A 72,089-nucleotide genomic window follows, 5' to 3' on the forward strand; every position below is an offset into this window, starting at 1 on the left:
ATTTATGTGATCCTATGCTCCTGTCATTTGTATTACATAGGGAAGACCACATGTCAATTTAAAATTAGGATGGCTCAACATCGGTCAGCCATAAGGGCTGCTCTTAAATCTGGTAATAGTGAACAACCGGTGGCCCGTCATTTTGCTGTTCTAAAACATAACGTGTTTGAATGATTCTTTGGGTTTGATTAATTTTATATGAAATTTATTGTATTTTTTCAGCTGTTTCCCATTATTTTGAAATGAAGCTTTTTTATGTATGACATTCTATTTTTTGTCCACTACATGGCGATAATTGATTTGGATTGATGCCTTCTGCCTGAACATAAGGTGATACTGATTCTGGTTACGATGTTTTCAGTAATTATTTATCTAATATGGTCTGGAGTTTGTAACATGATCAAGATATTTTTTATATTTGTAATGTATTGAAATGAAGCATGGTGGTGTTATTTTTCACCAGATATATGGGTATGTTTTGTATTAATCAACACATCGTACACTAAATTTTGTAACTCTTTTTATCTTTCTTCTTATGTTGATGTTTTATTCTTATGTAATCACACATTTCCAAGGTATGTTTTTATTCATGTCTTAGGCAGATGCTTTTTTAATATGTACACAATGCACGTTATGTTCCATGTGTTTGTACATAGGGCCTGATTCAGAGCCGGACGCTCTGACCAGAGCGCTCGCTCTGAATCAGTGCCCTCCTCCATGAAAATGGAGCGGCCTCCTGGCTGCTCACATAGCTGTGGGTGATGATGGTCGCGATGGTCTTGACCATCGCGACCATCGGGCTTGCGATGGAGACCCTGGGGTAGGGTCTCGCTGCTGCAAGCCCTGGAGTGATTTTGGCTCTATCACACAATGATAACAGCCATTCGATAACAGCCATTCTTCTTATAGGTAATATAACTTGATGGTTGTAATAGGGGACCAATATCGGTTTTGACCAAAAGGTCCTTTAGATTTCTTCCCCTTTTATAACTGATAAGTGGCTTTTTTCGTTGCAACGAGGGAAGATCTTTATCAGTGGCTACTATCGGCCATAAGGCTTTAGCAGCCTTAGAGACTACTGAGCTAGCCAAGGTGTATTGTCACAAATTGAATAAATTCATCCCTTATAGTACATGTTTATGTTGCCTTTAACAGGTGTTGTTCCATAATAAGTAATATTCTCCAAACCAGTATACTTAAGAATTTGTCATTTTATTAATTAATTAAATAATTAGATCAAGCCCTTTTAACTGGGACATATTCTCCCAGGGTTATAATGCAGGAATAACAACGATTGACATTGTTACACAGTACTTATACATTATTACAATATTCAGATTATACGCCCCTTTCATACACCCACTAACATTATCAGATAGACAAAGCTTATTTTTGTTAACTCCTCCTTAGCAATCAGACTCGAAACTGAATTCCTTTTGAGTGATACTCATGGAGTGCTGCATCCCATATTTAGTCAAAATAGTTTCCTCAGCACAAGCATACATATATGGGCATGATCTCGTTCACTTTGTTAGTTAAACAGTTTCCCTAGGGTGCGGCCTTAAAGACATCACACTAGTTTCCATTTAAATCTTAGTTCGGACAGAGAAACAAAATGGAAGTACCAATGCCCTATTAAATCTCATGTACTGCTTCATTATACAGCATAAAGCATATGTAAATATGGAATTATGTAAAGTAGTCTTCGACACCTCCACCCTTAGATAAGCACATTAATTACATGTGCTATATCTCATCTCCATCTCTTGTATGTTTTCATTTTTAAAGTAGCCATCTGAATACAGCATAGGCCAACTACAAAAAAATCAGGATTAAGATTTCAAGAATAAACTTTGTCTGTACATAAAATATGTTAAAAAACTTTTGTAAACCTGAAAATCAAAAGTTTGTATCTAATCATGATCATCATAAATCACTTTAGAGCCTTATTATCATAACATATTCATAGAAATTCTTCTTTTATAGTATAAGCCTCATTTATGCAATTGATAATAATGGTTCCTTCATCTGTAGTATTATTGATCAAATAACTTCAACATTGAATTTCAAGATTTGTATAAAAAGTTCAATAATATCCTCCAGTCTGTACAATTAAGCAATCAATTATGGCGGTGTTGTAGTAATAGTTCATTCCGGAATATTTTAATAAATGTCCAACAAATAAGAATGTCTTATCATATAAAGTCCAGTATCATTGTCAATAAATTTGTCCAGTTCAATAATTTCATGTTGATTATTCAAATATCCCCAATTATCATACGTAAGGATGTTAGCAAAGTTGTTTCCAACATGATGTCTCACTGAAGTATCAATCAGAGAAATTTATTTTTATTCACTGGATCAATATCTCTTGTAAAACTTCTGGCATCCTGCAAAAGAACTTATCACAAATGATTATGAGTTATAACATAAAATTGTAGTATCAGTTTGCCTAAAAAAGAAATATCTTTTGAATTTATTGGCAATAATTTGTAAGCATACTTTCCTCATAGGTAATAAAGATTATCTGGTAACAAGAAAATAACATCAAACCCAAATATGGTAGTAATTAGCATTACTAACATGTCTGAACTATATGATCTGTATCACTATTTGGAACACTCAATATTGGAACTAATCCCCAGCAGTGTATAATCAAATGTCTCATTGTAAAAATACATTGTACATAATAAGCATTTAGGGCCTGATTCAGAGTCACTCGTAAGCGGTAGCTCGTTCGCTCTGAGCGATGTTTGCCCAACTGCGCATGCGTACGGATCGTTATACGCATGCGCGAACCAGTCAGTGCGGCCGAAATTCATGTGCTCGCAAAATAGCAAATGCCTGCTAATTTGAGTGACAGAAAGAGGCGTATGTGGGTGGTAACAGGGGAAGGTGCTTGAAAACGGGGAGTGGAGATCCGATCGCAGGCGTGCTTAAAGGTCAAAACGGGCGTTTTATGGGTGCGCATATTTAAAACAGCAGCGTCATTGACCACGTCACTGGATTATTTTATAGCCAGAACTGCTCGCAAAATTGTGGTAGCAAAAACCAACCACAAGAATAGCGAGCAGTTCCTACCCTGTTCGATGTACTCGATTAATCTAATAAATAGCGGACATGACGTAGGATGCGAGCGGCCAGGGGGCGTAGTTTCCCAAAAAACGACCGCAAGTTTTGTATGCTCGTTCAGACCTAGAGGCGTGAACAGACCGCAAACAGCGAACGGTTCATTTGAATAGCCACCCCTATTTTCTGGACGAGCGAGCACTAATTGCGTCCGGCTCTGAATCAGGCCCTTAGTTCTTTTAAAATCTTCCTTACATTGTTCATTATAGCAAGGAATTTAAGGTTTGTACAAAGTAAAGATTTTATTACAATATTATGACTCAACATTTTCTACTTGTATTGGACTAGTAAACGTTCCTGTAGTTATTCAGATCTGAAGTGTAGTCTGCTTCATTTCATATACTTTCTTATTAAAACAGAATGGAATGCATTCACTTACATATGAAAATAACATAATTATTAGTGGTTTTTTCAAGTTATAGTTATCAGTAACCCTTTTTCCTGTTTACAACCTTTTTCACAATTCTCGCATGTTTTTATGTTAGTTATCTTAGTATTTTCAGTATATTTCAACTCAAGAATGGTTCCATTTAATACTTTACCCATCAATGAATATTTTTGTAGAATTGGATACTCTTTTGAATAATATCCATACACCATAGTATACATCTTTCTTCTGGTTTTAGTACAGTCAATGCAAATGCACTTTCCAATAGGTGATAAATCAGATTTCTGATACCGATCATTTTCCCTGCTTAGAAAAGAGGAAGGAAAGGACTTATTAGAATAACCCCATCATCCACACTACTGGATATGTAGTCATACCAGACCATGAACCCTTGCTCGCAGTCTCTCCAAAATAAAAATAAGTCTCAATGTTGCAATAAACACGATTGTTTCCATCATGCAGCTAAGAAAAATTATGGTTCCTTTGTCATCAGTCTATATCATAGTCTATTGTGAGCAATAATCTCCATCTTGATTGAAGAGTTCTCATAGTCTTATATCACAGTCTTTATATCAGCACTTGAGTCTGAGAATAAGTCCCCTTTAAAGCTCGGATCTCTCTCTGACCTTTTTTAATGTGAGCCATGAATCCAGGTGTCCTTCTCAGCAACCTTTATAGCTGTATCTGTTTTCAGCATCACTTTGCCATGCCAAGGACCATCCCATCTTTATCTGTAAGGGAACCAGAATGTAACAAACTTCTGTTCATACCATCATAGTCTCTAGACTGTATTTCATCTTCTGCATCAAATGCTGATGTTAGTTGAATATACTGTTGAGCTTCCCCAAAAATCTTCTTGTTGTAGCTGCTTAGACAATTGTATAAAATATTGAACAGTCAAATCATGTTGTAATCTCAAATCAGTCTTTGGTTTAGTAACACATCTTGATTGTAGTTCAAAAAAATTAATAATAAGGAGAGATTGAGATAAGGCTCAGGTGTGATTCTATTACTATGAAGCACCAACTGTAGGCCTTCAAACAATGCCATTCCTGTCTCTTTTGTAAGTTTAATTAATTTGTTGTTTATAACACCATTGTGTGTAACATTCATTTTATTACCATCATTTCACTTATTTGAAAAACATCCCCTTGTAACTTTCCATAACACTTACAGTAAGCAAACTATACCTTACATACAAATTCCTCCAAAATCTCTTCTCTTAGCATTATGGAGCTATAATTCAGTAAACTCCAAGAACATGCTAACACTATATTTTACAACATCCCAAAACCTTAACAAGAACATACTTTAATCCTCTTAAACGACATGCTCCTCTCCTTTCTAATCGACATACTTCAAATCCTTCTTAATCGACATACTTCAATCCTTCTTTTTTCTTCATTGGTAACTGAATAAAATCAATTATCAATAGTACTTTGAAAATGTTTTAGTAGGTATCATTTTCTCTTCATTATTTATCATCTGAATTACATAAACATTCACATTTTCACTTTATCTCTGGCTCGAGCATACCAGTAAGATTGTACAATGTGATTCATATTGTCTGCTCTTAAATGTACTAACCCATGAACATCTCTATAAGGCTTGTATTAATTTCAATTCTACTCAAATACCCATTATCATCTTCTCTTGTAACAATGCTCTAATTTCCAGACATTGACCTCATTATGAGAAGTATTTTCCTGATATTGTCTTAATTGGTCAAATGTGATATCCTTAAACACCATCAACTGAGTTTCTATAACTGATTCATCATATGTACTTAAAATTACCTTTCATACTAGCTTGTCAGCTAATATGTTACCCATAGAAATAATATCAATCTCTTTCATATGTGCCTGACACTTAATTACTACAACTTATTTTTAGTAAACATATTGCTTCTTTCAGTTCTTTAACTGTTTGTACATGTAAAATTGTAGTTCCCAGACACTATGCTGTAACCCCTATGCTTCCAATTGCTACAATCAATACTGTACATTACATTCAGCTAACTACGTTGAATGTGGAAGTTACTGTAATGCATACCCTGTAACCAAAAAAAAAACATTATGTATCTCTGTAACAGTTATCATCAGTAAAGAGAACTAAGGGCCTGATTCAGACCCACTCGCGAGCGGCTGTCCGCTCGCAAGTGGGTCGATGTTCTGGACTGAGCATGCGCATGACGGAGGGAGTCCGTCGTGCGCATGCGCCAGACGCGACGAGCGAAGGAAAGTCCTTCGCTCGTTGTGTCCGATCAAAGGGGGCGTGCTGTCAATGTTGATTGACAGCACGCCCCCTTTGGTAGGCGTGCCGGGGGCGTGCCTCCCTGATGGGGGCGTTCCCACGGGAACGCCTCCCGTTAAAAGCCGGCCCACTGACATCACTAGTGACATCACTAGTGATGTCAGTGGGAGTGATTTTGGCTCTGATAGAGCCAAAATCACTCCGGAGCTTGCGGTTGAAAACCTCAACCGCAGGCTCCGGCTCGCAATTTCGATGGTCGCGATGGTCTCGACCATCGCGGCCATCAAAATGCACGCTCGTATAGCCTGTGGGTGGTGACCCACAGCTATACGAGCGTCCAGAAGGACGCTCCATTTTCATTGAGGCCGGCCCTCATTCAGAGCGTACGCTCTGCTCAGAGCGTACGGCTCTGAATGAGGGCCTAAGTCAAGATTATCTAATGAAACTTTCCATTACTGAAAAATATTTTTATATTTCACTATTGCAAACATGTTCATTGTCTTCCTTTTTCCTCACCATTAACCATAATCAACCATATTTCCCCCTGTTGAGGATAAAGAAGATCAATGTAGCACAATTGAAATTATGACATATGTAATATTGATATGAGTCTAACATATTATCCCCCATCGAGAAAATCTGACTGTACGAACATGTTTAGGTTGAGTATTATTAAATATCTGAATAACAGTATGTAAAACCAATAGATGCAATTCAACTTAACAATTAATGCCACCCTTTAAGGATATAAATGTCTTCGAGCTGGTCGAAAACAATGTCCTGTATATTCAAATTTATCAGTATACAGTTGGATTTTGTCCCATTAAACTTTTAACTTGCTTCTGCAAAAGAAACATATTGTTTGTTAGCAGCTCTTATTGAAATTTAAAATAACTTTGAATATAACCACAGATCACTGTTAGATATGGACTGCGTCATCTGTAAGAACATAAAAAATTTCAAATTATTCATCAAATATTGTAAACTGTTTGTAAACTTTTTCAGAATATATCCTTTTGCTTTATTAAAACATTATGTAGATACTGCGTATATACTAAAAAGTATGTCTCATAACCTTCTTTTATTAGTACCCTAGCTGAGGTACAAAAGAAACCTATGATGCAAGAATACAGACACAGTTTCATGCTCTGAGATAGTTAAAGCATTTGTCTTTTTTTTTTTTCTTCTCCTCCGTGCAGCTTCTCGATCTGGGAGGGGTATATAGAGAGAGTGATAAACTCACACTGACGCACAAAGTACACAGACAGACAGTTTCTCACTCTGAAAATATTGAAAGAACGAGTTAAACAGTTTGTCATTACAAAAGTTTACAATCCTGCTCTGAACATAGGAAGTATATAGGATCATATTTATTAGACCCCTCTAATATAGATGAAGTATCTACACTCTTCTCATCTCATTCCTAATACTCCACAGAAACAGCATTCTCTTCCTATGCAAACACTATAATCTCTAGGTTTTCAAGACACATCCCTTCTTGATTGACATCCTACTTATATAATCATTCTTATACTGTGCACTTTTTTGATTCTACCTCCATTCTTAGCAAACTAATCTGGTCCTTTGGTTTTCAATATCATCTGTTTTCAGACAATACTCAAATTCTCCCTATTCTCCCCAGATTTGTCACTAACTGCACTCCTCTGTGTCACTGTATATCTCTCCACCATTACATCTTGGAATGTCATCTTGCCACATCAAAATTAATATATCCAAAGCAGAATTAATTATATATCTACCAGCCAATATTAGTCACCATGCTGATATCCCTATAACCATTGACAACTTGATAACTCGACAATCAACCCCACTTCACAAGCTTGCTGCCTTCGTGTCATCCTTGACTATAAACTGTCAAATGTTTCTCACATTCAACTGTCTCTAAATCCTGTTACATACATCTAAAAAAAACATAGCCAAAATTCGACCATATCTTACACAAGACAATGCAACAAATCTAACACATGGAGTCATTATTTCCTCATTGACAATTGTAATAGTCTCATTATTGGTTTTCCCCAGTATACGACATTTTGAATATAGCTGCGAGGTTGATTGTTCTCAACAAACATTCAGTGTCTGCTAATCTAGTCTGTCTGACTCTCTATTGGCTGCCGGTCTTCTACCGTATTTAATTTAAAATACTTACACTCACGAATGACGCTATTAACCAAACCAAACCAACATACATCTCTTCACTTACATCCAAATATCTTCCAACCCAACATCTCTATTCTGCACAAGATCTGTGTCTCTCCTCTCCTTGTTAAAGTATTGTTCTTCCCACTCTAGATATTAAAATGCTGCCCTATTACGTTATGCATCATTCAACCTAGCCTTAAAAAGTCCCTTAAGCATGTAATCATGTGGAATCCTTTATGATTAGCAGCAACTCTCTTATTCTTTTTTAGTCTGGTATAACGTAGCATTAAACATTTGGCTTATGGTCATTAATAACATCAACACTATTTATCTCAAAAATCACATTTCTGTAAAAATTAGCTGTTTCCAAACTTTGTCTATTGGTTTATGTAACAATGATAATGTAATAAATATATAAGCCTTTGTAGTTCTTTTGCTTTTGTAAACTCTGTCTTTTGTCTGGGACATTCTGAACTTATAAGAACATTTCTTGGCAAACAATAACATAAACTCTGCCTGTACTTTTCAGATACTATGACAGAATCACTTTTTGTTTAACAGATACTAAACACTATTTTAACGATTTCAAGAATATTTTTAAACATTACAGACACAATTATAGAAATAGCAATAGCAGCTGCAGCCTGCCATTGTGTTCCCAACAACATACATTTGTTTAAGAAATTGTACAGATTTAACATGAAATACTTTACGCACGCGTGCGGACTGATCTCTGCATTTAATTTAGAATTACTTATACTAATTATGTAAACATTACAAATTAACACTTCACGCTGCACTTTTTTTATTTCCATCCACTGGAATACACATTTTATCATCTCTTGTCATTTTAACACTCACCATAGAAATGCACATAGAACAAGCTTTCTATGATCACCTGTTTTTCTTCAAGCAAATACAAACACATTTGTATTACCTCTTGCAACACGTCTGTCTGTCGAAAAACAGGTACATCTCCACATTTCATACACTCATAATTCATACATTCTTCACTACACAAATATGAAATAAACCTTTGACTGTGAGTGATCAGATCACAGTATAAATTATTAAAGCATCTTAAACCAGTTAACTCTATTTTTTTTTTTAGCAATATTACTTAAATGCAACAACACACAATTTAAAATCATCTCTGAGTTCAACTTTAGCTAAACCACCTTCATCACGTGGTACACCATTTCCTCTCATTACATAACATCTCGGAGCACAGAAACATACATATATATACACATAATGTATATAAATAATTAATTCTGATACTCATGAAGATTTTGGAGATTGGATGTCCCAGCTGCTGGCCAGACAGCAGGTACAGCCACTCCTCTCCCATTGTTGAGGTAGTGAGGAAACCTGACAGGTGCACAGGTAGATTATGGTTGTCGTAAAGTCGTAAGCAAGTGCCTCCAACTGTTTATGTTGCCTTTAACAGGTGTTGTTCCATAATAAGTAATATTCTCCAAACCAGTATACTTAAGAATTTGTCATTTTATTAATTAATTAAATAATTAGATCAAGCCCTTTTAACTGGGACATATTTTCCCAGGGTTATAATGCAGGAATAACAACGATTGACATTGTTACACAGTACTTATACATTATTACAATATTCAGATTATACGCCCCTTTCATACACCCACTAACATTATCAGATAGACAAAGCTTATTTTTGTTAACTCCTCCTTAGCAATCAGACTCGAAACTGAATTCCTTTTGAGTGATACTCATGGAGTGCTGCATCCCATATTTAGTCAAAATAGTTTCCTCAGCACAAGCATACATATATGGGCATGATCTCGTTCACTTTGTTAGTTAAACAGTTTCCCTAGGGTGCGGCCTTAAAGCCATCACACTAGTTTCCATTTAAATCTTAGTTTGGACAGAGAAACAAAATGGAAGTACCAATGCCCTATTAAATCTCATGTACTGCTTCATTATACAGCATAAAGCATATGTAAATATGGAATTATGTAAAGTAGTCATCGACATATGTGTCCGGGAAGTCAATAAATCTTGTCTTGATTTAAGTAAGACTTGTGACTTATGTTGTGTTAACAATTTACTATCATATCCCCTATGAATAAATGTATCCACTATCTTATAAAGTTGTTCGTCAATTTGATCAGGTTCACTAGTGATGCTTGCCACACGCATCATTTGAGACTTGGCCAGGCCTCATTTAAGAGCAGGTGGATGGAAGCTATTAGCTTTTAAGAGTGTGTTACGATCAGTGGGCCTGATTCAGAGCCAGATGCTCTGACCAGAGCGCTCACTCTGAATCAGGGCCCTCACCTATTCTTGGAGCGGCCTCTTGGACGCTCGCATAGCTGTGGGTTACCACCCACAGCTTATGCGAGCGTCCATGATGATGGTCACGATGGTCAAGACCATCGCGACCATCGGGCTTGCGATGAGACCCTGCGGTAGGGTCTCGTTTCCGCAAGCCCTGGAGTGATTTTGGCTCTATCAGAGCCAAAATCACTCCCACTGACATCACTAGTGATGTCAGTGGGGCCGGACCCAGACAGGTAGGCGTTCCCATGGGCACACCCACCAAAGGCACACCCACCAAACGCCCCCGGCACACCCACCAAAGGGGGCATGCTGTCACTCACCATTGACAGCACACCCCCTTTGGTGCGAGACCCCGAGTGACGGCTTCCTCGTCGCTCGCTGGGTCTCGCGTATGTGCACGATGGAGCTCCCTCTGTCGTGCGCATGCGCATTTGGGTACCATCGACCCGCTTGCGAGCATTCTGCGCTTGCGAGCGGGTCTGAATGAGACCCTGTGTCCTTAGTATATAGTGTAGTGATAATCTTTTGACCATGTATCATAATGTTCACATCCAAAAAGTGGACTATCATGGTACTGCAATCAAATGAAAATCGAATTGCTGATTTTTGTTGGTTAATAGAGTTAATGATATTCTCAAGAGTATACTTCTCACCTTTCCAAAGGATAAGTAAATCAGAATGATATTGTTGTAAACATTAGGATTGGTGAAGAATAATTTTTTATCTTGTGCAAACATATATATGTTTGCAAAGGATGGAGAAATAGTAGACCCCATGGCACAGCCGCTTTTTTGGAGAAAAAATGCATCTTTGTATCTAAAATAGTTTCTCATAAGTATGAGCTTTAGTAATTCATATACAGAGGAATATCCATTTTAATAAAGTGATTGTCCTGTAGGAAACACTCCACAGCTTGAAGCATGTGGTATTACTGTGTACAGGCTATGTACATCCATAGTGCATATTACGGAATTATTTGGTGATTCACCCAGATCCTGTAATTTAAGAAGTAACACTGTAGTGTCCTTTAGATATGTTGGTTGTTGTTAAATAATCAGCTGTACCAGCCTATCCAAAAATTGTGCTATGGGTTGGTATAAAGAATTATTGATAGAAATTATTGGTCTTCCTGGTGGCGACTGTAATTGTTTGTGAATTTTGGGAACCGTATATATAACAGGAGTAATAGGGTGTGCTTGTTCTAATTTTTTTACTGTTTTTTGATCCAATAGATTATCCTGTACTGCTTTTTGCAAAATATCATCAACTTCTTTTTTATATACTTCAGTCGGATCATGGGTAAGCTTTTCATACACATCTTTGTCTGCCAGTTGTATTTCTAATTCCAGACAATAGTCAGCAATATTTTGTATAACTATTGCCCCACCCTATTGGCGGGTCGAATAGTAATATCCGTATAGCTCCTAAGATTTTTCAATGCCTGTTGTTCACCAGGAGTCAAATTGTGATATATTTTTGGCTGTGCTTTATTATATTTCTGTACGGAATCATCCATCAAATGCGAAAAAGATTTAATGGATGGATTTGATGAAGGAGGATCAAATGTTGAAATGGATCTCTGAAATTCAAACCTGCTAGAACTGTGTAACTCATCATTTGATTTGTTCTGAAAGAATTCTTTAAGTCTTAAAGACCTCGCAAACCAATGGTTCTCAAATTTCCATTCAAAGTCACGGTGTTTATTAGTGGGGATAAAGGACAAACCCCTATTAAGTACTTGTTTTTCCAAATCCGTGAAAGTTCTGGTAGATAGATTAAATATCAAATCTTGATCTTTTGTGTTTTTGTTGAGCCTTTGGTTTTGCTTGTTCCTTCTAGTAGGTCTGAGATATTTATATATTTGTGTGTGTATATATATTATATTCATACAAGAAGAGCAAGGGTGATATCTGGTTATGCAGTACATATATATGACTTGTTTTTGTTAGACTATGCCCCGTCTACTGATGAAACACATGTCTTTTTGTGTGCCTTTAGTGGCTATAATAAAAAGACCCAGTGCAAGTGCCAATGAAAAAATACAATAACTTATCTTTTGTATTATTCCGTTTTAGGCATGGAGGGTCTTTTCATTTTAATTAATAGAGTGACAGATGTGACTCAAAACTGGGCGTGTATGTTACATCACTCATTATAGTGGAGGTTTTTTATGTTCTTTGTTCTTTACAATGAAGCAGTCATAACACTGGCTCGCACAGTATAGTTGCAAATACTGTAAGTAATCTTAATGGCTTACTGGTTTATAATAGAACCAGTTTGTTTTACTGTTGAAACATCAGTAAGTTAAAATGACAGATTCCATTTAAGTATACTCAAGAATAAGGAAGTATAGAAACACAGATAGAGAACATTTAATTTATCTAAAGGGTGTAAATGAACAACAGTCAACTCGTTCCATGCTAACTTTGATAGACGGCAGTGGGCACATTTCAGTGCATCCACATAGTTTCATGTGTTGCCAGATGATATCATGGGATTGATTCTGAGTCTCACGGATGTCTGGGCCTGATTCAACAAGGATTGCAATTGCAACCATGTATGCAGTTCGGCCGATGGTTGCGTACTGTGCATGCACCGCAGTGCACGTGTGCCACGATCACACTGCGATTATGGACGCACATAGGAATCCATCACAGACTGAGTGACAGGCCATGAGCATATGCGGGTGGTGACGGAGGAGTGGTCGGAGAATTGAAGGTGTGCCTATCCATTTGAACACTGTTGCATGGGCGTGCATAAATTAGCCACTGCGATTGCATACGCAGCTTGAGTAATCACTGCGAGCAATGAGACTTGCAATTTCTGAGACAGGTCAGAGCTGCTGTAATTGTGCAAGACGAGCTAATATACTTAGATGTTACCGATGTATATGTAGGACTACGAGGTATTACAGACGTTAGAAAGCAGAAGTGGGCGTCTTTATGCTGGCTGAGTAGTGGCAGACATTAGCATATTTTTTCAAATGCATTGCATGCGATTACGCTGCCACAATTGCGATGCATGCTGAATCAGGCCCTCTGTTCAAAGATGCAAATAGGAAAGATGCAAATAGAAATTTTGTGCATACATAGCATGTGTAAATTTAAACATCTTTACATATGCTATCCTATACTCCATCAGATGAAACTTGGCCAATTCTTTCTTTCCGTGAAATATGATGTTTTGGGGTGGGAACTGGGCAAAGTGGGAACTGGGCGGTGACAACACAATCGCACGTAACCACCCTGACTTGCGGGAGTGTCATAAAAGTATTGTGGGCATGTATCAAAAGCTCGGTGTGATTCTGAATCATACGTATGGGGTAAGGCAGTCTCTTTCAGACGTATGTCTTGCATGGGGATGGTGCAAATGCTGATACTAATTAAGACAGTTACAGAGACTGGGTTAAAATCAGTGGGTGGCATGGATTTACGCTAGCATATGCAAAACCTCAAGTTTGGAGACCCTATTTTATTTTGGGGGTCACCACTTTGAGGATTGCCAGCCTTGGGCTGGCTAATTTGGGACTGGTTTACCTTATGGTAGGGGGACCCCACGTTGTGTGTCTCCTTGCTATAGTATAAGCCCCAGGCTGGTTCAGTACAGTGCTAGAAATAAAGAAATAGGGGGAACCCCATGTTGGTTTTCCCCAATTTTCCTGTACCAGAACAGGGTAAGAGGTCCAGGACTGGTGATGCTTATAGGAAGGGGGGGGGCACAACATTATTTTTTAACTAATACATTGTTTTTAACACTAAGAAACCTGCACAGATCAAAATGATCTGTGCAGTGCTTCTCACAAACACACCTCGGCCAGTTCTATTTTTTGGGTGATTTATCAATCGGTTTTTAGTAGGATATTTGTTCATTTTTAAAAGTGACTGATTGTACAAATGTATCCACATACATCTAGCCTCCTTGCACGTTAAACTGCCCTTCTAGTAGGACCATGCTGTGGCATTACTCAGTAGCACTGACTGAGCATATTTTCTTCCAGATCTTTACCTTCAAATTCGTCTCTTCTGTCACTGCGGGGATTCATTTGGGAGAGGTACCTAAAGTTTCAAGCAGAAATTGGGGAACTTTTGGAATTTAAATTTTTGGGCAAGTTTTAAGGTCCAGGGCTTACAAAAATTTTCATATAAGCAAAAATGTGGGCGAGTCCTGTGACAAAACCAAGCACCAGAATCAACTTCTGTCACCATGGGGATTCATTTGGGAAAGGTACCTAAAGTTTCAAGCAAAAAATGTGGCACTTTCTGGGATTTTCAATTTTAGCCGAGTTTTAAGGTCTGGGTCTTAGAAAAACTTTCATACGGCCAAAATTTTGGCGAGTTCTGTGTAAAAAAAAGCTCTAGAATCAACTTCTGTCACCACGGGGATTAATTTAGGAGAGGTACCTAAAGTTTCAAGCAGAAATTTGAGCACTTTTGGAATTTTCATTTTTGGCAAAGTTTTATGGTCTGGGGCTTAGGGAAATTTTCATACGGTCCAAAATGTGGAAGAGTCCTGTGTCAAATCCAAGCACCAGAATCAACTTCTGTCACCACGAGGATTCATTTAGTAAAGGTACCTAAAGTTTTAAACAGAAATTTTGGCACTTTTGGAATTTTTATTTTTGGCCAAGTTTTAAGGTTCGGGGGAATGGAAATACTGTTATACGGGCAAAAATGTGGGTGATTCCTGTGTCAAAACCAAGCACCAGAATCAACTTATGTCACTGTCAGGATTCATTTGGGAGTGGTACCTAAAGCTTCAAGCAGAAATTGGGGCACTTTTGGAATTGTCATTTTTGGATGAGTTTTAAGGTCCGGGGCTTAGGGAAATTTTCATCTGGTCCAAAATGTTGAAGAGTCCTGTGTCAAATCCAATCACCAGAATCAACTTCTGTCACCGCATTTGGGGCACTTCTGGAATTTAAATTTGTGGCTGAGATTTAAGGTCCGGGGCATAGAAACATTTCCATAGGGGTTAAAATGTATGTGACTACTGTGTCAAAACTAAGCACCAAAATCAAGTTCTGTCACTGAGAGGATTCCTTTGGGAGAAGTATGTAAAGATTCAAGCAGAAATTGGGGCACTTTTGAAATTTTCATTTGTGGCCAAGTTTTAAGGTGGTAGGTTAGACAAATTTTCATACAGTCCAAAATGTGGAAGAGTCCTGTGTCAAAACCAAGCACCAGAATTGACTTCTGTCATCGCTGGGATTCACTTAGGGTAGGTATCTAAAGTTTTAAGCAGAGATTGGGGCATTTTTGGAATTTTCATTTTTGGATGAGTTTTAACCACTTGCCTGGCACAGTCGTATCAGATACGACCATATCAGACTGGGCTTTCCCTGACATGGTCGTATCTGATATGACCAGTCATAAATCCTCAGGAGGCCGCTGCCAGAAGACAATTTTATGGCAGCCGCCATTCTCAGAGGGACCTTCCGGCCCCTATGCATACTAGAATATACCCAAAGTGTCTGCTGACCACTGCTGCCCGCAGTGATTCGGCATCCCAGCAGCACCCCCCTCCCGGTGGCAGCTCCTTGTACACGGCGACTTCAGAGTAAAGCAGCCACCGGAAAAGTGTGGCCATCCAGCGCCCTCCCTCCCTGTGAGTACCCAGCGACTGTAGGAGAGAAGCAGCCTCCAGGGAAGTGAAGGGCAGTCAGCGCCTACCTCCTGCGATTACCCAGTGGCTGCACAGTGAAGCAGCCCCTGGGAAGTGTGGCCAGCCAGCGCCCACCTAGTTAGTACCTGACAGCTGCTGTTACTTCTGTTGAAGCAGCAGCCGCGGCACCTGGTAGCCACTGCTGCTGCTTTATCTCACTGTGATCGGGCAGCCAGTTCACTTCCTCCTGGTGCAGGTTCAATGGAAGCAGCAGCTACGGCTCCTAGGAGTCACCGCGGCTGCTGCATTATGTCCTGCCGGCAACACCTCCATCCCTGCACTGCTTCCTGCCCCTGGGACCTCCCCCCTTCTGGCCAGCATCTCTACTGCTGCTGTGTCTGCACTAGAAGCAGACAGCAACTTTAGTAGCTCCGCCTCTCCTTCAATGTTCCCGATCACTGCTGGCCACAGTGATCGGGCAATGTGCATATACAAATTATAAAATGAGTATAATATACATATATATATATATATATATGTGTGTGTACATATCTATATGTGTACACATATATGCCTATAATGTTATATATATATATATATATATATATATATATATATTTACTAATTTTGTATATGCCACCGTCACCCCTCGTGTGCATGTGTGGGTATAGGTATATATATATATATATATATATATGTGTATATATATATATATATATATATATATTACACACACACCTGTCCATTTCCCCCCCAGGTATCACATATTTAAAAAAAAAATATTCTATATTTTTTCCACAAACATCGCCAAAATGGTTTTTTTTTATTATCACATTATGTCATTAATAGCAATTTAGTCATGATTTTACATTTTTGTTAAAAAATATTTATTGATTTAAGTTTTAATAGCTATTATTAACATAATTTGCTAATAAAAAAATTAAAATTTTGGAGCAGTTTTTGGCAGAAAAATTCATCAGTTAAGTGGTTAAGGTCCGGGGCTAAGAAAATTTTCATATGGGCAAAAATGTGGGTGAGTACTGTGTCAATAGCAAGCACCAGAATTAACTTCAATCATAGCAGGGATTCATTTAGTAGAGAAACCTAAAGTTTCAAGCAGAAATTTGGGCACTTTTGGAATTTTCATTTTTGGCCGAGTTTTAAGTCCTTACGTGGCATACGGAAATTTTCATAGGGGTTAAAATGTATGGGACTACTGTGTCGAAACTAAGCACCATAATCAACTTCTTTCACTGTTGATATTCAGTTGGGAGAGGTACCTATAGATTCAACCAGAAATCGGGGCACTTTTTTTCAAATTTTCATTTTTGGCTGAGTTTTAATGTACAGGGCATATACAAAATTTTTATATGGGCAAAAATGTGGCCGATTCCAGTGTCAAAACCAAGCACCAGAATCAACTTCTCTTAACGCAGTGTTTCATTTGGGAGAGGTACCTAAAGTTTTAAGCAGAAATTTGGCACTTTTGAAAGTGTTATTGCTGGTCGAGTTTTAAGGACTGGGGCTTAGGGAAATTTTCCTAAGGTCCAAAATGTAGAAGAGTCCAGTGTCAAAACCATGTACCAGAATCAACTTCTGTCATCACAGTGTTTCATTTGGGAGAGGTACTTAAAGTTTCAAGTAGAATTTGGGGCACTTTTGGAAGTGTTATTTCTGGTCGAGTTTTAAGGACCGGTACTTAGGGAAATTTTCAAAAAGTCCAAAATGTGGGAGTTCTGTTTCAAATCCAAGCACCAGAATCAACTTCTATCACCGCGGGGATTCAATTAGGAGAGATACCTAAATTTTCCAGCAGAAATTAGGACACTTTTGGAATTTTCAATTTTGGGCGAGTTTTAAGTCCGGGGTTTATACATTTTTTTATATGTGCAAAAATGTGGGCGATTCCTGTGTCAAAACCAAGCACCAGAATCAACTTCTGTCACTGCCGGGATTCATTTGGGAGAGGTACTTTAAGTTTGAAGTTGAAATTGCGGCACTTTTACAATTTTAATTTTTGGTTAAGTTTTAAGCTCCGGGCCTTTGAAAAAATTTCATATGTGTAAAGATGTGGGCGAGTTTAATGTCAAAACCAAACACAAGAATCAACTTCTGTCACTGCAGTGATTCAATTGGGAGTGGTACCTAAAGTTTCAAGCAGAATTTTAAGCTCTGGGGCCTAGGGAAATTTTCATATGGTCCAAAATGTAGAAGAGTCCTGTGTCAAAACCAAGCAACAGAACCATATTCTGTTCACCGTGGGGATTCATTTGTTAAAGGTACCTAACATTTCAAGCAGAAATTGGGGCACTTTTGGAATTTTCATTTTTGGACAAGTTTTAAGGTCTGGGGCTTAGAGAAATTTTCATATGGTCCAAAATTTTGAAGAGTCCTGTGTCAAATCCAAGCACCAGAATCAACTTCTGTCACTGCCGGGATTCAATTAGGAGATATACCTAAAGATCCAAGCAGAAATTGGAACACTTTTGGATTTCATTTTTGGAGGAATTTTATGCTCTGTGGCTTACGGAAATTTTCATAGGGGTTAAAATGTATGTGACTACTGTGTCGAAACTAAGCACCATAATCAACTTCTGTCACTGTTGGTATTCAGTTGGGAGAGGTACCTATAGATTCAAGCAGACATTGGGGCACTTTTGGAATTTTTATTTTTGGCCGAGTTTTAAGGTCTGGGGCATAGAAACATTTTCATAGGGGTTAAAATGTATGTGACAACTGTGTCAAAACTAAGCACCAAAATCAACTTCTGTCACTGCTAGGATTCCTTTGGGAGAGGTACCTAAAGATTTAAGCAGAAATAGGGGCACTTTTGGAATTTTCATTTGTGACCAAGTTTTAAGGTGTTGGGTTAGAGAAATTTTCATAAGGTCCAAAATGTGGACGAGACCTGTGTCAAAAAAAGCACCAGAATTGACTTCTGTCACCGCTGGGATTCATTTAGTAGAGATACCTAAAGTTTCAAGCAGAAATTGGGGCACTTTTGGAATTTTCATTTTTGGCTGAGTTTTAAGGTCCGGGGCATAGGGAAATTTTCATACGGTCCAAAATGTAGAAGAGTTCTGTGTCAAAACCAATCACCAGAACTATTTTCTGTCACAGTGGGGATTCATTTGGGAGAGGTATCTAAAGTTTTAAGCAGAATTTGGGGCACTTTTGAAAATTTTCATTTTTGGACCAGTTTTAAGGTCCGTGGCTTAGGGAAATTTTCATACAGTCAATATTGTGAGTGACTATTGGGTCAAAATTAAGTACCAGAGTCAACTACTTTCACCACGGGGATTCATTTGGGAGAGGAGTGTCCTAGGATGAGGTTGTGAGCTGCTGAGCTGTGCTGACATGGCAACAGAGAGAGGGCTTCCCCTGCAGGCTTCCTTAGGCAGGGTGCTTCCTCCTGGGGTTGCTGTTCTGGTGCTGAAGTCTGCTGTTTTTCAGCATCATATTTTCAGCACTATTGGTGTGGCACAGGAATGGTGCCATCACCCGAAGAGGCAGACCCCAGGCTTCTTTGGTGACTGGCCAGCCCGGGGGAATGACGGGGACCAGAGGCTCAGATATGGCCGTAGTGATGGAACTACAGCCATCGGTGGGTCCCATGATTGCGGCTGCCCCGGGAGTTTCGGCAGGCCTGCATACCCCGTGGACATCTAATGCACCCGGTCTGCTGGAGAGGAGAGTGGGGGACTTGACGCGAGGGGCTGTTGTTCCATGGGAGCCGCAAGGACTGGAGATCGCGGCAGAAGCTCCAGCACCCCCTGGACTTTCGTCAGGCTTACCTCGCTTGAGGACATCAGGTGCACCGGCTTGGAGGGGTGGAGAGTGGAGGACCTGGAGCGTGTGTCAGCGGACCCGGTGGCTGTTGGTACATGGGAGCCACGGCTGTCAGAAGCCGCTGCTAACCTGGTGACTCTGGTGGATGAGACGGAGGAAGGAGGTGATGGGTCAGTCTCCAAACTGCTAGTGATGGGACCCCTGAATGGTGCAACTTGGGGGGATATGGCAGCCCCCACTAGCAGTGCAGCGGAGATTGTGGCTGCGGTAGTTGATTCTGTGACGGTGGGCTTAGAGGTGCAGATGGTGTCTCCCAGCCAGACAGGGGTCTCCAAACTGCTGGCGGTGGACCCCCACATGAGGCAACTCAGGGGGGTATGATGGCCCCTGCTGGCAGTGAAGCGGTGATCTCTGTGGAGGGGGAGAAGGTGGAGGAAGAATTGCTGTCTGTAGGAGAAGTAAGCGGAGTGGAGGTTTATGCAGCCTTTACTCTGGAACAGCTCCAGAAGGAGATAAGGAAGTTAAGTGGTAATATAAGTGAGAAAAAAAGGAAGAGGAATGTAAGTTTCAATTGGGAACTTCTGGCGGTAAGGGATGAGATTGCAGCTTTATCTGTGTCCCTGGAAAACGCAAAGGACCATCTGGAGTTGTTAAAAAAAGTACGAATTAAGGTAGCAAAGCAGGAGACTGTTGCTATGTGTGACAATGAAGTGGTTAATCCTGAGAGCTCGGAGGTGCAGACGGTGATTGCAGAGGCTGATGTGGAGTTGGTCCCAGGACAGAAGATGGATCGGTTGGCAGATGGCGTAGGTCGGAGGGCGCAGTATGAAACCAAACTGGGGGTAAGTGATGATGCGGAAGGGACTGGGGGGATTGGGGGTATGGCTGAAAACCAGGTTACTCCGGTCTCCCTGGTTCCCATATGCAGAGCAATTTTACCTAAAGGGGAGGTGAATGGCCTAGGGGAGATAGCGGAGGCTGTCTTCATAGGGTGGTCTGAGGCCACGGACATGGAGATGGTTCAGGTTGTTATGGCGGCAGAGTTGGGCATTGAGGGGGATTCCCATGTTGAGCCTGCAGTGACAAGTGAGATTGCACAGGTTACTGGGGGTTCTGTGGGATCTATTCCCAGTGATATGCCAGCAAGATTTGGAAGGCAGAGTGCGGTTTGTGAAGGAGTAACCACACAGGGGATGCCTGAATTGGATTAAAGTGGATCTTCCTATCGGGCAAAGGAAGATCATTGAAACAATTTATCGAGATAAAATGTTAGTCCCAGAAAGGGCAAGCATCGCAGCAGAACTAATTGAAAAGGACATGGCACAAAGAAAGGAGAGGGCAAGCAAGTCTGCTCCAATAACTTATGTGAGCATTGTGTCAAAACAAAGGTTAAATAATGTCCAGCCGGCCGTGACAGCTTCTGGCGGAATTGGTAAAAGATGGAACTTGATACAGTTTAAATGGGTGGCGGGTGGTGAAGCCCCAGGGAAGGAGATGTTTCTAAAAATGATTTTTAGTTTGGGGTTTGGTGCAGCAGACCTGTACGCCTGCATTCACCCACTGCGGACCCTGGAATATGATTTGAGTTTTCTCTCATACCAGGGTCTGCAGGTGTTTTGGGGGAAATGGCAGGCATGCAGGGGAAAGGATCCATACAATAAATATATGGTAAACCTTGTTACAAGACAGGATTGAGTAAAAGCCACGGTGTTGATTCGGAACGAATCTTTGCCTCCGGAGGACATTATTTTTTGGCTGAAGAGATTCTGTGATGTGGAGACTGGGTTAATGAAGGCTGGTCACACATTGAGGGTGTGGGGTGGGGCATGGGAAGTGTGGATCTGGCTAAAACTCACTGAAAAAGGTTTCTTGCATGTACCCTCGGCTGCCTATATAGGGCGGGATAGAGTGCAGTGTCTCTATCCTGAGCAGCCGAGGACATGTTTCAAATGTGGAGATTTTTGTCATTTGAGTTCAGAATATAATGTTACAAAATGTTCTCTGAGCGGGGGGTTGGGTCATGTATCCAAGGACTGTTGTATGGTTAGGTGTAATTTGTGCAGTATAGAAGGGCACCCGTACAGTAGGTGCCCAAAAGCAAACCATAATATGGCAACCGGGCATGGAAGGCAGGAGGGAGGTGGTGGTATGCCTGAGGAGGTGGTAGAAGGGGTAGGGGGAGAGGAAATAGGGGTAGATAAGGATATGGTGGTTAGTGAAGGTAGAGGGGAGAGGGTGGAGGAGGGTGCTTTCCAGGAGGTTAAGGGAGGAGGGAAGGAGAAAAGGATATATGAGGAGTCGCCAGTGATACTGTCGAACAAAATTGATGTGTTTTCCTCGGATGATGATGGGGAGGTGATAAGGGAGGGTGGTGAATTTTTCCTGGTCACCAGAAAGAGTAAAATAAAGGTAAAGAGGGCTTTGAAACGAAGTGAGAGGCAAAGGGATGATAAAGGGGTAGGTAAGAAAAGAAAGGGTTCAGTGCAGGAAGTGGAGGAGAGGGACCCCATTGAGACTGAAAGGGAGGAGGAGGTGGTAGAGAAGGAGGAGATGGTGGAGTCTCAGATTGAGGTGGTGGAGGAGTCAGTGGTTGAGTCATCACAGGGGTCTGTGGTAGGGCCAAGTGGTACTGGCAGTGGAGTACACTGCCAGGTAAAAATATTTGTGGCCAAGGCTCCTGATCTCAGAATCCCTGAGGGGGGGTGGTGGGTCCTCCCGGGGAGGTTGGGAGAAAGGGGGGGGTGCCACCAGTGGTGGAGTGACCAGCTTGCAGGGGGCTGGTTTGCAGAGTTGAGGTTTTTGTTTGGTGGTAGCTGTGTGATGGGTAAAAGTAAGCAAGGTTTTGTTTTTCTATAACCTAGAAACATCCTCATCCCATACGATGCGCCACGATTAATGTGGCTTCCGTGATGTCCGAATGTGCTCGTATGATTGCCTTTGATTTTTTTAACATGGTTGATGTTGATTTTTAATTTTTTCAAGAGACCAGGATTGGTAAGTTGTACCTCCTTCACAAGGCGAAGCAGGAGTGGAGGTGGGGTCCTTCTTACTGGTCCCTTGCGGCCGAGCCACAAGGGGTTCTTTTTACTGATATGGTAACTGTGAACAAGGTTATTGAATTACAAGCAGGTAGATGTATGATTTTGGATATCAACATGAAGGGACAGGATGTGAGATTGATCAATGTTTATGGGCCGCAAACACTGGGTGATAGGAAATGTCTCTTCATGGAGATAAAACCTTTTATTTTTACAGCCCAGCAGGTTATCTTTGGAGGTGATTTTAATACCATTGTTAGGCCAAAAGACAGGGGAGTCTCAAGGAGACCTCTGGTCTATGACTCAAATTTTTTAGTTAGTATGGTTAGACAGGCTGGTTTGGTGGATGTGCATATTCATCACTTCCCAGACCTCACGGGTTTCACATATTTCAGTGGTAGCCATATTTCTGGAATAGATAGGTTTTTTGTTGAGGAAACTTCTAAAACTTCATCCCTAGGGGTGAGGTTGGTGGAGTTTTCAGATCACGGTTTTCTCTCAGTAGCTTTGAGAGCCTCAGAAACCCCTCAGAAAGGGCGGGGCCTATGGCGTTTGAACTCAGAGCTTCTGGAGGAAGAGAGAGTTAGGCAGTCTTTCATGGTCTTCTTTCAATCTCAGGAGACACTTCTGGAGGCTGGTTGGAGTAGGTCAGAGTGGTGGGAGGTGATTAAAAAGAGAATCTGAAAATTTTTCCATAGTCTAATAGCCAAGAAAAACGTAATAAAGCAAAATATCTACCATAATCTGAGAAGGAAATTAGATTTCCTGATCTCTGAGGAGAGAGATGATGGGGAAATCTCTCGAGTGAAGGCACAGATTACGGAATTCCAATATAACCGACTGGCATCCTTGGTTCTGAAGAGGTATTATGGTATGTACCACTTGCCAGATCCCTACCAGAGCTGTAGGAGGTCGGTTGACACCAAATGAGTCAGAGGACTGGTAGACAGACAGGGTGTCCTTCATATTGATAGGATGGGCATTCTGGATGTTATTGTGTCCTATTATTCTGTTCTTTTGTCTGAGCAGCCACTTATCAGAGAAAGGATGGAGGAATTTCTGAGTGGAACCACAGGTCTGAGTCATCAGGGTACCTTTCTTGACTCTGGAAAGTAATATAACTGCAGAGGAGGTTAGGCATGCGATAATGGGATTAAATCCCAAAAAGTCACCAGGACCGGGTGGATTAACATCTGAGTTTTATAAGATCTTTGTCGACCTCCTGACTCCTCGCCTAGTGTTACTATTTAATGAGAGCCTAGAGGAAGGAATCCTCCCTCCTTCCATGAGGTTATCTGTGCTTATTTTACTGTTTAAAGGAAAGCATTCATCTCGTATTAAGAATTGGCGCCCCATAGCCCTTCTTAATATGGACAGGAAGATTCTGGCAAAAGTACTGTTTAATAGGTTTTCAGAATTTTCTCAGTTATTGCTTTTGCCTTGTCAGCACTGTACTGTGAATGGTTGTAGCGCCTTTAGTGCTGTCCTTGGTGTCCAGGAGGCCATTGAGTGGTGCAGGGCGGAGAAGTGGAGAAAGTATCTACTGGCATTGGATCAGTCTAAGGCCTTTGACTGAGTGAATCATCAGTACCTTTGGGTCCTACTGAAATGGTATGGTCTCCCAGAGAGGGTGGTAAATTGGCTGCAAATGATAAATTGTATGGCTGAAAGCTTCCCACTGGTGAGCGGTTGGGTGGGTCCTACCTTTGATGTAGGCTCGGGGATTTGTCAGGGTTGTCCCCTGAGGCCTCTCCTGTATGTCTTTGCAATTGATCCCTTCATCAGAAGGGTAGAGTGTGGGACTGTAGGGGGGGTGCAGCTGAGTCCAGAGTTTGCATTAAAGGTGGTGGCCTACGCGGATGATGTCCCGGTGGTTATGTCCTCACAGGTGGAGGCCCATGACATAGAACATCTCATTTGCGAATGCTCTGAAGCCTTGTGCTCTAGAGAGAACCGGGAAAAGTGTGATGTTTTCTGGATGGGGAGGAAGGTGAGCTTTTCTCCCTTCTGGACAGCTTCCCTCAGGTCAACGAGCAGATCAAAATTTTAGGTATCAAATTTGATCATGGAGACTATGCCTCCCTAAATTGGAATCAGAAGCTGGAAGATGTTACTAAGAAGGTGGAGAGCTGGAAAAGATGGAAATTATCTTTGAGGGAAAGGGTTGACTTGTGCAAAACTTATCTGATTCCGATTTTTTTTGTATGTCAGTTACGTGTGCTTTTTGCCCCAATCTCTGTGGTCCAGATTGAATTCCTTATTCTTCCTGTTGTTGTGGAAGAATAGGATCAAAATAGTGAAGAGAGGTATCACCTACAGACCGAGGAAAGATGGAGGTTTAGGTATGGTAAACCCAGTGATCTTTTTTTTTACTGCTTTTTTAAAGCTTAACATTGGGAGTATGTTTTTAGATACTCCTCCTCGGTGGGTAGAAGGATTCAGACCATGGGTGTTCCCCTTCCTCAGGTTTTGGATAGATGAAGGCCAAGTGAGAAGTTTTCGGATTCGGCATCGTTACTTCCCGATCTACGTCATCCAGAGATTGAAGGTGATAAAGCGATATGGTGTGGGAGTGAGTGAAGTCAAAAACTTTTCTAGGAGGGAGTTGGAGAAAATAATTTTGCAGACTCACTTTCATGTCCCGCTGTTAATGAGGGACTGCCCGGGTAGTGTTGCTTCAGCTGGGTTAGTTTTGTTAAATTCACAGAGGATACCATTGAAGTTCAAAGATATTGCCTGGCTCACTTTTCATTGAAGGCTTTATGTTGGAGGGAACCTCAGATGGTGGAGTGCCAGTGAACGTGGTTGTCCACGGGAGGAATGTCCAGGGGTGGAGGAGACGATGGACCACTTCCTACTTGAGTGTCCGTTAATGTAAAAGTTTATGAGGAGATATAAAGGGCCATTGGTATTCCATGCCTCTAGGGTCTTAGTTACCCTGAGTGGGCTTATGGGGTAGTCAGAAGGTACGGTGGATTTAATTTAACCACAATCTTCCTAGTTAGTTTAGTGGTTAGGCATCACACATGGAATGCACGGTGTCAGGTATCCATTTGAAGGAAAATCCTCCCCTGTGATGTGGTGGTGGGTATGATTCTGCAAGAGGTGAAGAGGATGATGGATCTGGATAAGGGAAGGTTGGATGCTGTCAACTGGTCACATTGGTGGGGCCAGTTGAAACCCCCTTGAGTGGGTAGTTGAAGGTTTTCCTTGTTCAGCTGAGTTCTTTACTTCTAACACTCCCTGTAGTTTTTTTCCCCAAATTTTAATTTTTGATGGAAAGGTTTGCATACATCTACCTGATGGTGGTGAGTAATAGTGGTGGGTAATCTTAGATAAGTTGGTAGTTATGTTAAAGTAGGTAGTTGTGTTAAAATAGGTAGTTGAGTTTAAAGTAGGTGGTGTTAATTTTAAAATCCATGCTTACTTTTCTCTGGTATGGGTTAGATAGTATTATGATAGGTTGGTTTTGGATATGGGGCATAATATGATGGAATATTATGTATACCTATGTTTATTTGGTTATTATGTATATATTCTATTTATTTATTTATTTATGTATTTATTGTATATTTATACATTTTATGTTGCAAATTTTAATAAAAGAAGCATACTCTTTTGCCACAGGGATTCATTTGGGAGAGGTACCTAAAGTTTCCAGCTTAATTTGGGGAGCTTTTAAAATTTCCATTTTTGGCTCAGTTTTGAGGGTTGCGGCTTAGGGAAATTTTCATACGGTCAACATTGTGAGTGACTACAGGGTCAAAATTAGGCACCAGAATCAACCTCTTACGCCACGGTGATTCATTTGGGAGAGGTACCTACATTTTCCAGCAGAATTTGGGGCGCTTTTAAAATTTTCATTTTTGGCCCAGTTTTAAGGTCCACGGCTTAGGGAAATTTTCATACAGTCAACATTTTGAGAGACTACTGGGTCATAATTAAGCACCAGAATCAACTTCTTTTGGTATGGGGATTCATTTGGGAGAGATACCTAAAGTTTCCAACAGAATTTGGGGCGCTTTTAAAATGTTAATTTTTGGCCCCTTTTTAAGGGCCGTGGCTTAGGGAAATTTTCATACGGTCAACATTTTGAGTGACTACAGGGTCAAAATTAAGCACCAGAATGAACTTCTTTCGCCATGGGGATTCATTTGGGAGAGGAGTGTCCTAGGAGGAGGTTGTGAGCTGCTGAGCTGTGCCTGTGCTGACTTTGCAACAGAGGTTCCCCTGCAGGCTTCCCTAGGCAGGGTGCTTCCTCTCTGGTATGGGTTAGATAGTATTATAATAGGTTTGGTTTGGATTTTGGGGCATAATATGTTGGAATATTATGTATAACTATGTTTATTTGATTATTATGTATATTATATTTATTTATTTATGTATTTATTATATTTATAATTTTATGTTGCAAGTTTTTATAAAAGAAGCATATATTCTTTCGGCACAGGGATTCATTTGGAGAGATACCTAAAGTTTCCAGCAGAATTTGGGGTACGTTTAAAATGTTCATTTTTGGCCCAGTTTTGAGGGCCGCTGCTTAGGGAAATTTTCATACGGTCAACATTTTGAGTGACTACTGGGTCAAAATTAAGCACCAGAATCAACTTCTTTTGCCATGAGGATTCATTTGGGAGAGGTACCTAAAGTTTCCAGCAGAATTTGGGGCGCTTTAAAAGTTTCATTTTTGGCCCAGTTTTAAGGGCCGCGGCTTAGGGAAATTTTCATACGGTCAAATTGTGAGTGACTCCTGGGTCAAAATTAAGCACCAGAATCAACTTCTTTTGCCAATGTATTAATATATTTTTTAATATACTCTGTAAAGCACTACGCTTTATAAATAACTGGTAATAATGATATTATCTTTTTTTATTATAAAGTTTTATTGGAACTTTTATGGGGAAAAGTACTCCATAGGGCTGTGTATGAACTATGGAGACAAAAAAATATTTTTTCTGAATTTTGGTGATTATCTTTATAAGGATAGTTTAGGTGGCATTGCCAAGGGAATTCTATTATAGATTTATTACACATGTTGTAAAGTACTTACAATGGGCAGCACAGAAGTGTAGTGGTTAGCGTTCCTACCTCCCAGCAAAGAGGTTGAGGTTTCGATTCACACCTTGGCCTGATAATCTCCCTGTGTTTGTGTTTCCTCCATGTACTCTGATTTTCCCACACTCCTGGTTGATTAACTGGTTCCCAACAAACATGAATTGGCAACTTGTCTCTGAAAAGCACTGCAAAATATGTGTGAACGATATAAATAACTGGAAATAATGATATTATCTATACTAATAATAAAGTTTAATGGTTTGTTTTTTAGAAATTTACTCTTTAACGCTGTGTATAAACTATGGAAACAAAAATTATTTTTTTCAGAATTTTTGTTTGTCTGGTTGTTCATTCCGGCAAAACACAAAAATGACTGTAAAGTGACAGGCAGCTGATTTGTTGGTACCTAATCTCTCTCCACTTTATAACTCTCTAATGTGTGCTATATCTCCCATAAGTTCTACATATTATCATTTTGAACATGTGGTGATTATTTCTGTAAGGATGGTTTACGTGGCATTACCAAGGGATTTCTATTACAGAATTTTAATATATTTTTTAATATACTCTGTAAAGCACTACAGAATATGTGTGTGCTTTATAAATAACTGGTAATAATGATATTATATTTTTTTATTATAAAGTTTTATTGGAACTGTTATGGGGAAATCTACTCCATAGGGATGTGTATGAACTATCGAGACAAAAAAATATTTTTTCAGAATTTTGATGATTATCTTTATAAGGATAGTTTAGGTGGCATTGCCAATGGAATTCTATTATAGTTTTATTATACATGTTGTAAAATGCTCCTATTATAAGGGGCAGCACAGATGGTGTAGTGGTTAGAGTTCCATGTACTCTGATTTTCCCACACTACTGGTTGATTAATTGGTTCCAAACAAACATGAAAAGCACTGCAAAATATGTGTGAACTATATAAATAACTGGAAAAAATGATATTATCTATACTAATAATAAAGTTTAATGGTTTGTTTTTTAGAATTTTACTGTTTAACGCTGTGTATAACTATGGAGTCAAAAAATTTTTTTTTTCAGAATTTTTGTTCGTCTGGTTGTTCATTCCGGCATTACACAAAAACTACTGTAAAGTGACAGGCAGCTGATTTGTTGGTACCTAATCTATCTCTACTTTATATCTCTCTGATGTTTGCTATATCTCCCCTAAGTACGAAATGTTATCATTTTGAACATGTGTTGATTATTTTTGTTTTATGTAGCATTACCAATTGATTTCTATTATTGAATTTTAATATATTTTTTAATATACTCTGTAAACCACTACAGAATATGTGTGCACTTTATAAATAAGTGGTAATAATGATATTTTCTTTATTTATTATAAAGTTTAATTGGAACTGTTATGGGGAAATGTACTCCATAGGGATGTGTATGAACTATCGAGACAAAAAAATATTTTTTCAGAATTTTGATTATTATCTTTATAAGGATAGTTTAGCTGGCATTGCCAAGGGAATTCCATTATAGATTTATTATAAATGTTGTAAAATGCTCCTATTGTAACGGGAAGCACAGATGGTGTTGTGGTTAGTGTTCCTGCTTTCCAGCAAAGAGGTTGTGGGTTCAATTCCCACTTTGGCCTGATAATCTCCCAGTGTTTGTGTTTCCTCCATGTGCTCACTTGTTGCCACACTCCTGGTTGATTAATTGGTTCCCAACAAACATGAATTGGCAACTTTTCTCTGAAAAGCACTGCAAAATATGTGTGAACTATGGAAATAATACTATCTATACTTATAATAAAGTTTATTGGTTAGTTTTTTAGAAATTTACTCTTTAGTGCTGTGCATAAACTATAGAGACAAAAAATGATTTTTCTCAGATTTATTTGTTTGTCTGGTTGTTCATTCCGGCATTACACAAAAACTGCTGTAAAGTGACAGGCAGCTGATTTGTTGGTACCTAATCTCTCTCCACTTTATATCTCTCTGAGGTTTGCTATATCTCCCCTAAGTACTAAATATTATCATTTTGAACATGTGGTGATTATTTTTGAGAGGATGGTTTACATGGCATTTCCAAGGGATTTCTATTATAATAGAATTTTAATATACTCTGTAAAGAACTATAGAATAAGTGTGTGCTTTATAAATAACTGGTAATAATGATATTATCTTTTTTTATTATAAAGTTTTATTGGAACTGTTATGGGGAAAATGTACTCCATAGGGCTGTTTATGAACTATGGAGACAAAAAAATATTTTTTCTAAATATTGGTGACTATCTTTATAAGGATAGTTTATGTGGCATTGCCAAGGGAATTTTATTATAGATTTATTATACATGTTGTAAAATGCTCCTATTATAGTCGGCAGCACAGATGGTGTAGTGGTTAGCGTTCCTGCCAGCAAAAAAGTTGTGGGTTTGATTCCCACCTTGGCCTGATAATCTTCTTGTTTTTGCATTTCCTCCATGTGCTCTGTTTTTCCCACACTCCAGGTTGATTAATTGGTTCCCAACAAACATGAATTGGCAACTTGTCTCTGAAAAGCAATACATAATATGTGTGCACTTTATAAATAACTGGTAATAATGATATTATCTTTTTTATTATAAAGTTTTATTGGAACTGTTATGGGGAAATGAACTCCATAGGGTTGTGTATGAACTATGGAGACAAAAAAATATTTTTTCTAAATTTTGGTGATTATCTTTATAAGGATAGTTTTGGTGGCATTGCCAAGGGAATTTAATTATAGATTTATTATACATGTTGTAAGATGCTCCTATTATAGTGGGCAGCACAGATGGTGTACTGGTTAGCGTTCCTGCAGGCGAATAATTTATGGGTGTGGATTCAACTTTGGCCTGATAATCTCCATGTTTTTGTGATAATCTCCTTCGACTCCCACCTTGGCCTGAAAATCTCCCTGTGTTTGTGTTTCCTCCATGTACTCTGTTTTTCCCACACTCCTAGCTGATTAATTGGTTCCCAACAAACATCAATTGTCAACTTGTCTCTGAAAAGCACTGCAAAATATGTGTCAATTATATAAATAATTGGAAATAATGATATTCTCTATACTTACAATAAAGTTTACTTGTCTGTTTTTTAGAAATTTACTCTTTACCGCTGTGTATAAACTATAGAGACAAAAAATTATTTTTTTTCAGAATTTTTGTTTGTCTGGTTGTTCATTCCAGCATTACACAAAAAACTGCTGTAAAGTGACAGGAAGCTGATTTGTTGGTACCTAATCTCTCTCCACCTTATATCTCTCCCAGGTTTGCTATATCTCCCCTAAGTACATAATATTATCATTTTGAACATGTGGTGATTATTTTTGTAAGGATGGTTTACATGGCATTGCCAAGGGAATTCTATTATAGAATTTTAAAATATTTTTTAATATACTCTGTAAAGCACTACAGAATATGTGTGCGCTTTATAAATAACTGGAAATAATGATATTATCTATACTTACAATAAAGTTTAATGGTTTGTTTTTTAGAAATTTACTATTAGTGCTGTGTATAAAGACAAAAAATGATTTTTTTTTTCAGAATTTTTGTATGTCTGGTTGTTCATTCCAGCATTACACAAAAAACTGCTGTAAAGTGACAGGAAGCTGATTTGTTGGTACCTAATCTCTCTCCACCTTATATCTCTCCCAGGTTTGCTATATCTCCCCTAAGTACATAATATTATCATTTTGATCATGTGGTGATTATTTTTGTAAGGATGGTTTACATGGCATTGCCAAGGGATTTCTATTATAGAATTTTAAAATATTTTTTAATATACTCTGTAAAGCACTACAGAATATATGTGTGCGCTTTATAAATAACTGGAAATAATGATATTATCTATACTTACAATAAAGTTTAATGGTTTGTTTTTTAGAAATTTACTATTTAGTGCTGTGTATAAAGACAAAAAATGATTTTTTTTTCTGAATTTTTGTATGTCTGGTTGTTCATTCCAGCATTACACAAAAAACTGCTGTAAAGTGACAGGAAGCTGATTTGTTGGTACCTAATCTCTCTCCACCTTATATCTCTCCCAGGTTTGCTATATCTCCCCTAAGTACATAATATTATCATTTTGAACATGTGGTGATTATTTTTGTAAGGATGGTTTACATGGCATTGCCAAGGGATTTCTATTATAGAATATTAAAATATTTTTTAATATGCTCTGTAAAGCACTACAGAATATGTGTGCGCTTTATAAATAACTGGAAATAATGATATTATCTATACTTACAATAAAGTTTAATGGTTTGTTTTTTAGAAATTTACTATTTAGTGCTGTGTATAAAGACAAAAAATGATTTTTTTTTCAGAATTTTTGTTTGTCTGGTTGTTCATTCCAGCATTACACAAAAAACTGCTGTAAAGAGACAGGAAGCTGATTTGTTGGTACCTAATCTCTCTCCACCTTATATCTCTCCCAGGTTTGCTATATCTCCCCTAAGTACATAATATTATCATTTTGAACATGTGGTGATTATTTTTGTAAGGATGGTTTACATGGCATTGCCAAGGGATTTCTATTATAGAATTTTAAAATATTTTTTAATATACTCTGTAAAGCACTACAGAATATGTGTGCGCTTTATAAATAACTGGAAATAATGATATTATCTATACTTACAATAAAGTTTAATGGTTTGTTTTTTAGAAATGTACTATTTAGTGCTGTGTATAAAGACAAAAAATGATTTTTTTTTTCAGAATTTTTGTTTGTCTGGTTGTTCATTCCAGCATTACACAAAAAACTGCTGTAAAGTGACAGGAAGCTGATTTGTTGGTACCTAATCTCTCTCCACCTTATATCTCTCCCAGGTTTGCTATATCTCCCCTAAGTACATAATATTATCATTTTGAACATGTGGTGATTATTTTTGTAAGGATGGTTTACATGGCATTGCCAAGGGATTTCTATTATAGAATTTTAAAATATTTTTTAATATACTCTATAAAGCACTACAGAATATGTGTGCGCTTTATAAATAACTGGAAATAATGATATTATCTATACTTACAATAAAGTTTAATGGTTTGCTTTTTAGAAATTTACTATTTAGTGCTGTGTATAAAGACAAAAAAAGATTTTTTTTTCAGAATTTTTGTTTGTCTGGTTGTTCATTCCGGCATTACACAAAAACTGCAGTAAAGTGAAAGGAAGCTGATTTGTTGGTACCTAATCTCTCTCCACCTTATATCTCTCCCAGGTTTGCTATATCTCCCCTAAGTATGAAATATTATCATTTTGAACATGTGGTGGTTATTTTTGTAAGGATGGTTTACATGGCATTACCAAGGGATTTCAGTTATAGAATTTTAATATTTTTTTAATATACTCTGTAAAGCTCTACAGAATATGTGTGCTCATTATAAATAACTGGTAATAATGATATTATCTTTTTTTATTATAAAGTTTTATTGGAACTGTTATGAATAAAATGTACTCCATAGGCCTGTGTATGAACTATGGAGACAAAATAATATTTTTTCAGAATTTTGGTGATTATCTTTATAAGGATAGTTTTACGGAATCTATATTTGAACCTTTATATACCCCTACCTGTACCTTCTAAATTCCTTCCTATAAACCTCTAAGGATGACTCTAATTTGCGTATGCCATCATGCAATAAAAAGAGACTCCAGACTCAAAACATGTGGTTCCGAAGCACAAAGTATTATTCAAGTAAATGTACAGTCAGTTATATGGTATGATCTGTGTACAATTTAGCGCAATTGATTTATACAGACCCAAGTACAGTATACATACGCAGCGCCTCTGGTCCAGATGTTAGGTATCAGCAAGAAACCCCTCGTCCATCAGCATTCAGCATGAAGACTAAGACCCAGTGTTTGAGCACACATGTTTATAACCCCCAGAATAGACAGGACAATAGAGAAGTTTGTTGCTGATATCATTGGTTCCCAGGGGAGAAGCATCTGTTACAGTGCATTTAACAGGCTGGTTCAAATAGACTCGCCCAGCCTCTAACAACTGGGGGTCTTTTCCCTCCCGCCCCCATGCTACATCCTAACAGTTGTTCATAAAATATACAGTTTGTTGCTTGTAGTCTCTGCAGTCCATAATTTGGGAAAGCATGATGCGATCTCCACACCGATAGTACCGGAATTCTGTTGAAAGAGTACGCATCAGTACAAAACCAAACACGGCTTTCTTAGCATGTATAAAAACCTTAGTTATCAAATATCTTTATATCACAGCATTTATACTAACTGAACCAACTTAAATCTTATACTTTAAAGCTTATTAAACCTTATGTGTGAATATGTAATGTGTGAATATGCGGGGTTTGATATAAGTATGCTAGATAACTTGGGGCAGATGCGTGCGCATAAAGCTAATAAAACAGCGGTTTCATACAAAGTCCTATGCATTCGCTAATATGCGACTAGTTAACAGCGCAATTGTGCATATTAATGTGTGTATGAGGAATGATGCACTTAAATCTCGCTAAGTGAACATCTAGCAGTGTGACTTGCTGAGCCTGATAGTTCCACATGCCCCCTCTGTCAGCAGCCCCCACCTGTCCCAAGCTTCAAAAGAAAAACTCTTTATTCTCCCAGTCTCTTGTGTGAATGCAAATAGCCCAGCTACAAGAGACAGACCTAAGATGACACTCTAGTCGTTGAAGTCATTTCATTGCAGGAAGCTTGCTAATGTAAGGTGTGTATTTGAGCCAGGCCACCTGTAGTGAGAACAGACACTATCCAGGAAGCTTATCTACACAAGCTAGTTGTCACATGGCCATTTGCTCTATTCATCTAATGCAATCCAATTTTGACATACTGTAAAGCCATTTCTAAAATATATCCTTTATAATACGTAAAGTCATGAAATAGGCTTTTGGTGAATTGCCGTAACTTATGGTGATGGTCGCAGATGCATTTGCATGATGCTAATAGTATTATCGCCACATGTACTAAATTGTGAGTTTATCTAAAATGGCGCTTAGGTGGCCATTTCACAAAATGGTGTAGCTGCGATTCAATTTTAAACTGATCTTGTCTCAGCCAATAATCCAGTTTCGACAGCCCACTCTTTGATAGTGAGAGATAAATGTATTCCCCCCATGTAATCAAGCATATATAGTTATAAATAATACTGATCTCTGATAATTGCTTTAATATCTTATGAACTAATAACCTTTGCTGGGAATGTGTGTTTCTGCATGTTCCCCTTAGTTTAGGATCAGCTGATTTAATCTGTGGGTTATTTCCCCTGCTGTCTCATCTAGAAATGTATAGATGCTTAAATGTAACAAAAGCCTTAGTGTCAGAAGTGTAACTTACAAAATATGCTTAATGTGTGAAACTGCCTTAACACAATAGAGGAAGTGCACCAGACTCTGGAAATACCCTCGTATCTAGACTAGCATGTCTTACTTCTCCGAACCACATCCTGTTTTTGTATCAAATGAGATGCTGTGTGTTTTACAAGAAATTGCTATATTAACCCTAGTGGAATAAACAAGTGTCAGTCTCAATCTGTTAAACACAACCTGCTGTTTGATTATTGAGTCTCCGAGGGCGACTGGTAAGGGGGAAACACAGAACTGACAATCGAAGGGACTTGGTAGTGGAATATCTCCTACATTTCATGGGGGCTCGAAGGAGGGATTTACATCAATACAGGATTTCTGGGACCAGTGCCGCTGCTACAGAATAGATGACACCGCGTCCGCCTGCTGTGCACAACTACTGACAATCCCGGGTGAGTAATTTCAAAGTTATGATTTCAACTTAATTACTCCGTCAGTGTTTGTTTACTGCCTGTGAGACAGTCTATCTATATGTAGTAAGTATACCTGGTATATTTTGAACCTGATTGTCTGTTTCTGAATTATTTTAATGATACAGTAGAAATTAATGTTATATGAATGCCATGTAATAACTGTTTGTGTACTGTTACTCTCTGGTATAAGAAACATATTAATGAATACAACTGTCAATTGCAATCTGTAGGTTCTTTTGTACATTCTGGTGTTTTACAAAACAAGGATATTTCTTTTGTGGTCAGTATTGGTTGTCATGTTGATGGAGGCATAATTGACAGATTTGTAGGACAAGGGTTTCCTGATTGTTTGGTTAGTTTACCTATTAATTTTGTACCTCTGCAATTTGAAATACTGTGTTATAGTGATAGTAGAAAATTACCCCTGTCAGTACAGAGAATTTTTGAACAAGGAAGTCCCAGTGTTTATTCTGAACGTATCAGTCAGTGGCAAAAGAAAACAAACAATGTACATAGAAAGCTCAGAAAATAAAAGATTTTAGACTAATTATTACAGTAATCTAAGCAGTGCGATACAGTTGAGTAGCCCACTACAGTATTGTCCTGTGACCTGATCCCTCACACGGACATGGGTGCACAAGTTAGTAGGACTAGGGAATTGAGTCCCCTAGAAATAATTTGTCAGAGAGAGGGCGCGAAAGCTCTCAAAGGTATTTCTGTTATTTTCAATAGAGCAGGATTTCCACCTGAAGGTACGCTAGACCCTGACAAATGGAAATGGTTCAGAAATAATAATATAGACTGGTTGACAAAAAAGGGTTATTTGGACACTGTCACAATATAGCAAACAGTTACACAAGAAATAGAGGATGAACATAGGAAAAGGTCTGATTTAAATGATGTTATAGATAACCCACCACCATATGTACCAATTAGACTGGCAGCTCCATCAACTGCAATACAAAATGAAGTACCCACATTAACATCCCAGAACTTGTATCCCAGAATTGACTTAAATACCATTCAAGGGTGTAGTATAGAATCACAAGATAAAGTGAATTTAGATATAACTAGAGGAAGAGAATGTGCTTTTTGTCATTTTTGTGTTCCAGAAGGTTCAGAAAAATGTCCCGCCTGTGATAACTGGGTATCACCTGATGCCCCACCATGTAATCAGGGTAGTAATGTAACTAATACTTCCCTTACAAATAAACAAAAAATGTCATATGTACTAAAAAGACTGGCACCCCATAACATGAGTCCTTGTAGGAGTACAATAGCGGGTCAAGAGGGACATCACATTTTACCTATAAGAGTACAAACATCTCCAAATCCCAGGTTTAATGCAGAGCAAGTAGATGCTGCAAATGGTCCTGAATACATTGAACAAGAGGTATATAACCCACGGTTTCAATCTGATATGTTAAGAATTGTTAATGATTTGCCTGATATCAGACGACATCCACATACGTTTTATCAGAAAATGGAACAGGTTAAAACTATTTACAGACCATGTTGGGTAGATCTGGAACAAATTGTAAAAGCATCAGCAGGACATGGAGAATATGATAAAATGATTGCAATCATTATTCAGGGAGTTCAACAGGGCAGACCAAAAATAGTGGCAGCTCCCGCAGTAGAAGTAAGATATAGCCAACATAGTGGAAACTTGTTATTAAATAGAATACAATGGAGATGTGCAGAGATTCAACAAATTGCTCCAGCTGCACCAGATTTAGTTAAAAAAACAGACACAGTACGGGCATATTATGATAAACTAATTACTAGACAGGAAGAAGAAGGTTATCCTGTTACAGAAGCAGGAGGAGCTAGGCTGTGTAAAACAAAGTTTTTGAATGGACTTAGAAATGACTTGAGAACTCAGTTATTTCAGATCAGACCGGAAGCCATGGTAATGGATATTGAAGGAATTTTACAAGTATTGGAAGGGATAGAGGACGTTGAACAGGATAAAAAAGACCGTAAAGCTACAAAAGCACAGGTAGTGACGGTGAATCTGGTTCAGAGTCAGCCACCGTGGCAGAGAACAACTGCAAAGCAACCAACTAAAGGTTTTCCACAGAGGAAGCAGTATGACTCCCAAGGTAATGATATGACAGGCAAGTGTTTCTTTTGTAAACTTCCAGGACACCAAAAAAAGGATTGCAGAAAGCAACAGAAATATTTGTGATCACAGCGACAGATGTCTGAACATCCGTACACTGCAGGAATGCAGCACCCACAAGAATGAAGATATACAGCTCCCGTGTCATCAGTGCCTGTCTTTGCCTCACTTCAGGATAATACCACACCCACAGATACTGTCACTGTTACTTTACACACAGGACAAGAACTCGATTGTGTGATCGATACAGGAGCTCAAAAATCAGTTTTTATGCATGATCAGATCCCCCCTCAACTTCTTACTATGGGGACAATACAAGGCACAGGTCTGGGAGGTCAAGCAATGCCTCTCAAAGAAAGTAAACAACTCTGCTTATCAATGATGAACCTACTCCAGTTCCAGTGGCATTCCTTACCTCTCCCACCTGTCCGGTGAACCTGTTGGGAGCAGAAATACTCGCAGTTATGCAAGCCTGAATACAATACACACCAAAAGGAGTCAAGTACACCAGCAATATTCCAAATGAGGTGAGCAATAGTATTGAGGCAGCCATACAAGTTTATCTATTTCAGGAACATCCAGCAACCGACTCGCTGCCACAATGGATTTTAACTGTACCTGACAGACTGTGGTCAAAAGGAAAGACTGATGTGGGACTTCTACAAGTGTAGCCAGTACAACTATCCCTCAAACCAGGTACCATACCAGTCTCTGTTAAACAGTACCCACTCACACCAGCACAAGAAAATGCTATTTCACAACAGTTGCAAACATACTTGGACATAGGGGTCATAATACAATGCAGGTCCCCTTTCAACACCCCTCTCTTCCTGTAAAGAAGCGGGGTACAGGAAAACAAGGAGAAGTACAATACATACTGGTTCATGATTTGAGGGAAATAAACAAGAGACTTGTAGTCAACACCCCAATAGTACCAAACCCACATACTCTCCTAAATGAGATACCACCCTCAGCAAGATGGTTCACCGTAGCAGACCTTGCAAATGCTTTTTTCTCGGTCCCTATTACAAAAGATTCCCAGCGTCTACTAGCATTTACACATAAAGGAAAACAGTATTGCTGGACACGCTTGCCGCAAGGGGGTGCCACTTCACCAAGTGATTTTTCTGAAGCTATGTCCACAATACTTCAAGTATGGAGACCTTTATTTCCAGATGAAACTCAACTCATCCAGTATGTTGATGATTTACTGCTAGCTACCACATCTGAAAGCAAGTGCCAAGAAGAGACTGTATCCTTGTTAAAGTTCCTGGAGGAACAAAACTGCAGAGTTTCCAAAGAAAAACTACAACTAGCAAAACAGAAAGTGATCTTTCTAGGACATTGCATCTCACACGGCACAAGGCATCTAACAGAGGAAAGGAAGAAGCTGATATTACAAGCCAAGGTACCAAAGACTATAAAACAAGTCCATTCTTTTTTGGGTCTCCTGGGATATTGCCGGGAATGGGTCCTCCTAGCCTCGGTATTCATGCAGACACTGTATGACAGCACCAAAAAGGAGGGCCCATATCCCACTCCCCAGCAGATGGAAGAAGCAGTGACGCAACTCAAAGTAGCTGTCACCACTTCCCTGGCCCTAGGCTTACCTGATTACAGCAAACCCTTCACCCTCTACTGCCACGAAGAAAAAGGCCATGCACTAGGAGTGCTCACCTAAAAACATGGACTGAAGCAACGACCAGTGGCCTACTACTCCAGCAAGCTAGACAACATTATCCAAGGGGCACCTACTTGCATCAGAGCGGTAGAAGCAGCAGCAGTCTTAAAAGGCAAAAGCACAGACATCGTACTTGATCATCCGTTAACTATTCAAGTACCCCATGCAGTAACAGAAATACTTCAACAAGCCAGAACTAAACACCTTTCAGCAGCAAGGCTAACCAAATATGAAGTGGCATTACTCAGTGCAACTAACGTAACTATAAGAAGATGTACTACCCTCAACCCAGCCACTCTCCTTCCAAGTTTACTCGAGCAACAAGAAGATCCTGAATCACTAGATTCAAAAGGAGGGAGAAATATGGTCTATCCAGACTTACATGCCTGCACCGCAAGTGATGAAGAGCAGAATGATCAAGTAAGGGACGATAAAATATACAATTCAAAATTTTTTGACTGTCATGATTGTCTGGCCCTTATGGATCAAGAAACCTCACCATTACCACATGTTACAGACACTGCTCTGCCAAATGCACACTATGAACTGTTTGTAGATGGCTCTAGATATTATGACAATGGGACACCTTACACAGGATTTGCTGTAACCACACAAGATGACATCATATAAGCAGGACCACTACCCTCACATCTATCAGCACAAGCAGCAGAAATAGTAGCTCTCACAAAGGCTCTAGAATATGCAGAAAAAGCTACAGCCAACATCTATACAGATTCAAGATATGCTTGGGGGGTTACACAGGATTACGGAAACATATGGAAAAGCAGAGACTTTAAAACAGTGACAGGCAAACAAATACAGCATGCAGAACTTATAAAACAACTTTTTCAAGCACTTGAATTACCCCATAAAGTAGCTATTATTAAAGTTCAAGCACATACCAGAAATCAGACCAACATAACCAAAGGGAATTGCACAGCAGACAGAGCAGCAAAACAAGCAGCTAAACAGCCTTACAAAGACATAACAGCATATGTCACACAAACTGAAGGTATAACAACAATGCCAGATTTCAAGACCTACAAAAACTCCAAGAACAAGCACGACCAGAAGAAAAATCATCATGGGAAAGGAAAGGAGCGTGCAAGGATTAATTCACAGGACTATTGAAAGCAGGTAACCTATTATGCCTACCAAGGGCATTGTACCCACCCATGTGTCAAGTTACTCATGGTCTCACACATATAGGAAAAGACCAAATGGGAAACCTGATAAAGAAAAGGTGGATAGCTCCAGGATTCTTCCCAGCAGCTGCACGGTTTGTACAGGCCTGCTGGATCTGTGGGATCTCCAACCCTTGACAAAAGGTAAAGACTACCGTGGGAGCCATTCCAAAAAGTTATTTTCCTTTCCAGAGACTGCAAATTGACTATATCCAGATGCCCAAAGTTGGGATTTATGAATATGCATTGGTCTGTTTAGACACCTTCACAAAATGGATTGAGGCCTGGCCAGTAGCCAAAGCCACTGCAAGGAACACAGCAAAAAAACACCTCTCAGAAATCTTCTGTAGGTATGGAGTACCAGAGGTAATTGAATCAGATAGAGGCCCACACTTCACAGGAGAAGTAATGACTCATATCATGGGAGATTTGGTGATTCAACAGGCCTTTCACACGCCCTACAGGCAACAGGCCAGTACCCTAGTAGAGAAATTCAATGGAACTCTTAAACTTAAGATATTAAAAACAGCACAAGAGACAGGGAAAAATTGGTTAGAATGTTTACCAATAGCTCTGTTTAGTATAAGAACCACCCCATCTAAAGCCACAGGGCTGTCTCCATATGAAATTTTGTTTGGGACTGTCCCTAAGATAGGATGTTATTATCCACAAGAAATGCAACATAAACATGCTGACTTAACTGCATATGTAAAAGCCTTAACTGAAAAACTCACCTCTCTGCATTCTCTAGCTTTCGCCTCTCTCCCAGATTCTAAGGCAGATCTCAGTCCACATCAGCTGCAACCAGGTAACTGGGTCTATCTGAAAAGACACGTCAGGAAATCGCTGGAACCCAGATATGATGGGCCATACCAAGTGTCACTGACTACTCCAACATCGGTGAAAGTTAAAGGGAGAGAGACTTGGATTCACGCGTCACATTGCAAACTCGCTAAAGATGGATGGTTTTCCTGGCTCAATCCAGCTAACTGGTTTAGTGGGATAAAAGGATGGATTGTGGGAATTTTGATGTTCCTTCTGAAAATAGTGAGCCTAGGATTATTGATATATGTATGTCTTAAAGTGTTTTTCTGTTGTTTTTCAGTTTGTAAGAAACGTGTGACTAACGCATTGGACTCCTCCAAATACAAAGAACTGCAGAAGAGCTGGGCAAAGAAAAGTCATGAACAGCTTACGAGAATGGATATGTGTGATTCGCGCCTTTAAGCCCCCCGCTCGGATAGTATGATTAGCATCATCTCAGTGGGGCCATAGCCATTAGCAATATTCTTCCTAAACTGTTTGCTTAACTGTATGATAGGTAGACAAATTGTACTGCCAGAAGCTCAACTGCTAGATCAGATTAATTATAAAAAGGAGGGAAATTGAGAGAGATAAATGTATTCCCCCCCATGTAATCAAGCACATATAGTTATAAATAATACTGATCTCTGATAATTGCTTTAATATCTTATGAACTAATAACCTTTGCTGGGAATGTGTGTTTCTGCATGTTCCCCTTAGTTTAGGATCAGCTGATTTAATCTGTGGGTTATTTCCCTGCTGTCTCGTCTACAAATTTATAGATGCTTAAATGTAACAAAAGCCTTAATGTCAGAAGTGTAACTTACAAAATATGCTTAATGTGTGAAACTGCCTTAACACAATAGAGGAAGTGCACCAGACTCTGGAAATACCCTCGTATCTAGACTAGCATGTCTTACTTCTCCGAACCACATCCTGTTTTTGTATCAAATGAGATGCTGTGTGTTTTACAAGAAATTGCTATATTAAGCCTAGTGGAATAAATGAGTGTCAGTCTCAATCTGTTAAACACAACCTGCTGTTTGATTATTGAGTCTCCGAGGTCGACTGGTAATGGGGAAACACAGAACTGACAATCGAAGGGACTTGGTAGTGGAATATCTCCTACATTTACAATAGCGAACAACATGCTATCACAATCTGCTATTAGAATTTAGTTTAGGCTTACAGTTACATATTATTTAGTGTTATTGTGGGATGGCACAAGGTGGTTCTTAATCCATCAATAATGTGTCTCTGGTTGGGGAGATAAAACTACTATTATACGCACACCGCGGATCTTGGAAGATCATGTGAATGGTGTGGGGATGCACCAGTCTTATAAAAGCAGTCTTGAAGGGGAATTTAGACTTTACATTATCTGAGGTGTTTTTAAAATAACATTTCAATAATACATTCTATGCATGTCTAAATATAATACATTAAATGATGGTATTTCCTAGCTCAGGGTTGTAATGCAGTTCTGTATTTACCTTGGTATTCATACTGGCCACCATCATAATGTCATTCTTTTGTTTTACTCTATTTTTACATTTTCCACACTTCAACACAATAGGAACACACCGGACGCATATGCCAATTATTATGATGACAATTAGTATAAGGATCAAGAATTTGCCTATGCTGGTGATCACTACCTGGACCCATTCCCCTAGACCTGAGAACCATTTCACTGGGTTCAGCCATGAAACCCATCCTTCTGTCTTCTCCCCTACTTCAGCCACTGAAGCATTATGGTTCTTGCAAAATTCCCACTTTAGCTGCAGAATTTCATCCATCTTCTGGTCTATCACCTCCTTAGGGTCGCTGGTATCATTGGTGACATAGGTGCAACATTTTACTCCAAATTGGGTTGCTAACATTACGCAATACCCTCCAGTAACAGCAGTTAAATAATTCAACACTAGCCTGTGTTGCACCAGTTCTTTCTTGTATGCTTGCAATTCTCTCCCTGTATACCTGAATGTGTCATCGTACATGTCGGTGATATTATCTATCAATTTAGCAAAATCCCGAATATATCTAAAATTTAGTGTTCCCCGAGTGATCCTGGTGGGATCCAGTGCTACTAAAACTTGAAAGCCAGTTGTCTCACTGATTAACTGAGTGGCTTTATGCACATCACCAGGTATCATGTTTCTTTTGCCTCTGTGTTCATATTGCGTGTGAAGATATGGTGATGGTGTGTTTTTATGTATACCAAGCATTTCAACATGTGTGAGGGTCATAACTTCTGGAAGTATTCTTCCCAAATAACATAACAATTACAATACTAAGATTGGTCAGACACTCCCCTGATTGGTATAGCACTCCTCCTCCTGACTCCACTCCATCAGCTCTGCCATCAGCTCACATTTCCTTTATCGGCCCCCATCACAGAAACTGGGTATCTCCAAACAGATCATCACGACAGAAACTTCTGGAAGAAAGAACTAGGATGACCACAGCAGACCATTCCATTGCTGGAAGCACTGATCTACACATTTCTTTAGCTCAGATATCTCACCGTCACCTTTTTAATCCTTCCGGCACAAGCTTGCAATCAACAGGTCCACGTTATCGGCCATGTCTTCGCCTTGTATCTCCACTGGTTGGTTAACCTCCCTATAGTGAGTGGAATGGACCCACGTATCTTCCTCGGCCACCCTTTGAGGATGTTGTATCGTCAGATACGGACCTTTCCACCGATCAAACAACCTGAGCTAAAAAAATTTGGATTATAACAAATTCTCCAGATTTGACATCATGACAGTTTGCATTAAATATGTTAGTTAATAACACTTTCAATTTCTGTTATTCGCATTCATCTTCGTGAGACCCTGTACAGTAACCTCATTATCATATTTTCACATGAGGCTGCCTGTTTGAACAGTATCTCAAAGGGGGGCAAATAAAGGAAAAGACAGTCTGGGATAAAATTTAGTGTTGTTTCCCATCACCTTACACATGTTCTTGGAAATGTCACCTGTAAAATAAGTCCCCCCATCAGTTTTAATAATTCTAGAGATACAGTATCTGCATACAGGTTCCTGCAATTAAATCGTGTTATTAATAGCTACTGCTCTAAATAATGCCTGTGCCACTGGGTTGTATAGTATTCTGAGTAGTCGACCTTAGCCTGGCATGGCTGCCGTTTATCCTTAGCAACCTTGTGTCCTATGAGTGGGAGATAAAGCACAACAGTTTAATATAATTTAAACATGACCTAAAATACAACAATAATTCATCCACATTTTACATTAGAACAGATCCATTGATAGGTTGAAAAGATTGTAAACAGTCATATAAGGCCTGGGAGAAGATACTGGGGTTGCCTATGAACCCATGGGAAACCCGTGTTCATGTGTGGTGTTCTTTACTTTGCAGTACTTACTTATGTGTCCCGCTTGGTTGCAGTTAAAACATGTTTTTGAGCGGGGTGGATGAAAAGATTGTTGTGGGATTTGAGCAAGAGGGAAATGTGGTGGGTATGGGTAAGGATGTGAAGGATAAGGGTATTGTGGGAGGTATGAAGTTTGTGGGTAGTATGAAACCTGTGGTTGTGTATGATATGTGGGGTAAGGATGTGTTAGCTGTGGTGTGGGATTGGTGAGGATGTGTAATTGTTCAGGTGCAGGTGTGTGTGTGGGTGCAGGTGTGTAGGTTGGCTGTGATTTTATTGTCATTCCTTCCAGAGCTTGGATACTGACAGCCATTAGTTTTTCACTCTGGGTCTCTCTCTTCTTTATGATATTTTTATAATGTTCTATGGCAGACTCTATGAGGTTTTCTATTGTGACTCCCCTCCAGCCAGGTTGTGAGGTCTGAACCCAAGTCTTTAAGTCGTCTTTCAGACCATCCATGAGTACCGTGACTATCATTACCCTGTGGTGAGTGCTATCTTTAATATCTTCTATCCCAGTGTACTGCCTGCAGAGCCCGATCGCAATAATCCTCTGCAGATTCACTCTCCTTTTGCTTAATTGTGAAAATGTTGTTCCAGTTAACTACTACTGGAAAATATACACCCAATTGAGTTACATTGCGGGAAATGTTACCTTGGTTTACTTGGTCTGTTAAGGGACCGTCACCATCCAATACACAATCCGTGATAAATTTTGTCCCATCGGTATTGCGTGGCAGACAGGCCCTTAACACCACACACCAATCTTTATTAGTTGCCTCATGAGAACTACCCAAATTTCTCAAAAATCTTTGACATTTGGCTAGTTCCTTTTTGGGATCGGGGAAATCATTTATGATGGAATTTAGTTCTGCTCTTGTCCAAGGACAATGCATTACCATTTCCCTCGTGGGCATTACACCGTTCACATCTGCATTTCCATTCGGAACAGTTATCGTCCGAATGGGATGCAGACCGGTAGCGTTGCTACCTCTGACCTGGTTACCTGGCTGGGGGTTTAATCTTCTGCTACTACGTATGGTATTAACATCTTCCTCTATGGGTGCAGAGTGTGTTAACATTTCCCTTGCTGTTACCGATGAAGATGGCGACACCACCCGTGATTGTGGTGATGCAGCATCTATCATTTGCACAGCATGGGAAATGGCAGACATTACAATAGGCTCATCATCCACATCATAAACATTTTCTTTATGGTTGCTTAAGAGAGGGTACAAATTGCTTGTTACATTTTTATGGGTATTTTTGGTAACTGTCCTTGCACCTCCATCCTCATAAGGTGGGGGAGGTGAGCGTGAACTGCTGGCAATACTCTCCACAATGCTACCTTGCCGCATGTGCGTGCTAATTTGAGGCTCGCCCGTATTGCAATTTAGCATCGTGGATGTATTTTCTGGCAATGCACTCGCAACATTCACGATATTTGACCTTTTTGTCTCGGGAGCGCATCAAACTGATGTGATCCCAGACATTATCTAATACATCCTTATCAAAACTACCAATTCTGGGAAGCGGTCTAACACTCTTCATCGTCATTTTAAACCATACATCACAATACCTTACTGCATAAGTACCATACTTAGTATGCATAATACGATGGGCCGATCCAATCGGAGCTTTCATTAGCAGCACATCATTGTCTAACATCTCTACTGTTTGCATGGCTCCCATTCTGAGACAAAATCCTACGCTTTTCAATAAAGATTTAAACTGGTGAAAGACAATCTAGATACTCTCACTTACCTATGGAAGAAATTTCTAGATGCCCCCGCTCACCTACAGAAGAAATTCTAGATGCCCCTGCTCACCTACGGAAGAAATTCTAGATGCCCCCGCTCACCTATTATCGCTCAGCTCACAATCACACCTAGTGCAGCTCAACTACAAAGCTCAAATATTATTGAACACTGCAGTCACACTGAGAGCTGGTCCCTAACAAAAATAACAAACCATACACCTGCTCTGTGCACTGAATGGTAAGCTGCTGACCGAGCGGCTAGCACCTAGCCCTTAAAGGTCATACGGTACCTCTAACTGTAGGGAACAAGTTACCCCTACCAACAAACACTCACAACAAATACTCACTGTTACACACTTTTTCCTGCGCAGAAAAATACACGTTAACCCAGATATTGATAACAATTGAAAAATGGAAACCTCAACTGCTTTGTTTAAACACCGTGGCAGCACAACTGGAAGTATGTATACGCTATTGTGTAACCAGTCACATACAAAATAATGCGACTACCACACAACCGTATGGCAACTTTTAGCTACGTACGCAAAAGTGTATCTTTACGGTGCGCAAAACTGTGACTCAGCCGCATACTCAATACTGCGGCACCCTTTTAAACATTAGGTTCTATCAACAAAGGAAAACAAACTTTTTCCTTTCTTGTCCCTGGTTTCTAGTCAGCTTCCTTGGCTCACACGAAAATGGATAGCGATTTTTCAGCACATAGCGGTTACAGGAAAACCCTGTATGTGGCCACTCCACCCTTTGCTGAGACATTGATAGCTGTATGTGCCGTGTGAGTAGGTAAGTGACTTCACTCGATGAGTCCCCAACTAAGGAATCTATATTTGAACCTCTATATTCCCCTGCCTGTACCTTCTAAAATCCTTCCTATAAACCTCTAAGGATGACGCTAATTTGCGTACGCAGTCATACAATAAATAGAGACTCCAGACTCAGAACATGTGCTTCCATAGCACAAAGTATTATTCAAGTAAAAGTACAGTCAGTTACACGCTATGATCTGTGTACAATTTAGCGCAAAGGATTTATACAGACCCAAGTACAGTATACATACGCAGCGCCTCTGGTCCAGATATTAGGTATCAGCAAGAAACCCCTCGTCCGTCAGCATTCAGCATGAAGACTAAGACCCAGTGTTTGAGCACACATGTATAAACCCCCCCAGAATAGACAGGACAATAGAGAAGTTTGTTGCTGATATCATTGGTTCCCGGGGGAGAAGCATCTGTTACAGTGCATTTAACAGGCTGGTTCAAATAGACTTGCCCAGGGTCAAACAACTGGGGGTCTTTTCCCTCCCGCCCCCATGCTACATCCTAACAGTTGTTCATAAAATATACAGTTTGTTGCTTGTAGTCTCTGCGGTCCATAAGTTGGGAATGCATGATGCGATCTCCACACTGATAGTACCGGAATTCTGTTGAAAGAGTACGCATCAGTACAAAACCAAACACGGCTTTCTTAGCATGTATAAAACCTTAGTTATCAAATATCTTTATTTCACAGCATTTATACAAACTGAACCAACTTAAATCTTATACTTTAAAGCTTATTAAACTTTATGTGTGAATATGTAATGTGTGAGTATGCGGGGTTTGATATAAGGATGCTAGTTAACTTGGGGCAGAAGCTTGCGGCGGTTTCATACAAAGTCCTATGCATTCGCTAATATGCGACTAGTTAACAGCGCAATTGTGCGTATTAATGTGTGTATGAGGAATGATGCACTTAAATCTCGCTAAGTGAACATCTAGCAGTATGACATGCTGAGTCTGATAGTTCCACATGTCCCCTCTGTCAGCAGCCCCCACCTGTCCCAAGCTTCAAAAGAAAAACTCTTTATTCTCCCAGTCTCTTGTGTGAATGCAAATAGCCCAGCTACAAGAGACAGACCTAAGATAACACTCTAGTCTTTGAAGTCATTTCATTGCAGGAAGCTTGCTAATGTAAGGTGTGTATTCGAGCAAGGCCACCTGTAGTGAGAACAGACACTATCCAGGAAGCTTATCTACACAAGCTAGTTGTCACGCGGCCATTTGCTCTATTCATCTAATGCAATCCAATTTTGACATACTGTAAAGCCATTTCTGAAATATATCCTTTATAATACGTAAAGTCATGAAATAGGCTTTTGGTGAATTGCCATAACTTATGGTGATGGTCACAGATCCATTCGCATGATGCTAATAATATTATCGCCACATATACTAAAGTGTGAGTTTATCTAAAATGGCGCTTAGGTGGCCATTTCGCAAAATGGCGTCGCTGCGATTCAAATTTAAACTGATCTTGTCTCAGCCAATAATCCAGTTTTGACAGTTTAGGTGGCAATGAAAGGGAATTCTGTTATAGATTTATTATAGATGTTGTAAATTGCTCCTATTATAATGGACAGCACAGATGGTGTAGTGGTTAGCATTACTGCCTCCCAGCAAAGAGGTTGTAGATTCAATTCCCACCGTTGTCTGGTAATTTCCCTGTGTTTGTGTTTCCTCCATGAACTCTGTTTTTCCTACACATTAATTGTTTCCCAACAAACATGAATTGGCAACTTGTCTCTGAAAAGCACTGCAAAATATGTGTGAACTATATAAATAACTGGAAATAATGATATTATCTATACTTATAATAAAGTTTAATGGATTGTTTTTTAGAAATGTACTCTTTAGCGCTGTGTATAAAGACAAAAAATGATTTTATTTTCAGAATTTTTGTTTGATGGTTGTTAATTCCGGCATTACACAAAAACTGCTGTAAAGTGACAGGCAGCTGATTTGTTGGTACCTAATCTCTCTCCACTTTATATCTCTCTGAGGTTTGCTATATCTCCCAAAAGTACGAAATATTATCATTTTTAACATGTGGTGATTATTTTTGTAAGGATGGTTTACATGGCATTACCAAGGGATTTCTATTATAGAATTTTAATATATTTTTTTATATACTCTGTAAAGCACTACAGAATATATGTGCGCATTACAAATAACTGGTAATAATGATATTATCTTTTTTTATTATAACGTTTTTTGGAACTGTTATGGGAAAATGTACTCGATAGGGCTGTTTATCAACTATGGAGACAAATAAATATTTTTCAGAATTTTGGTAATTATCTTTATAAGGATAGTTTAGGTGGCATTGCAAGGGAATTCTATTATAGATTTATTATACATTTTGTAAATTGCTCCTAGTATAACAGGAAGCACAGATGGTGTAGTGGTTAGCGTTCCTACCTTCCAGCAAATAGGTTGTGGTTTGATTCCCATCTTGGCCTGATAATCTCACTGTGTTTGTGTTTCGTTCCTGCCTCTCTGCAAAGAGGTTGTGGGCTCGATTCTCACCTTCGCTTGATAATTTCCCTGTGTTTGTGTTTCCTTCATGTACTCTGTTTTTCTCACACTTTTGGTTGATTAATTGGTTCCCAACACACATGAATTGGCAACTTGTCTCTGAAAAGCACTGCGAAATATGTGTGAACGATATAAATAACTGGAAATAATAATATTATCAATACTTATAATAAAGTTTAATGTTTTGTTTTTTATAAATGTACTCTTTAGCGCTGTGTATAAAGACAAAAAATAATTTTTTTACCCGATTTTTGTTTGTCTGGTTGTTCATTCCGGCATTACACAAAAACTGCTGTAAAGTGACAGGCAGCTGATTTGTTGGTACCTAATCTCTCTCCACTTTATATCTCTCCCAGGTTTGCTATATCTCCCATAAGTACGAAATATTATAATTTTGAACATGTGGTGATTATTTTTGTATGGATGGTTTACATGGCATTACCAAGGGATTTCTATTATAGAATTTTAATATATTTTTTAATATACTCTGTAAAGCTCTACAGAATATATGTGCGCATTATAAATAACTGGCAATAATGATATTATCTTTTTTTATTATAAACTTTTTTGGAACAGTTACGGTGAAAATGTACTCCATAAGGCTGTTTATGAACTATGGAGACAAAAACATATTTTTCAGTATTTTGGTGATTATCTTTATAAGGATAGTTTAGGTGGCATTGCAAGGGAATTCTATTATAGATTTATTACACATGATGTAAATTGCTGCTTTTGTTATGGGTTGCACAGATGGTGTAGTGGTTAGCATTCTTATTTCCAAGCAAAGAGGTTGTGGGTTCAATTCCCAACTTGGCCTGATAATCTCCTGGGTTTGTGTTTCCTCCATGTACTCTTTTGTTCCCACACTCCTGGTTGATTAATTGGTTCCCAACAAACATGAATTGGCAACTTGTCTCTAAAAAGCACTGCAAAATATGTGTGAACAATATAAATAACTGGAAATAATAATATTATCTATGATTATAATAAAGTTTAATGTTTTGTTTTTTAGAAATGTACTCTTTGGCACTGTGTATAAAGACAAAAAAAGATTTTTTTTTCAAATTTTTGTTTGTCTGGTTGTTCATTCCGGCATTACACAAAAACTGCAGTAAAGTGACAGGCAGCTTATTTGTTGGTACCTAATCTCTCTCCACTTTATATTTCTCTGAGGTTTGCTAATTCTCCCATAAGTACGAAATAGTATAATTTTGAACATGTGCTGATTATTTTTGTAAGGATGGTTTACATGGCATTACCAAGGGATTTCTATTATAGAATTTTAATATATTTTTTAATATACTCTGTAAAGCTCTACAGAATATATGTGCTCATTATAAATAACTGATCATAATGATATTATCTTTTTTTATTATAAAGTTTTTTGGAACAGTTATGGGGAAAAAGTACTCCATAGGGCTGTTTATGAACTATGGAGACAAAAAAATATTTTTCAGAATTTTGGTGATTATCTTTATAAGGATAGTTTAGGTGGCATTGCAAGGGAATTCTATTATAGATTTATTATACATTTTGTAAATTGCTCCTATCTTAATGTGAAGCACAGATGGTGTAGTGGTTAGCGTTCCAACCTCCCAGCAAAGAAGATGTGGGTTTGATTCCCATCTTGGCCTGATTATCTCCCTGTGTTTGTGTTTCATTCCTTCCTCCCTGCAAAGAGGTTGTGGGTTCGATTCCCACCTTGGCTTGATAATCTACCTGTGTTTGTGTTTCCTTCATGTACTCTGTTTTTCTCACACTTTTGGTTGATTAATTGGTTCCCAACAAACATGAATTGGCAACTTCTGCCTGAAAAGCACTGCGAAATATGTGTGAACGATATAAATAACTAGAAATAATAATATTATCTATACTTATAATAAAGTTTAATGTTTTGTTTTTTAGAAATGTACACTTTAGCGCTGTGTATAAAGACAAGAAATGATTTTTTTTCCCGAATTTTTGTTTGTCTGGTTGTTCATTCCGGCATTACACAAAAACTGCTATAAAGTGATAGGAAGCTGATTTGTTGGTACCTAATCTCTCTCCACTTTATATTTCTCTTAGGTTTGCTATATCTCCCATAAGTACGAAATATTATAATTTTGAACATGTGGTGATTATTTTTGTAAGGATGGTTTACATGGCATTACCAAGGGATTTCTATTATAGAATTTTAATATATTTTTTAATATACTCTGTAAAGCACTACAGAATATATGTGCGCATTATAAATAACTGATCATAACGATATTATCTTTTTTTATTATAAAGTTTTTTGGAACAGTTATGGGGAAAATGTACTCCATAGGGCTGTTTATGAACTATGGAGATAAATAAATATTTTTCAGAATTTTGGTGATTATCTTTATAAGGATAGTTTAGGTGGCATTGCAAGGGAATTCTATTATAGATTTATTATACATTTTGTAAATTGCTCTTAGTATAACGGGAAGCACAGATGGTGTAGTGGTTAGCGGTTAGCGTTCCTTCCTCCCAGCAAAGAAGTTGTGGGTTTGATTTCCACCTTGGCCTGATTGTCTCCCTGTGTTTGTGTTTGGATCCTGCCTCCCTGCAAAGAGGTTGTGGGTTCGATTCTCACCTTGGCTTGATAATTTCCCTGTGTTTGTGTTTCCTTCATGTACTCTGTTTTTGTTGGTACCTAATCTCTCTCCACTTTATATTTCTCTGAGGTTTGCTATATCTCCCATAAGTACAAAATATTATAATTTTGAACATGTGGTGATTATTTTTGTAAGCATGGTTTACATGGCATTACCAAGGGATTTCTATTATAGAATTTTAATATATTTTTTAATATACTCTGTAAAGCACTACAGAATATATGTGCGCATTATAAATAACTGATCATAATGATATTATCTTTTTTTATTATAAAGTTTTTTGGAACAATTATGGGGAAAATGTACTCCATAGGGCTGTTTATGAACTATGGAGACAAAAAAATATTTTTCAGAATTTTGGCGATTATCTTTCTAAGGATAGTTTAGTTGGCATTGCAAGGGAATTCTATTATAGATTTATTCTACATGTTGTAAATTGCACCAAGTGTAACAGGAAGCACAGATGGTGTAGTGGTTAGCGTTCCTACCCCCCAGCAAAGAAGATGTGGGTTTGATTCCCACCTTTGCCTGATTATCTCCCTGTGTTTGTGTTTCATTCTTGCCTCCCTGCAAAGAAGTTGTGGGTTTGATTCCCACCTTGGCTTGATAATCTACTTGTGTTTCCTTCATGTACTCTGTTTTTCTCACACTTTTGGTTGAGTAATTGGTTCCCAACAAACATGAATTGGCAACTTCTGTCTGAAAAGCACTGCGAAATATGTGTGAACGATATAAATAACTGGAAATAATAATATTATCTATACTTTTAATAAAGTTTAATGTTTTGTTTTTTAGAAATGTACTCTTTAGCGCTGTGTATAAAGACAAAAAATGATTTTTTTTCCCGAATTTTTGTTTGTCAGGTTGTTCATTCCGGCATTACACAAAAACTGCTGTAAAGTGATAGGAAGCTGATTTGTTGGTACCTAATCTCTCTCCACTTTATATTTCTCTTAGGTTTGCTATATCTCCCATAAGTACAAAATATTATAATTTTGAACATGTGGTGATTATTTTTGTAAGGATGGTTTACATGGCATTACCAAGGGATTTCTATTATAGAATTTTAATATATTTTTTAATATACTCTGTAAAGCACTACAGAATATATGTGCGCATTATAAATATCTGATCATAACGATATTATCTTTTTTATTATAAAGTTTTTTGGAACTGTTATGGGGAAAATGTACTCCATAGGGCTGTTTATGAACTATGGAGACAAATAAATATTTTTCAGAATTTTGGTGATTAACTTTATAAGGATAGTTTAGGTGGCATTGCAAGGGAATTCTATTATAGATTTATTATACATTTTGTAAATTGCTCTTAGTATAACGGGAAGCACAGATGGTGTAGTGGTTAGCGGTTAGCGTTCCTACCTCCCAGCAAAGAAGTTATGGGTTTGATTTTCACCTTGGCCTGATTGTCTCCCTGTGTTTGTGTTTTGATCCTGCCTCCCTGCAAAGAGGTTGTGGGTTCGATTCCCACCTTGGCTTGATAATTTCCCTGTGTTTGTGTTTCCTTCATGTACTCTGTTTTTGTTGGTACCTAATCTCTCTCCACTTTATATTTCTCTGAGGTTTGCTATATCTCCCATAAGTACAAAATATTATAATTTTGAAGATGTGCTGATTATTTTTGTAAGGATGGTTTACATGGCATTACCAAGGGATTTCTATTATAGAATTTTAATATATTTTTTAATATACTCTGTAAAGCACTACAGAATATATGTGCGCTTTATAAATAACTGGTAATAATGATATTATTTTTTTTATTATAAAGTTTTTTGGAACTGTTATGGGGAAAATGTACTCCATAGGGCTGTTTATGAACTATGGAGACAAATAAATATTTTTCAGAATTTTGGTGATTATCTTTATAAGGATAGTTTAGGTGGCATTGCAAGGGAATTCTATTATAGATTTATTATACATTTTGTAAATTGCTCCTAGTATAATGGGAAGCACAGATGGTGTAGTGGTTAGCGTTCCTACCCTCCAGCAAAGAAGTTGTGGGTTTGATTCCCACCTTGGCCTGATTACCTCTCTGTGTTTGTGTTTTATTCCTGCCTCCCTGCAAAGAGGTTGTGGTTTCGATTCCCACCTTGGCTTGATAATCTCCCTGTGTTTGTGTTTCCTTCATGTACTCTGTTTTTCTCACACTTTTGGTTGATTAATTGGTTCCCAACAAACATGAATTGGCAACTTGTCTCTGAAAAGCACTGCGAAATATGTGTGAACGATATAAATAAGTGGAAATAATAATATTATCTATACTTATAATAAAGTTTAATGTTTTGTTTTTTAGAAATGTACTCTTTAGCGCTGTGTATAAAGACAAAAAATTATTTTTTTTCCGAATTTTTGTTTGTCAGGTTGTTCATTCCAGTATTACACAAAAACTGCTGAAAAGTGACAGGCAGGTAGCTGATTTGTTGGTACCTAATCTCTCTCCACTTTATTTTTCTCTGAGGTTTGCTATACATCCCGTAAGTATGAAATATTATAATTTTGAACATGTGGTGATTATTTTTGTGAGGATGGTTTATATGGCATTACCAAGGGATTTCTATTATAGAATTTTAATATATTTTTTTATATACTCTGTAAAGCACTACAGAATATATGTGCACATTATAAATAACTTGCAACAATGATATTATCTTTTTTTATTATAAAGTTTTTTGGAACAGTTATGGGGAAAATGTACTCCATAGGGCTGTTTATAAACTATGGAGACAAATAAATATTTTTCAGAAATTTGGCGATTATCTTTATAAGGATAGTTTAGGTGACATTGCAAGCGAATTCTTTTATTGATTTATTATACATTTAGTAAATTTCTCATAGTATAATGGGAAGCACAGATGGTGTAGTGGTTAGCGTTCCTACCTCCCAGCAAAGAGGTTGTGGGTTTGATTCCCACCTTGGACTGATTATCTCCCTGTGTTTGTGTTTTGTTCCTGCCTCCCTGCAAAGAGGTTGTGGGTTCGATTCCCACCTTGGCTTGATAATTTCCCTGTGTTTGTGTTTCCTTCATGTACTCTGTTTTTGTTGGTACCTAATCTCTCTCCACTTTATATTTCTCTGAGGTTTTCTATATCTCCCATAAGTACAAAATATTATAATTTTGAACATGTGGTGATTATTTTTGTAAGGATGGTTTACATGGCATTACCAAGGAATTTCTATTATAGAATTTTAATATATTTTTTAATATACTCTGTAAAGCACTACAGAATATATGTGCGCTTTATAAATAAATGGTAATAATGATATTATTTTTTTTATTACAAAGTTTTTTGGAACTGTTATGGGGAAAATGTACTCCATAGGGCTGTTTATGAACTATGGAGAAAAAAAATATTTTTCAGAATTTTGGCGATTATCTTTATAAGGATAGTTTAGGTGGCATTGCAAGGGAATTCTATTATAGATTTATTATACATGTTGTAAATTGCTCCAAGTGTAACAGGAAGCACAGATGGTGTAGTGGTTAGCGTTCCTACCCCATAGCAAAGAAGATGTGGGTTTGATTCCCACCTTGGCCTGATTATCTCCCTGTGTTTGTGTTTCATTCCTGCCTCCCTGCAAAGAGGTTGTGGGTTCGATTCCCACCTTGCCTTGATAATCTACCTGTGTTTGTGTTTCCTTCATGTACTCTGTTTTTCTCACACTTTTGGTTGATTAATTGGTTCCCAACAAACATGAATTGGCAACTTGTCTCTGAAAAGCCCTGCGAAATATGTGTGAACGATATAAATAAGTGGAAATAATAATATTATCTATACTTATAATAAAGTTTAATGTTTTGTTTTTTAGAAATGTACTCTTTAGCGCTGTGTATAAAGACAAAAAATTATTTTTTTTCCGAATTTTTGTTTGTCAGGTTGTTCATTCCGGTATTACACAAAAACTGCTGAAAAGTGACAGGCAGGTAGCTGATTTGTTGGTACCTAATCTCTCTCCACTTTATTTTTCTCTGAGGTTTGCTATATCTCCCATAAGTATGAAATATTATAATTTTGAACATGTGGTGATTATTTTTGTGAGGATGGTTTACATGGCATTACCAAGGGATTTCTATTATAGAATTTTAATATATTTTTTTATATACTCTGTAAAGCACTACAGAATATATGTGCACATTATAAATAACTCGCAACAATGATATTATCTTTTTTATTATAAAGTTTTTTGGAACAGTTATGGGGAAAATGTACTCCATAGGGCTGTTTATAAACTATGGAGACAAATAAATATTTTTCAGAAATTTGGCGATTATCTTTATAAGGATAGTTTAGGTGACATTGCAAGTGAATTCTTTTATAGATTTATTATACATTTAGTAAATTTCTTATAGTGTAATGGGAAGCACAGATGGTGTAGTATTTAGTGTTCCTACCTCCCAGCAAAGAGGTTGTGGGTTTGATTCCCACCTTGGCCAGATTATCTCCCTGTGTTTGTGTTTTGTTCCTGCCTCCCTGCAAAGAGGTTGTGGGTTCAATTCCCACCTTGGCTTGATAATTTCCCTGTGTTTGTGTTTCCTTCATGTACTCTGTTTTTGTTGGTACCTAATCTCTCTCCACTTTATATTTCTCTGAGGTTTTCTATATCTCCCATAAGTACAAAATATTATAATTTTGAACATGTGGTGATTATTTTTATAAGGATGGTTTACATGGCATTACCAAGGGATTTCTATAATAGAATTTTAATATATTTTTTAATATACTCTGTAAAGCACTACAGAATATATGTGCGCATTATAAATAACTGATCATAATGATATTATCTTTTTTTATTATAAAGTTTTTTGGAACAATTATGGGGAAAATGTACTCCATAGGGCTGTTTATGAACTATGGAGACAAAAAAATATTTTTCAGAATTTTGGCAATTATCTTTCTGAGGATAGTTTAGTTGGCATTGCAAGGGAATTCTATTATAGATTTATTCTACATGTTGTAAATTGCTCCAAGTGTAACAGGAAGCACAGATGGTGTAGTGGTTAGCGTTCCTACCCCCCAGCAAAGAAGATGTGGGTTTGATTCCCACCTTTGCCTGATTATCTCCCTGTGTTTGTGTTTCATTCCTTCCTCCCTGCAAAGAAGTTGTGGGTTCGATTCCCACCTTGGCTTGATAATCTACTTGTGTTTCCTTCATGTACTCTGTTTTTCTCACACTTTTGGTTGAGTAATTGGTTCCCAACAAACATGAATTGGCAACTTCTGTCTGAAAAGCACTGCGAAATATGTGTGAACGATATAAATAACTGGAAATAATAATATTATCTATGCTTTTAATAAAGTTTAATGTTTTGTTTTTTAGAAATGTACTCTTTAGCGCTGTGTAGAAAGACAAAAAATGATTTTTTTTCCCGAATTTTTGTTTGTCTGGTTGTTCATTCCGGCATTACACAAAAACTGCTGTAAAGTGATAGGAAGCTGATTTGTTGGTACCTAATCTCTCTCCACTTTATATTTCTCTTAGGTTTGCTATATCTCCCATAAGTACAAAATATTATAATTTTGAACATGTGGTGATTATTTTTGTAAGGATGGTTTACATGGCATTACCAAGGGATTTCTATTATAGAATTTTTATATATTTTTTAATATACTCTGTAAAGCACTACAGAATATATGTGCGCATTATAAATATCTGATCATAACGATATTATCTTTTTTTATTATAAAGTTTTTTGGAACTGTTATGGGGAAAATGTACTCCATAGGGCTGTTTATGAACTATGGAGACAAATAAATATTTTTCAGAATTTTGGTGATTAACTTTATAAGGATAGTTTAGGTGGCATTGCAAGGGAATTCTATTATAGATTTATTATACATTTTGTAAATTGCTCTTAGTATAACGGGAAGCACAGATGGTGTAGTGGTTAGCGGTTAGCGTTCCTACCTCCCAGCAAAGAAGTTGTGGGTTTGATTTTCACTTTGGCTTGATTGTCTCCCTGCGTTTGTGTTTTGATCCTGCCTCCCTGCAAAGAGGTTGTGGGTTCGATTCCCACCTTGGCTTGATAATTTCCCTGTGTTTGTGTTTCCTTCATGTACTCTGTTTTTGTTGGTACCTAATCTCTCTCCACTTTATATTTCTCTGAGGTTTGCTATATCTCCCATAAGTACAAAATATTATAATTTTGAACATGTGCTGATTATTTTTGTAAGGATGGTTTACATGGCATTACCAAGGGATTTCTATTATAGAATTTTAATATATTTTTTAATATACTCTGTAAAGCACTACAGAATATATGTGCGCTTTATAAATAACTGGTAATAATGATATTATTTTTTTTATTATAAAGTTTTTTGGAACTGTTATGGGGAAAATGTACTCCATAGGGCTGTTTATGAACTATGGAGACAAATAAATATTTTTCAGAATTTTGGTGATTATCTTTATAAGGATAGTTTAGGTGGCATTGCAAGGGAATTCTATTATAGATTTATTATACATTTTGTAAATTGCTCCTAGTATAATGGGAAGCACAGATGGTGTAGTGGTTAGCGTTCCTACCCTCCAGCAAAGAAGTTGTGGGTTTGATTCCCACCTTGGCCTGATTACCTCTCTGTGTTTGTGTTTTATTCCTGCCTCCCTGCAAAGAGGTTGTGGTTTCGATTCCCACCTTGGCTTGATAATCTCCCTGTGTTTGTGTTTCCTTCATGTACTCTGTTTTTCTCACACTTTTGGTTGATTAATTGGTTCCCAACAAACATGAATTGGCAACTTGTCTCTGAAAAGCACTGCGAAATATGTGTGAACGATATAAATAAGTGGAAATAATAATATTATCTATACTTATAATAAAGTTTAATGTTTTGTTTTTTAGAAATGTACTCTTTAGCGCTGTGTATAAAGACAAAAAATTATTTTTTTTCCGAATTTTTGTTTGTCAGGTTGTTCATTCCAGTATTACACAAAAACTGCTGAAAAGTGACAGGCAGGTAGCTGATTTGTTGGTACCTAATCTCTCTCCACTTTATTTTTCTCTGAGGTTTGCTATACATCCCGTAAGTATGAAATATTATAATTTTGAACATGTGGTGATTATTTTTGTGAGGATGGTTTACATGGCATTACCAAGGGATTTCTATTATAGAATTTTAATATATTTTTTTATATACTCTGTAAAGCACTACAGAATATATGTGCACATTATAAATAACTTGCAACAATGATATTATCTTTTTTTATTATAAAGTTTTTTGGAACAGTTATGGGGAAAATGTACTCCATAGGGCTGTTTATAAACTATGGAGACAAATAAATATTTTTCAGAAATTTGGCGATTATCTTTATAAGGATAGTTTAGGTGACATTGCAAGCGAATTCTTTTATAGATTTATTATACATTTAGTAAATTTCTCATAGTATTATGGGAAGCACAGATGGTGTAGTGGTTAGCGTTCCTACCTCCCAGCAAAGAGGTTGTGGGTTTGATTCCCACCTTGGACTGATTATCTCCCTGTGTTTGTGTTTTGTTCCTGCCTCCCTGCAAAGAGGTTGTGGGTTCGATTCCCACCTTGGCTTGATAATTTCCCTGTGTTTGTGTTTCCTTCATGTACTCTGTTTTTGTTGGTACCTAATCTCTCTCCACTTTATATTTCTCTGAGGTTTTCTATATCTCCCATAAGTACAAAATATTATAATTTTGAACATGTGGTGATTATTTTTGTAAGGATGGTTTACATGGCATTACCAAGGAATTTCTATTATAGAATTTTAATATATTTTTTAATATACTCTGTAAAGCACTACAGAATATATGTGCGCTTTATAAATAACTGGTAATAATGATATTATTTTTTTTATTACAAAGTTTTTTGGAACTGTTATGGGGAAAATGTACTCCATAGGGCTGTTTATGAACTATGGAGAAAAAAAATATTTTTCAGAATTTTGGCGATTATCTTTATAAGGATAGTTTAGGTGGCATTGCAAGGGAATTCTATTATAGATTTATTATACATGTTGTAAATTGCTCCAAGTGTAACAGGAAGCACAGATGGTGTAGTGGTTAGCGTTCCTACCCCATAGCAAAGAAGATGTGGGTTTGATTCCCACCTTGGCCTGATTATCTCCCTGTGTTTGTGTTTCATTCCTGCCTCTCTGCAAAGAGATTGTGGGTTCGATTCCCACCTTGGCTTGATAATCTACCTGTGTTTGTGTTTCCTTCATGTACTCTGTTTTTCTCACACTTTTGGTTGATTAATTGGTTCCCAACAAACATGAATTGGCAACTTGTCTCTGAAAAGCACTGCGAAATATGTGTGAACGATATAAATAACGGGAAATAATAATATTATCTATATTTATAATAAAGTTTAATGTTTTGTTTTTTAGAAATGTACTCTTTAGCGCTGTGTATAAAGACAAAAAATGATTTTTTTTCACAAATTTTTGTTTGTCTGGTTGTTCATTCCGGCATTACACAAAAACTGCTGTAAAGTGATAGGAAGCTGATTTGTTGGTACCTAATCTCTCTCCACTTTATATTTCTCTTAGGTTTGCTATATCTCCCATAAGTACGAAATATTATAATTTTGAACATGTGGTGATTATTTTTGTAAGGATGGTTTACATGGCATTACCAAGGGATTTCTATTATAGAATTTTAATATATTTTTTAATATACTCTGTAAAGCACTACAGAATATATGTGCGCATTATAAATAACTGATCATAACGATATTATCTTTTTTTATTATAAAGTTTTTTGGAACTGTTATGGGGAAAATGTACTCCATAGGGCTGTTTATGAACTATGGAGACAAATAAATATTTTTCAGAATTTTGGTGATTAACTTTATAAGGATAGTTTAGGTGGCATTGCAAGCGAATTCTATTATAGATTTATTATACATTTTGTAAATTGGTCTTAGTATAACGGGAAGCACAGATGGTGTAGTGGTTAGCGGTTAGTGTTCCTACCTCCCAGCAAAGAAGTTGTGGGTTTGATTTTCACCTTGGCCTGATTGTCTCCCTGTGTTTGTGTTTTGATCCTGCCTCCCTGCAAAGAGGTTGTGGGTTCGATTCCCACCTTGGCTTGATAATTTCCCTGTGTTTGTGTTTCCTTCATGTACTCTGTTTTTGTTGGTACCTAATCTCTCTCCACTTTATATTTCTCTGAGGTTTGCTATATCTCCCATAAGTACAAAATATTATAATTTTGAACATGTGCTGATTATTTTTGTAAGGATGGTTTACATGGCATTACCAAGGGATTTCTATTATAGAATTTTAATTTATATTTTTCAATATACTCTGTAAAGCACTACAGAATATATGTGCGCTTTATAAATAACTGGTAATAATGATATTATTTTTTTTATTATAAAGTTTTTTGGAACTGTTATGGGGAAAATGTACTCCATAGGGCTGTTTATGAACTATGGAGACAAATAAATATTTTTCAGAATTTTGGTGATTATCTTTATAAGGATAGTTTAGGTGGCATTGCAAGGGAATTCTATTATAGATTTATTATACATTTTGTAAATTGCTCCTAGTATAATGGGAAGCACAGATGGTGTAGTGGTTAGTGTTCCTACTCTCCAGCAAAGAAGTTGTGGGTTTGATTCCCACCTTGGCCTGATTACCCCTCTGTGTTAGTGTTTTATTCCTGCCTCCCTGCAAAGAGGTTGTGATTTCGATTCCCACCTTGGCTTGATAATCTCCCTGTGTTTGTGTTTCCTTCATGTACTCTGTTTTTCTCACACTTTTGGTTGATTAATTGGTTCCCAACAAACATGAATTGGCAACTTGTCTCTGAAAAGCACTGCGAAATATGTGTGAACGATATAAATAAGTGGAAATAATAATATTATCTATACTTATAATAAAGTTTAATGTTTTGTTTTTTAGAAATGCACTCTTTAGCGCTGTGTATAAAGACAAAAAATTATTTTTTTTCTGAATTTTTGTTTGTCAGGTTGTTCATTCCGGTATTACACAAAAACTGCTGAAAAGTGACAGGCAGGTAGCTGATTTGTTGGTACCTAATCTCTCTCCACTTTATTTTTCTCTGAGGTTTGCTATATCTCCCATAAGTATGAAATATTATAATTTTGAACATGTGGTGATTATTTTTGTGAGGATGGTTTACATGGCAATACCAAGGGATTTCTATTATAGAATTTTAATATATTTTTTTATATACTCTGTAAAGCACTACAGAATATATGTGCACATTATAAATAACTCGCAACAATGATATTATCTTTTTTTATTATAAAGTTTTTTGGAACAGTTATGGGGAAAATGTACTCCATAGGGCTGTTTATAAACTATGGAGACAAATAAATATTTTTCAGAAATTTGGCGATTATCTTTATAAGGATAGTTTAGGTGACATTGCAAGTGAATTCTTTTATAGATTTATTATACATTTAGTAAATTTCTTATAGTGTAATGGGAAGCACAGATGGTGTAGTGGTTTGCGTTCCTACCTCCCAGCAAAGAGGTTGTGGGTTTGATTCCCACCTTGGCCAGATTATCTCCCTGTGTTTGTGTTTTGTTCCTGCCTCCCTGCAAAGAGGTTGTGGATTCCCACCTTGGCTTGATAATTTCCCTGTGTTTGTGTTTCCTTCATGTACTCTGTTTTTGTTGGTACCTAATCTCTCTCCACTTTATATTTCTCTGAGGTTTTCTATATCTCCCATAAGTACAAAATATTATAATTTTGAACATGTGGTGATTATTTTTATAAGGATGGTTTACATGGCATTACCAAGGGATTTCTATAATAGAATTTTAATATATTTTTTAATATACTCTGTAAAGCACTACAGAATATATGTGCGCATTATAAATAACTGATCATAATGATATTATCTTTTTTTATTATAAAGTTTTTTGGAACAATTATGGGGAAAATGTACTCCATAGGGCTGTTTATGAACTATGGAGACAAAAAAATATTTTTCAGAATTTTGGCGATTATCTTTCTAAGGATAGTTTAGTTGGCATTGCAAGGGAATTCTATTATAGATTTATTATACATGTTGTAAATTGCTCCAAGTGTAACAGGAAGCACAGATGGTGTAGTGGTTAGTGTTCCTACCCCCTAGCAAAGAAGATGTGGGTTTGATTCCCACCTTTGCCTGATTACCTCCCTGTGTTTGTGTTTCATTCCTGCCTCCCTGCAAAGATGTTGTGGGTTCGATTCCCACCTTGGTTTGATAATCTACTTGTGTTTCCTTCATGTACTCTGTTTTTCTCACACTTTTGGTTGAGTAATTGGTTCCCAACAAACATGAATTGGCAACTTCTGTCTGAAAAGCACTGTGAAATATGTGTGAACGATATAAATAACTGGAAATAATAATATTATCTATACTTATAATAAAGTTTAATGTTTTGTTTTTTAGAAATGTACTCTTTAGCGCTGTGTATAAAGACAAAAAATGATTTTTTTCCCCGAATTTTTGTTTGTCTGGTTGTTCATTCCGGCATTACACAAAAACTGCTGTAAAGTGATAGGAAGCTGATTTGTTGGTACCTAATCTCTCTCCACTTTATATTTCTCTGAGGTTTTCTATATCTCCCATAAGTACAAAATATTATAATTTTGAACATGTGGTGATTATTTTTGTAAGGATGGTTTACATGGCATTACCAAGGGATTTCTATAATAGAATTTTAATATATTTTTTAATATACTCTGTAAAGCACTACAGAATATATGTGCGCATTATAAATAACTGATCATAATGATATTATCTTTTTTTATTATAAAGTTTTTTGGAACTGTTATGGGGAAAATGTACTCCATAGGGCTGTTTATGAACTATGGAGACAAAAAAATATTTTTCAGAATTTTGGTGATTATCTTTATAAGGATAGTTTAGGTGGCATTGCAAGGGAATTCTATTATAGATTTATTATACATGTTGTAAATTTCTCCAAGTGTAACAGGAAGCACAGATGGTGTAGTGGTTAGCGTTCCTACCCCAGAGCAAAGAAGATGTCGGTTTGATTCCCACCTTTGCCTGATTATCTCCCTGTGTTTGTGTTTCATTCCTGCCTCCCTGCAAAGAGCTTGTGGGTTCGATTCCCACCTTGGCTTGATAATCTACTTGTGTTTCCTTCATGTACTCTGTTTTTCTCACACTTTTGGTTGAGTAATTGGTTCCCAACAAACATGAATTGGCAACTTCTGTCTGAAAAGCACTGTGAAATATGTGTGAACGATATAAATAACTGGAAATAATAATATTATCTATACTTATAATAAAGTTTAATGTTTTGTTTTTTAGAAATGTACTCTTTAGCGCTGTGAATAAAGACAAAAAATTATTTTTTTTCCCGAATTTTTGTTTGTCTGGTTGTTCATTCCGGCATTACACAAAAACTGCTGTAAAGTGATAGGAAGCTGATTTGTTGGTACCTAATCTCTCTCCACTTTATATTTCTCTGAGGTTTGCTATATCTCCCATAAGTACGAAATATTATAATTTTGAACATGTGGTGATTATTTTTGTAAGGATGGTTTTCATGGCATTACCAAGGGATTTCTATTATAGAATTTTAATATATTTTTTAATATACTCTGTAAAGCACTACAGAATATATGTGCGCATTATAAATAACTGATCATAACGATATTATCTTTTTTTATTATAAAGTTTTTTGGGACTGTTATGGGGAAAATGTACTCCATAGGGCTGTTTATGAACTATGGAGACAAATAAATATTTTTCAGAATTTTGGTGATTATCTTTATAAGGATAGTTTAGGTGGCATTGCAAGGGAATTCTATTATAGATTTATTATACATTTTGTAAATTGCTCTTAGTATAACGGGAATCACAGATGGTGTAGTGGTTAGCGGTTAGCGTTCCTACCTCCCAGCAAAGAAGTTGTGGGTTTGATTTCCACCTTGGCCTGATTGTCTCCCTGTGTTTGTGTTTGGATCCTGCCTCCCTGCAAAGAGGTTGTTGGTTCGATTCCCACCTTGGCTTGATAATTTCCCTGTGTTTGTGTTTCCTTCATGTACTCTGTTTTTGTTGGTACCTAATCTCTCTCCACTTTATATTTCTCTGAGGTTTGCTATATCTCCCATAAGTACAAAATATTATAATTTTGAACATGTGGTGATTATTTTTATAAGGATGGTTTACATGGCATTACCAAGGGATTTCTATTATAGAATTTTAATATATTTTTTAATATACTCTGTAAAGCACTACAGAATATATGTGCGCATTATAAATAACTGATCATAATGATATTATCTTTTTTTATTATAAAGTTTTTTGGAACAATTATGAGGAAAATGTACTCCATAGGGCTGTTTATGAACTATGGAGACAAAAAAATATTTTTCAGAATTTTGGCGATTATCTTTCTAAGGATAGTTTAGTTGGCATTGCAAGGGAATTCTATTATATATTTATTATACATGTTGTAAATTGCTCCAAGTGTAACAGGAAGCACAGATGGTGTAGTGGTTAGCGTTCCTACCCCCCAGCAAAGAAGATGTGGGTTTGATTCCCACCTTTGCCTGATTACCTCCCTGTGTTTGTGTTTCATTCCTGCCTCCCTGCAAAGAAGTTGTGGGTTCGATTCCCACCTTGGTTTGATAATCTACTTGTGTTTCCTTCATGTACTCTGTTTTTCTCACACTTTTGGTTGAGTAATTGGTTCCCAACAAACATGAATTGGCAACTTCTGTCTGAAAAGCACTGTGAAATATGTGTGAACGATATAAATAACTGGAAATAATAATATTATCTATACTTATAATAAAGTTTAATGTTTTGTTTTTTAGAAATGTACTCTTTAGCGCTGTGTATAAAGACAAAAAATGATTTTTTTTCCCGAATTTTTGTTTGTCTGGTTGTTCATTCCGGCATTACACAAAAACTGCTGTAAAGTGATAGGAAGCTGATTTGTTGGTACCTAATCTCTCTCCACTTTATATTTCTCCGAGGTTTGCTATATCTCCCATAAGTACGAAATATTATAATTTTGAACATGTGGTGATTATTTTTGTAAGGATAGTTTACATGGCATTACCAAGGGATTTCTATTATAGAATTTTAATATATTTTTTAATATACTCTGTAAAGCACTACAGAATATATGTGCGCATTATAAATAACTGATCATAACGATATTATCTTTTTTTATTATAAAGTTTTTTGGAACTGTTATGGGGAAAATGTACTCCATAGGGCTGTTTATGAACTATGGAGACAAATAAATATTTTTCAGAATTTTGGTGATTATCTTTATAAGGATAGTTTAGGTGGCATTGCAAGGGAATTCTATTATAGATTTATTATACATTTTGTAAATTGCTCTTAGTATAATGGGAATCACAGATGGTGTAGTGGTTAGCGGTTAGCATTCCTACCTCCCAGCAAAGAAGTTGTGGGTTTGATTTCCACCTTGGCCTGATTGTCTCCCTGTGTTTGTGTTTTGATCCTGCCTCCCTGCAAAGAGGTTGTGGGTTCGATTCCCACCTTGGCTTGATAATTTCCCTGTGTTTGTGTTTCCTTCATGTACTCTGTTTTTGTTGGTACCTAATCTCTCTCCACTTTATATTTCTCTGAGGTTTTCTATATCTCCCATAAGTACAAAATATTATAATTTTGAAGATGTGCTGATTATTTTTGTAAGGATGGTTTACATGGCATTACCAAGGGATTTCTATAATAGAATTTTAATATATTTTTTAATATACTCTGTAAAGCACTACAGAATATATGTGCGCATTATAAATAACTGATCATAATGATATTATCTTTTTTTATTATAAAGTTTTTTGGAACAATTATGGGGAAAATGTACTCCATAGGGCTGTTTATGAACTATGGAGACAAAAAAATATTTTTCAGAATTTTGGCGATTATCTTTCTAAGGATAGTTTAGTTGGCATTGCAAGGGAATTCTATTATAGATTTATTATACATGTTGTAAATTGCTCCAAGTGTAACAGGAAGCACAGATGGTGTAGTGGTTAGCGTTCCTACCCCCCAGCAAAGAAGATGTGGATTTGATTCCCACCTTTGCCTGATTACCTCCCTGTGTTTGTGTTTCATTCCTGCCTCCCTGCAAAGAAGTTGTGGGTTCGATTCCCACCTTGGTTTGATAATCTACTTGTGTTTCCTTCATGTACTCTGTTTTTCTCACACTTTTGGTTGAGTAATTGGTTCCCAACAAACATGAATTGGCAACTTCTGTCTGAAAAGCACTGTGAAATATGTGTGAACGATATAAATAACTGGAAATAATAATATTATCTATACTTATAATAAAGTTTAATGTTTTGTTTTTTAGAAATGTACTCTTTAGCGCTGTGTATAAAGACAAAAAATGATTTTTTTTCCCGAATTTTTGTTTGTCTGGTTGTTCATTCCGGCATTACACAAAAACTGCTGTAAAGTGATAGGAAGCTGATTTGTTGGTACCTAATCTCTCTCCACTTTATATTTCTCTTAGGTTTGCTATATCTCCCATAAGTACAAAATATTATAATTTTGAACATGTGGTGATTATTTTTGTAAGGATGGTTTACATGTCATTACCAAGGGATTTCTATTATAGAATTTTAATATATTTTTTAATATACTCTGTAAATCACTACAGAATATATGTGCGCATTATAAATATCTGATCATAACGATATTATCTTTTTTTATTATAAAGTTTTTTGGAACTGTTATGGGGAAAATGTACTCCATAGGGCTGTTTATGAACTATGGAGACAAATAAATATTTTTCAGAATTTTGGTGATTAACTTTATAAGGATAGTTTAGGTGGCATTGCAAGGGAATTCTATTATAGATTTATTATACATTTTGTAAATTGCTCTTAGTATAACGGGAAGCACAGATGGTGTAGTGGTTAGCGGTTAGCGTTCCTACCTCCCAGCAAAGAAGTTGTGGGTTTGATTTTCACCTTGGCCTGATTGTCTCCCTGTGTTTGTGTTTTGATCCTGCCTCCCTGCAAAGAGGTTGTGGGTTCGATTCCCACCTTGGCTTGATAATTTCCCTGTGTTTGTGTTTCCTTCATGTACTCTGTTTTTGTTGGTACCTAATCTCTCTCCACTTTATATTTCTCTGAGGTTTGCTATATCTCCCATAAGTACAAAATATTATAATTTTGAACATGTGCTGATTATTTTTGTAAGGATGGTTTACATGGCATTACCAAGGGATTTCTATTATAGAATTTTAATATATTTTTTAATATACTCTATAAAGCACTACAGAATATATGTGCGCTTTATAAATAACTGGTAATAATGATATTATTTTTTTTATTATAAAGTTTTTTGGAACTGTTATGGGGAAAATGTACTCCATAGGGCTGTTTATGAACTATGGAGACAAATAAATATTTTTCAGAATTTTGGTGATTATCTTTATAAGGATAGTTTAGGTGGCATTGCAAGGGAATTCTATTATAGATTTATTATACATTTTGTAAATTGCTCCTAGTATAATGGGAAGCACAGATGGTGTAGTGGTTAGCATTCCTACCCTCCAGCATAGAAGTTGTGGGTTTGATTCCCACCTTGGCCTGATTACCTCTCTGTGTTTGTGTTTTATTCCTGCCTCCCTGCAAAGAGGTTGTGGTTTCGATTCCCACCTTGGCTTGATAATCTCCCTGTGTTTGTGTTTCCTTCATGTACTCTGTTTTTCTCACACTTTTGGTTGATTAATTGGTTCCCAACAAACATGAATTGGCAACTTGTCTCTGAAAAGCACTGCGAAATATGTGTGAACGATATAAATAACTGGAAATAATAATATTATCTATACTTATAATAAAGTTTAATGTTTTGTTTTTTAGAAATGTACTCTTTAGCGCTGTGAATAAAGACAAAAAATTATTTTTTTTCCCGAATTTTTGTTTGTCTGGTTGTTCATTCCGGCATTACACAAAAACTGCTGTAAAGTGATAGGAAGCTGATTTGTTGGTACCTAATCTCTCTCCACTTTATATTTCTCTGAGGTTTGCTATATCTCCCATAAGTACGAAATATTATAATTTTGAACATGTGGTGATTATTTTTGTAAGGATGGTTTTCATGGCATTACCAAGGGATTTCTATTATAGAATTTTAATATATTTTTTAATATACTCTGTAAAGCACTACAGAATATATGTGCGCATTATAAATAACTGATCATAACGATATTATCTTTTTTTATTATAAAGTTTTTTGGGACTGTTATGGGGAAAATCTACTCCATAGGGCTGTTTATGAACTATGGAGACAAATAAATATTTTTCAGAATTTTGGTGATTATCTTTATAAGGATAGTTTAGGTGGCATTGCAAGGGAATTCTATTATAGATTTATTATACATTTTGTAAATTGCTCTTAGTATAACGGGAATCACAGATGGTGTAGTGGTTAGCGGTTAGCGTTCCTACCTCCCAGCAAAGAAGTTGTGGGTTTGATTTCCACCTTGGCCTGATTGTCTCCCTGTGTTTGTGTTTGGATCCTGCCTCCCTGCAAAGAGGTTGTTGGTTCGATTCCCACCTTGGCTTGATAATTTTCCTGTGTTTGTGTTTCCTTCATGTACTCTGTTTTTGTTGGTACCTAATCTCTCTCCACTTTATATTTCTCTGAGGTTTGCTATATCTCCCATAAGTACAAAATATTATAATTTTGAACATGTGGTGATTATTTTTATAAGGATGGTTTACATGGCATTACCAAGGGATTTCTATTATAGAATTTTAATATATTTTTTAATATACTCTGTAAAGCACTACAGAATATATGTGCGCATTATAAATAACTGATCATAATGATATTATCTTTTTTTATTATAAAGTTTTTTGGAACAATTATGAGGAAAATGTACTCCATAGGGCTGTTTATGAACTATGGAGACAAAAAAATATTTTTCAGAATTTTGGCGATTATCTTTCTAAGGATAGTTTAGTTGGCATTGCAAGGGAATTCTATTATATATTTATTATACTTGTTGTAAATTGCTCCAAGTGTAACAGGAAGCACAGATGGTGTAGTGGTTAGCGTTCCTACCCCCCAGCAAAGAAGATGTGGGTTTGATTCCCACCTTTGCCTGATTACCTCCCTGTGTTTGTGTTTCATTCCTGCCTCCCTGCAAAGAAGTTGTGGGTTCGATTCCCACCTTGGTTTGATAATCTACTTGTGTTTCCTTCATGTACTCTGTTTTTCTCACACTTTTGGTTGAGTAATTGGTTCCCAACAAACATGAATTGGCAACTTCTGTCTGAAAAGCACTGTGAAATATGTGTGAACGATATAAATAACTGGAAATAATAATATTATCTATACTTATAATAAAGTTTAATGTTTTGTTTTTTAGAAATGTACTCTTTAGCGCTGTGTATAAAGACAAAAAATGATTTTTTTTCCCGAATTTTTGTTTGTCTGGTTGTTCATTCCGGCATTACACAAAAACTGCTGTAAAGTGATAGGAAGCTGATTTGTTGGTACCTAATCTCTCTCCACTTTATATTTCTCCGAGGTTTGCTATATCTCCCATAAGTACAAAATATTATAATTTTGAAGATGTGCTGATTATTTTTGTAAGGATGGTTTACATGGCATTACCAAGGGATTTCTATAATAGAATTTTAATATATTTTTTAATATACTCTGTAAAGCACTACAGAATATATGTGCGCATTATAAATAACTGATCATAATGATATTATCTTTTTTTATTATAAAGTTTTTTGGAACTGTTATGGGGAAAATGTACTCCATAGGGCTGTTTATGAACTATGGAGACAAAAAAATATTTTTCAGAATTTTGGTGATTATCTTTATAAGGATAGTTTAGGTGGCATTGCAAGGGAATTCTATTATAGATTTATTATACATGTTGTAAATTTCTCCAAGTGTAACAGGAAGCACAGATGGTGTAGTGGTTAGCGTTCCTACCCCAGAGCAAAGAAGATGTCGGTTTGATTCCCACCTTTGCCTGATTATCTCCCTGTGTTTGTGTTTCATTCCTGCCTCCCTGCAAAGAGCTTGTGGGTTCGATTCCCACCTTGGCTTGATAATCTACTTGTGTTTCCTTCATGTACTCTGTTTTTCTCACACTTTTGGTTGAGTAATTGGTTCCCAACAAACATGAATTGGCAACTTCTGTCTGAAAAGCACTGTGAAATATGTGTGAACGATATAAATAACTGGAAATAATAATATTATCTATACTTATAATAAAGTTTAATGTTTTGTTTTTTAGAAATGTACTCTTTAGCGCTGTGAATAAAGACAAAAAATTATTTTTTTTCCCGAATTTTTGTTTGTCTGGTTGTTCATTCCGGCATTACACAAAAACTGCTGTAAAGTGATAGGAAGCTGATTTGTTGGTACCTAATCTCTCTCCACTTTATATTTCTCTGAGGTTTGCTATATCTCCCATAAGTACGAAATATTATAATTTTGAACATGTGGTGATTATTTTTGTAAGGATGGTTTTCATGGCATTACCAAGGGATTTCTATTATAGAATTTTAATATATTTTTTAATATACTCTGTAAAGCACTACAGAATATATGTGCGCATTATAAATAACTGATCATAACGATATTATCTTTTTTTATTATAAAGTTTTTTGGGACTGTTATGGGGAAAATGTACTCCATAGGGCTGTT

General features: G+C 37.3%; 1 pseudogene; it reads left to right on the top strand.

The window, feature by feature from the left end:
* Positions 1-36,748: 36,748 nt before the first annotated feature.
* LOC148453679 (uncharacterized) lies at positions 36,749-37,744 on the top strand (annotated as a pseudogene).
* The last annotated feature ends 34,345 nt before the right edge of the window (positions 37,745-72,089 follow it).

This window comes from Taudactylus pleione, unplaced genomic scaffold (assembly GCF_031769625.1).
Source record: "Taudactylus pleione unplaced genomic scaffold, aTauple2 ptg001123l, whole genome shotgun sequence".
In the NCBI taxonomy this organism is placed as follows: domain Eukaryota; kingdom Metazoa; phylum Chordata; class Amphibia; order Anura; family Myobatrachidae; genus Taudactylus; species Taudactylus pleione.